The 72,089-nt window shown below is 37.2% G+C and overlaps 1 protein-coding gene across 1 annotated transcript; it reads left to right on the forward strand.

Moving 5' to 3' along the window:
* Nucleotides 1-31,085: 31,085 nt before the first annotated feature.
* On the forward strand, nt 31,086-32,344 carry LOC112320175 (glyceraldehyde-3-phosphate dehydrogenase-like). The gene has a single exon (XM_053913356.1). The coding sequence runs from the start codon at nt 31,156-31,158 to the stop codon at nt 32,155-32,157; it is 1,002 nt and encodes a 333-aa protein (XP_053769331.1). The 5' UTR covers nt 31,086-31,155; the 3' UTR covers nt 32,158-32,344.
* The last annotated feature ends 39,745 nt before the right edge of the window (nt 32,345-72,089 follow it).

The raw sequence follows: 72,089 nt of genomic DNA on the forward strand, positions 1-72,089 counted from the left end.
ATATAAGTACTTTCTTAGCTTAAATTGAAAAAAGAAATTACACAGAAAGTTTAATGGATTTTATCAAAAACAGAAAACCACTTATGTAAGAAAAATTAAAACCCTAAAATAAGAAGCAAATAAAAAACTGGATAAAACAACGAGCATATGCAAGTATACATGATGAAGAACAAGTATCTTCACAGTGTAAAAAATAAATGTCAATAGAAAACAAAAAACCTGTTAAAATAAATTGGCTAAGAAAAACAGTTTACAAGGATGAGACTGGATAAGAAAACACCACTGGAGAGCAAATGTTTATGGTCTCTAGCAGTCGTCGATGTAAAGTGAAATAAGAATGAAAAGCTATTATATTCTTGTTACATTAAAAATATAGTAATTGGTGCTACTGGGAGGGCCTGTCATTGCCTCTGGTAGTACAAATGAGAAACATATACAACTGAACGATATACGACAAGAGTTGTAACAAAGAAGGCCTTTGAAGCAGCAATATGGCTTAAGGAAACCCAGCCTAAGGTAAGAACCCTATGACAGCAAAAGTATAAGCAACAAAAGCAAAAACAGACAAGTGGGATGACATCTAAGAAACAAATAAACAAACAAACAAAACCTTCTGCACAGCAAAGGAAACAACCACAGAGTGAAAAGGCAACCTACAGAATGGGATAAAATATTTGGAAATCATACATATCGTAAGGGGTTAGTTAATATGCCAAAAATAGAAGAAACTCCTAAAATTCAATTGAAAAAACCAACAAATAACCCAGTTAAAAGTGAGCAAATGGCTTAAATAGACATTTCTTCAGAGAAGACATACACATGTCCAACAGGTAGCTAAAAAGATACCCAATGTCACTAGTCATCTAGAAAATGCAATTCAAAACCACGATTAGATATTACCTCACGATGGGTAAGAAGGCTATTATAAGAAAAGAAAAGATGATAACTCTTGGCAAGGATGTGAAGAAATTTGAACCCTTGTACAATGTCAGTGGGGATGTAAATCGGTGTGGTCACTGTGGAAAGCAGTGTGGAGGTTCCTCAGGAAAAAAAATGACGGATATCATATGATCCATCGATCTCACTTCTGGGTAAATATCCAAAAACATTGCAACCTGTATCTTGAGGAAATATACGCAATCCCATGTGTATTGCAGCATATTCACAGTAGCCAAGATGTAGGAAAAACTTAAATGTCTATGAGAGGATGAAAGGATAAAGAAGACATGGTATATAAATGCAGTATTATTCAGCACTAAAAAGAAGGAAATCCTGCCATATGTGATAATGTGGATGAACCTGGAGGACATGATGCTAAGTGAAATAAGCCAGTCACAGAAGGAAAAATACCACCCGATTCCACTTATTTGAGGTATCTGAACTAGTCAAACTCATAAGAACATAGACTAGAATGGTGGTTGATGGGCTGAGGCGGGGAGGAAGGGGAGAGTTACTATTCCACAGATAGAAGTTTCTGTTATGAAAGACAAGTAAGTTCTAGGGAACCATCAGTACATTTATTTCCAATAACATATTTTTTTTATTATTTCCCCAAGTCATCTTCATTTTTGGTGATATTTTGAAGGTTGAGGAAACAAAATGAATTTTGAATTATTTTCTCCCTTTGTGTTTCTTTATATTTTGTCTCCATAAGAAAATATCAGGTGGACCTAAGTAATCTTTGGTCAGGCAGTCTGGGATTTGGGGAGAGAAGTTTCAGGCCTATGGCTTTGAAAAGAGTGGCAAACCCACCCTGCAGCCTGGCACCCCAGGCCTTTGGCGACCTGCCTGCAGAGACCGGGGACTCTGCCTTCCTGCCCGGACCCCACTCCCAGGATAAGTTGCATAGTTACAAGTTGGGAATGTAGTACAGCATTTGGCAGTCATTTTAATAAATTAAGCAACAAATTACTGTGAAAAAAAAAAAAAAAAAAAAAAAGATGTGAACGGAGTGCAGGAGCGTGATCCTTAGGATGGAAACTTTGAAAGACGCCTGACCTGCTTTGGTGTGCTTCAGCCCAGAGATGGAAACTCATTCCCATGGTCCCCTCTGAAGGCCCTTCAGGGCAGGTCCCTGGGACAGTGCAGGGCTAAGTGTTGTGGAATTATTATGATTTTACTCTGCTTGGATTTGTTAAGGAGGCTGTTGAAACAATAGACATTTTTCAGCTTGGATTAACTGACACATGGGCTATTTTTCCTAGAGGGATATGCAGGTTAGAGGGAAAAAATATGAATTGAATTTATTTTGCTCCACATCTGCCAGTTTATAGCTACTGCTGTAAGAGAAAACTTTGATAGATAATGACCAGGGAAAATTCCTGTACCTTCAGGCTGTACTTTCAGCTGGCAGCTGATCTTTTGAGTAATGGAGAGAGGACACTCCTTATCACATAAAATATTAATTTAAAAGTTGATAAAGGTAGTTCAGTAAAAACCCTGCTTCTCATCTTGTGAAATGTATTTCGTTGATTTTGTTTTTTTTCAGTCAGAGAACTACAACAGGTACTGACAGAATTCCTTTTTGTTTATACTCAGTAGAACTTAATGGTTTTAAAGACCCAACCCTTCTGTTATGTATACCTTCTCATACATATGTCACTATAACATTAAATTTTAAAATATCAAACTGCTCATTAGAACCTGTGACCATGCCGCTGTAGTGGAGACATGAAGGCTGCTCTGGATTGGGGTCCCAGAACTTGCTTTATTATCAGAACACTTGCTTAGGTGACAAGTGCTGGTTGTGAATTGTCTATTTTTCTTTACCTATAGCCTTAAAAGCTTGCTGTTACCATGGGACAGATCAGCTCTGAATGAAGGAAAATGATCTTCGGTTTCCTACCATCCATCTTCTTTCCTTTTCTCTCTCATTTCTGTTTCTTGTCCTCCTGAGTGTCTCTCCTGTACACACAAGTCACACATGCATACAGACACCAACAGACACCGTGCATGCAATGCACACTCACACAGTCACCACACACGTCACACAGATACCATGCACACAAATACCATGCACACATACAGACATCACTCACATATGCAGACACCATGTACACATTCAAAGATACCACACACAGCTGTCACACAGGAACACATACACATAGGACACCAAGTATAAACACACACACACCCCAAATGCATACATTATTTACACACACATGCAGTAAACCTTAGATTTAGATTTTTGCTATGTATTAATGGTTTTACTGATAATTTTTTATGGTATTAATGCAGTAATATTACTTGGCAATATTTGATTGCCAAGTAAGATTGAGAGCCTCTATAGGTGTGGATCATACTCTGTTTCCTTCAGGCCTCTCTGGGGCTTTATGACCTAATGCAAACTGCCATTCTTGTTGCACTGCTGTAGTCAATCATGAGGCAAAACTATAAACAGACACACGTGGAAATGTGGAAAGAGTGAGTAAGGAAAGCCTGACTACATGGACACTCTCTGTTTTGTTGTGGTTAATGTCCAATAACTAGGGTTCTAGTGAATTTTCTAATTCTAGTTTAATTTAGTATAGAAAAACATAGGCTGATCTTGAGTCTTTATTGTAAAATGCGAGATATATGTTCATTTGTGAAATGAACATATATTCAGAGTGTTAACTGATTATCACAAATAACATTAATTAAAGAGGTTCATTTAATTTCAAACAAGGTTATTGTTGCTTGGGAAGGACAAGAAGGAACCTGAGAAATAAATGTGTTTATTGCAGGCTATAACATGAGGTCATTAAAAAACAACCCCAACTTCTCCTAATCATAATAACTATAGATTCCTAAACTGTAGGGGAAGGGTACAATGTAATATAAATGAAACAGATATAAATATTAACATCAGAACCCATGAACCCCAATGTTTATAGCAGCACAATTTACAATAGCCAAGTGCTGGAAGCAACCTAAATACCCATCAGTAAATGATTGGATAAAAGAACTGTGGTACATTTACACAATGGAATACTATGCAGCAGAAGGAAAGAAGGAGCTCCTACCCTTCACAACAGCATGGATGGAACTAGAGAGCATTATGCTAAGTAAAATAAGCCAGGCGGTGAAAGACAAATACCATATGATCTCACCTATAAGTGGAACCTAATCAACAAAACAAGCAAGCAAGCAAAATATAACCAGAGACATTGAAATAAAGAACAAACTAACAGTAACCAGAGGGGAGGGGAAGAGGGGTAATGGGGGAAAATAAGGGAAGGTCCATAAGGAACATGTATAAAGGATGCATGGACAAAGCCAAAGGGGGTAGGTTTGAGGATGGAAAATGGGGATGGGTGGGGCAAGGGGCCTTGGTGGGGTGAAAATGGAGACAACTGTACTTGAACAACAATAAAAAAATTAAAATAAATAAAAAGACAATGGTGGGGTGTGGATTGAAAGTAGAAGGTGGGGGGTGAGTAGGGCAAGGAAGAGTAATGAGGGAAAGTGAGGAGAACTGTAATTGAACAACAATAAAAAACAAAGACAAATGTGTAAAATTCAATGTAGTCATCCTTCAGCATCTGTGGGGAATTGGTTCCAAGACCCCACTCAGATACCAAAATCCATGGATGCTCAAATCCCTTATACAAAATGATGATGTATTTGCATATAACCTATGTACATCCTCCCATATACTTTAAATCATCTCTAGATTATTTATAATATGAAATGTAATGTAAATACTATGTAAATAGTTGTTCTACTGTATTGTTTAGGGAATAATGACAAGAATAAAATATCTGCACACGTGGAGCACAGAAACAACCGTGGTAGGCCAAACTACATAGCAAACATCGGCAACAATGGAACGTTTTTTAGATAATTTAATTCACAGTTAGTTGAATCCATAGATGTGGGGGGATCAATTTTGTTACCTTTATAAGTGCAAGAACTTACTTGGGATAACTGTTGATTTATATAAACAAAAGTAGACAGTTTTATAAGTCATCATTTCTTTTTTAAAAAATTAAAAATAAATTTTAATTACAGTTTACATTCACTATTACTTTGTATTAGTTTCAGGTATATAGAATAGTGGTAGGACAATCACATACTTTTCAAAGTGTTCCCTGATATTTCCAGTACCCAACCGGCAACATCATAGTTATTACAATATTATTGACTATATTTCCCATGTTGTCCACCCCATGACTGTTTTGTAACTATCAGTCTGTACTGTTCAATCCCTTCACTTTTTTCACTCAGTCCCCTGCCTTGCCCCCACCTCTGGCAGCCATCAGTCTGTTCACTGTACCTATGAGTCTGTTTGTTTATATTGTTCTTTGGATTCCACAGTTTTAAAAATTGAGTGGTAGTGGAATGAAGAATAGTTTCCAATTGGACTTATGAAAGTTTTCCTACAGTTTATGAAAAAACAGAAAGTAATGTTTTAATATAATATAACATTCTCAAAGAAGTGTAAGAATTTTCTTTAAGAAAGAACTGGATATTTCAAAATTACTGAGTTTTTACATTGTATAAATGTAAAGTTTTCTAAACCAAAAAACATATTTCAGGAAGTCTTTTGAATTTTCTTTTTCTTCTAAAAGGCTGAGATGTTAGAGTTTACTTTTTATTCTTGAATTGTGCAAAGAAGCTGTTGACCTTGGTTGCCATTCCACAGAAATTTACGTAATTTGCCAAGTAGAATAATGATTATCATTCAAATGATAATGTCAAGATTCTTCTATCTGGTCACGGTATTTTCAGAGTGAAAGAAACATTCAAAAATTGGAGATTCAAAGTTCTAAATGTGACCTTCAATGAGATGGGTTTTATTCAGCTTCAGTGCAGTCTTTCACTTGCTAGGTTTAGGTAGGTTTGAAAAAAAGTAAAGAAGAGTTTTAATTGTGGAGTGAATTGAAAATAGAAATTTTATTATTAATGCACAATGCCATAAATACAGTGGCAAAAAAACATTAAGAAATGCCTATTCCATATTGAACAGATTTCTTTATATGAGCACAAATGAGGAAATAATTCTTTGTTGTTGCATTCTTTTATTTTTTTAGTTTCTGACTCCATGCTTAGAACTTTGGATTACAATAAATTCTATATTAAATTGAAGGAAGCATGGGTAAGAATGATAAATTACATTTGTTTTATGTTGTCCAAAGCAGAGCTCACAAAACCTAGAAAATATACTCCCACTTCATTGGGAGTTTCCTTTCAAATAAGATTGAAAACAAATTAATGATAAAAACTTTCCAAAAGGGCTTTCACTGATACAAGAGAGGCCTGAGGCTTCAGGAGGAGGATAGTAGAAAACTGTGAATTATATTTTGAATTGTGCATTATTATAAAGACATACAAACATCTAGCATAGAATTAGGCTACTCTTTGAGAAGTTAGGAAAGCTGTATGAAAATCTTAAATCCTCCGTCGAGCTTTCGGGAATACTTAAGAAGTAATCTAGCCATTCACTGTCTGAGCTGGGGATAATAATGCTGGCGTTAGAATGAGGGTGATTTAACTGTGACATCTGCCGCTGCTTTGATCACCGCGCTTTATTTGGATGAAGTGACAGGCTTGGCAGCTGTTCAGTTTACTGTGTGTAGGCCCCTCAGAATAGGTTGCTAGTAGAGAGACTACATCTACACTTTCGTCAGAGAAAGAGCGTGTCAGTTCTGGTTGGCCTGGTTATGTTCTTGTAGCAAACAACCCCAAATCGCAGCACCCTAAAATGTCTCTAACAGGGCTACTTGGGCTGAGAGGGATGAGCTGTCAGGATCAGATAGAATGGGCAGTAGAAGTGGCAGTGGCCAGTGGGCGCACTTTTCTCCTGGTGCCATTGGGATGATATTCTGCTTTGCTCTGGTGCTAACTGTACGGTAAGTTTTATTGTCATTTTCCCAAAATATTTCAGGGGGGCATGGAAACATAATGATGATGGCTAAGGAAACTTGTTTATGGTCACCACATACCTTTCAGTTTTGATCTTTAGATTAAATTCCAGGACAAGATGCATTACTAGGATTTAGGTATTCTTTACTGTGAAGTGAAAGAGCTTTCTCAATCCTTTTGATATTGTCCTCAATGATAAATGATTTCATCCAAAGGACGCAGTGAAAGCCAGATTTTAGTCGTACCTCTCTTTCCCTTTTATATTTTTATTCTGCGAAATGACTCCTTTTGTAGCAATGGGAACTAAGCACAGATTACAGACATCTCAGACTGTCGAGGGTATAAAGTAGGTGAGATCCTTACCAGAACATATTATGCATATAGCTCCAAATTAGTTTATAAGTACCCATAAGAAAGATTATTGACCTATCTGGATTTTATTGCATCAGAAAACTAAACATAAGCACACATTACTAATGCCTCTGGAGTTTCTCCTTTCCTATGCACTTATCATGGATGGTGTTCACCTGGCTCTAATTAGGGTTTGTGTCGGAGAATTTGAACATGCTTGGACAGCTGCATTCCATGTTTTGTGCTTAAAGTGACATCTCTGTGCAGTCTTCTTCCTGAGCTACAGCAATCTTTCCTTTGTTACATTCTTGGAAAGAAATAAATTTAAAGCATAAAAAAGTTCTTGGATGCCTAGTACATACTAGGCCATTTTAATGAGAGTCAAGGATTTGGATTCTCTAGTTGCCAGGAAATGGTATTTCTGTATTTGGCAAGGACAAGGATCAAGAATTGTCAGGTTGATTTGATTCTGACTACCTTCAATAAAAGGTGAAAGATTAGCCATACAGAGGCAGCATTACACTTATAATTTCCATAGCTATTCCTTAGTTTTCAATTGTTTTGATCACGTATTAAACTCAACAACTTATTATTTTACTGAAATTTATTACAGTGTACAGAAAGATTATAAAATGGGCAGTCCATTTCAGTAAAAGAAAATGATATATCATTTTAATAGTTGAATACAACAATTAGTTTAGTTCATCCAAAAGGAAAAATGAGTTTAGTTATGTCATAGCCAACATCCTACCTAGAATAACTAGTAAAGAGCATAAATGGTTAATGATGGTCTTCAATAAGTATTGAATGTTATTTTGTGATAATATTAAACAAATATACAGAAACAGTTTTTCTTTTAGATTCTACTGATGGAAGATTTTTTCTAGTAAGGAAATTATTTTTAAATAGCTATAATTTATTTTTATCGTGTATTTTTCCCATTACCATGTCTCCCTTGTACCCTCTTCAACCTCCATCCACCCCCTCACCCCCACAATCACCACACTGTGTCCATGTCCATGAATCCTTTTACTTTTTTGCTTGATCTCTCCACCTCCTAACCCAGGGGTGTCAAACTCATTTTCACTGGGGGTCACATCAGATTCACGGTTGCCTTCAAAGCACCACAATAATAATTTTTAGGACTGTATAAATGTAACTACTCCTTAACTGTTTTTTTTAAATTAATTAATTTATTTTTTATTCAGTTACAATTGTCTGCATTTTCTCCCCTTCCCTCCACCCCACCCTAGCCTGTCCCACCTCCCTCCCCCACCTCTACCCTCCCCCTTGATTTTGTCCGTGTGTCCTTTATAGTAGCTCCTATAGACCCCTCTCCCCTGTTAAGGAGTTGAAATTACATTCGGCCCTTTGAAGGCAACCTCGAGGCTGATGTGGTCCCTGGTCCCCGGCCCTAACCACCTCACCCCCCAGAGCTTTCAGCCTGTTCTCTATCTATGAGTCTGTCCTTATTTTGCTGGATAGTTCAGTTTGTTCATTAGTTTCCACATATGAGCGAAATCATATGGTATTTGTTTTCTCTGACTGGCTTATTTCAATTAGCATAACGTTCTTCAGTTCCATCCATGCTGTTGCAGAGAGTGAAATTTTCTTCTTTTTCACAGCTGAGTAGTATTCCATTGTATACATGTACCACAGTTTTATCTACTCATCTACTGATGGACATTTGGGCTGCTTCCAAATCTTGGTTATTGAATATAAATAATGCTGCAATGAACATAGGGGTGCTTATATTCCTTGAAGTTTAATTTCTATACTGTTATAGATGTAATTATCCAGTTATTAATAATAAGAGAGCAAAGGGAATTAGACACTGAGTTTAATAAAGTGGGGCTCATAATTCCATTTGCTTAGCCAGGAAGCTACAGCTTCATAAGGTCTAAGGGATTATGGCATTTCTCTGCTAAAGGGATTAACACTCCTCCCTTTCCCCCTCCAGTACTGGATTGTTGGGGGGCAGCCATGGGGAGGTGCTTGCCCATAGAAGCCTGTCAGTCTAACTAGGGGATGGCCTATCAGAATCCTGTGAAGCTTGGGAAGTTGATTGGTTATTTTGAAAAAAAATATTCTGAATATAACCACGGGGGATCAAGGAAGCTCTCTGTCTCTGTCTCACTCTCACTCAGCCACTTGCATTCACCCCATTCATTCATGTGCTCTCTCTGTCATCCACAAACACACGCAACCTCCAGCAGACTACACGGGCTCCAAGGGACTAAGCCTTAATATGAGACAGAAACTCTGGACACTGGCCTTTGTTTTGGCCTTGCTGATGACATGGTTGAACTGTTTCCATGGTGGGAGGGATGGAGATGGGGCATTAGAAATCCAGGGACAGATTTTACTCAAATAAGCCTCGCCACTCCACAGTCTCTTGTGCGTGGGCTCGTGAAGTGCTTTTCTCATGATCCTGTGGGAGAGTCTGATTTCCACTGGCAACGTATACAACAAAATTCAATCACTGTAAACGTTCTATTCAAATTCAAAGTTTTAGGGCATGACTGTTATCCCCAAAAGTTCCTCTGTACCCCTTTGCAATCAATCTCTGCCCACATTGCTTGACTCTTTTTCACGCATGTGGTAGCTCCCCAGTATCAAGCTATGTGGGAAACTTCTATTACCTTTTTTATGGTTTTCTCATTTTTAGGTTCCCCTTGTTCAATCTCTGACCGACCCACCGCTTTTCCAAACCAGGACTGCATCATCAGGTTGGCAAAGTTACAGGTTTTCCTAATGTGTTTTCCTCCATCTTTGCCATATTAGTTGAGAAAAATCACAGGTTTCTTTCTGTCCCCCAAATTGATGTTACATCCCTTCTTGCAAAAAGGCTCTTGTTTTTGAGACCAGCACCACACTGGTGAAGCCACTGCTTTTGCCGTTGTGGTAGGTGAGGGCTGAGGGAGGTGAATGAAAGTAGTCCCAGGAAAAATGCCACTGACTCTTGCTGTTCTTAACCAAAGTTTGAGGAGATTTTTTTTTCAAGGATAAAATCTTCTCAATTTGTTTTATAGTTTCGATTAATTTTCAGAGCCTTGACATGTATTTGCTCAATTATATATATTTATAACTTTATTTTGTGGAGAGGATTCATTGGCTTCACACAATTATAGCTGGAAATTCTTTATATTTTGTTTTTTCAAAACATAGTAATATTTTAATGATTTTTTTTACAGGTAGTAACATATCGCCATTAGGGAATAATTCTATAACTGTCACTCAGTTAGCATAAACTTGACAGCATAAATTTTTTCATACACAGACCATAATGGTGCTCTTATGCTTAAAATTAAGTATGATAAAATTAATAAGTTCTTAAAATATTTTTAAAGAAATATAGATTGGAATCTCTTAGCATGTATTCTATAGACAGAGGTGGCAAATCTTTCTCTTGATTATTCCTAATAGTCTTTAAGAAAAAAATCCAGCTTATAAATCTTAAAATTAAATAAACTAAAATATAAGGCAGTGTGAGGAGCTGCTGAGGAAGGGCTGGCAGTAATTTCCATATACCTCAATAAATAATAAAATATCAATAATATGCTTATACATTAAATTTAAGCCTATTTGCTAGTGGGTCAAAATTTAAACATTTTCCCAAACAAGGCTCCATGATTTATAGGTCAACATTAAAAAGGCAAAGCTTGAGAAAATGAATCATGTAAGAAAAGTAATCTTTCCAGTCATTTAGAAATAGGTAAATAAGGTATACATCTTTTTACTGAGTTATAGAAATGTGGTACAATGAATGCAACTATACTAGGAATAAAGTTGTCCTGTGGTGTCTTAAAAGTGTGTGTTTGTGTGTGTGTATTGGACCAGATACTTAGAGCATTCACACACACACACACACACACACACCTGTGGGAAAAGGTAGAGATTTAAAAATAAAAAGCATAATTTTATCTCTTGTCCTCATAGAATTAATAGAAAAGTAATATTTTGAGCGATACCTAGTGAGATATAATTGAGAACTTGATGTTTTCCAAAGGACAGTCTAATCATCACTATTTTTTTCTGAACCTAAGCATTACTTAATGCCTCATATTACTTACTATATGTCTAACTTTTATGTAAGAAATGTATCAACTCCGGGCAGTGATTTTTTCACTTTTAGAGAAGTATATAATTTACAAATGGATTGATGGGGGAAGACATTACATTAATTTTCAATATTTACTTTAGAAACATTGTTTTTATAAGAACTTACTGCTCAACTCTCTTTAATGTTGGTATAACCTTGTTATATGGCCTTATCAATTCAATTTTTGAATTCCTCTATCAATATTCGCTATTCATTGGTAGATGCTCAGCATGCTTGTTGAATAATTGGTGAGTTTATGGTTATGTTTACTAGGAGATACTATTTGAAATTTCCAATATTTGACCCCCAAAAAGGACAATTTTGTAAAGTTAAACCTAGGGCACGTTAATTATGAACAAGGTTCAATCCTGGTTGGGTTTCTAAGCTTATCCATACAGCTCATTCAAAGAGACTGGAATGTCCTTCATTTTCTTTGCTTACTTTTTTAAACAAACAATTAAAACAGAATTTTAACTAAATTATAATACAGCTATGTCATCAACTACTCTTAACTATTAAAAATAATGGTATAGAACTACATAACAGAGACCTAAAGTGAAAGATACTACTTTAATATGATTCAATAAGTGTGATTCTATGTGTATACACATAACAACATATTAACAAATGCCTAAGTTTTACAAATTATTAATATGGTAAATGTGATTGATTATATGTGACTGACTTCCTAAAATCCTTATTTCTGTATTTATTTATTTCTCTTTTTAAATTCATTTTTTATTGTTGACACTATTACAGATGTCCCCCTTTCACCCTCCTTTGCTCACCTCTACCCCATTTTTCTCAAACTCCTATCTTTTTAAAAAAATTGTTATTGTTATTCAATTACAGTTATCTGCATTTTCTCCCCATCCTTCCACTCCACCCCAGTCAAAGCCACCTTCCTCCCCCTGCTTCCACCCTCCCCCTTGATTTTGTCCATTCTGAGGAAATTCCATACTGTTTTCCACAGTGGCCTCACCAGTCTGCATTCCCACCAACAGTGCACTAGGGTTCCCTTTTCTCCACATCCTCTCCAACATTTATTTGTTGATTTGTTTATGTTGGCCACTGTGACTGGTGTGAGATGGTACCTCATTGTGGTTTTAATTTGCATCTCTCTGATGGCTAGTGATGCTGAGCATCTTTTCATATGTCTCTGGGCCCTCTGTAGTGTCTGTTCAAGTCCTTTGCCCATTTTTTAATTGGGTTGTTTGTCTTCCTGGAGTGGAGTCATGTGAGTTCTTTACATATTTTGGAGATCAGGCCCTTGTCTGAGGTTTCATTGCAAGTATGTTTTCCCATACAGTTGGTTTCCTTTTCATTTTGGTGATGTCAAAAGGAAAGACAAAAATCACATGATCATGTCAATAGATGCAGAAAACACATTTGATAAGGTACAGCACTCATTTATGATAAAACACCCAGCAAAGTGGGAGTAGAGGGAAAATGCTTCAACAAAATAAAGGCCATATACAAGAAACCTATAGCCAACATCATACTCAATGGGCAAAAACTAAAAGCTTTCCCTCTAAGATCAGGAACAAGACAAGGATGTCTGCTTTCACCACTTCTATTCAGCATTGTACTGGAAGTCCTAGCCGCAGTGGTCAGACATGTGAAAGAAATAAAAGGCATCCAAACTGGAAAGGAGGAAGTAAAACTATCATTGTTCGCACATGATATGACAGTGTACACAGAAAACCCTAGACTCTACTAAAAATGTTCTCGACCTAATAAATGAATTTGGCAAAATAGCTGGATGCAAAGTCAATATTCAGAAATTGAAGGCATTTTTGTACAGCAACAACAAAATATCAGAAAGAGAAATCAGGAAAATAATAATACTTTGAAAACATTCTTAAAATCATTTCTGTAGTGATTTTTAAAATATTTCTTTAAACAAGTGCTATTCATCTTAACTTTTACATTCCTTGGGTGGAGATCCACTTCTGCTAACTCAGTCTACAATATGACTAGTGCAATTCACCAAGATCCTGAAGTGCTTGCTGAATACCCAGGAATATACTGTGGGTAGAAAAGAAGGAAAACCAGTCCTGTCTCAATCTCAGGAGTTTAGCATTTGTATAATCCAGTTGAGATTATGTATGCACACATGTAACAATATAAGAATTTACATGCATATAAAAGATTTTTTAGATGAAGAGCATTTTTGGAAATTTTTAAAGGATTGTATGTATTAAGAATATGAGTTTATAGGAAGATACATAAAAGAAGAGGTAGTGTTTCTTTTATGAAACACTCAGATTTCATGGAAAATCAAGCTCCTGTTGTCTGCTAAATTCACTGGTCATTAAGAGAGTAATCCAAGTAGAGGCAACTGCTGGTTGCAGCAAAGTCTGGAGCCCAGTGGGTTTCAGGTGCTTAGCAGGAGGTAAGCCATCACATTCTATGTTCCCAGACGCTCGAGGTCAAAGAGACATGCCTGTCAATGTGCTCTAGAAGATGCCTGTAGCCATGGGATCAGACTAATGTCCTTGTAAACGCACAGCTTTGAATGTGAGAGGCAGAAGATCAATATGACATTTTATCTGACATGAGAGATTTATGGTATTCTCATTTTTATTATTTTAAAATTTGTATGAGGCAACTTCATTTGGTTTCTAGCTAGAAGAAATTGTATATATGTAAACATGTTTGTGGTGTACTGGAAACAATGAACTTTTGAGTTGAATGATTAGTTTGAATTCTGGTTTCATTCTGTAGTAATTCTTCACATGTCCATAAATGTCTCTGAACTTTAGCTTCCTACACCTTTGAAAGGTCTTATTTACCATATAGAGTTGAGTGAGATCAAATGAGGTATTTATGTAAAAGGACTTTATAAGCAATGAGAGATACAAATATTAGTTATCTTTAATATAATTCAAAGAATTTTATTAGAGGTTTATAGAAAGTAGAATAAGTTATCTATTACTATGCTCAAAAGTGGATGGCTATATTTTTTAGTTATGTCGCTGTAATTCTTGGTGGTATAAAAATGAAAATTTAGTTATCATAGACATGCTTAATTGGTTCATACTTTGACACTCCTCACTTTCCCCAACAACACCCACTGAAAAATTTTCGATAAGACATAATTGGAGAAGCATATAACATTAGTTTGGTTCAAATCAACACTTTTTGAGGTTCTAATATAGTGTCACAAGCTATACTGTTAGTGAGTTAGTATTTTGAAATGAGACATTCTATATATGTAAATCCAATGTTAACATGCAAATAATGCCTCTTTAAGATAAATAAGAAAACAACCTGTGATTCATTGATAATTAACATTGTATATAAATGAAGTGAGATTCAAGATGATCCCATTCTTATAACGTAGAGACATGTTTTTCATCGTATCTAATGTTTATTAATCTAAACCTTAATTTTGAATTTGGATTCATTAAAACAGAATAACTCAATATAATTCTAATATGATCACTTTGGGTATCAAGGAATAATATATGACATCTTAATACAATTTTATCTTAACAGGTATTGGAGAAAAGTGGATCAATACCAACACCATCTAGAAAATATTTCACTAATTTTAAAGAAAATTTCATTAAAGTCTTCAATCCAAAGATCTAATACATATACTTTATTGCACTTTTCTAATATATTCTCTTAAAATGAGTAATAAAATTTTGTAAGATTGGCAAGCCTCAGAGTGATAATAATTAAGAACCTGAAGGTGTTAGAAAAACAACCAAAATTAAATTTAGTATGATATTGACTGAACACGATAAACCAATTTTTGTCAACAATGGAATATCACAAGAAGAGAATTTTCACTTAAAACTTTCTTATTCCAATTTTCCCTCTGTCAGCCTTATTTCCATTTTTATTTCTTTTGATAGCAAAAATACTCGAAGCCTTTCCTATACCTATTTTTTATTCTCATCTCCTATTTTCTCTTCAACCTGCTTCAGTCTGGCTAATGGCCACATTATACTTACATTTCTTAAGTGATTAATATTTGTTAGGAATGGTGCTAAGCAATTGACATACACTATCATCTTTCCTAACATCAATCTTAAAGGTAGGTATTATATTTTGTTTATATTAAAGTTACTCCAAAAAAAGTCACTTTATTCCTCAGGACTATTTTGTTACTGATAAGAGAAACAAACTTAAATTTCTATAAGTAAAGGCGATGTATTGGGTGATGCAACTGGAAAGGTGTAGGACTTCATGTTGGTTTCAGGCAGGTCAGGCATTTCTCTCTCTTTCCCTCTCTTGGGTCCGCTTTTTGTGTATTGTTTTTATTCTCAGGCAGGACTTCTCCACACAGTGGTAAAGATTGCCAATATTAGGCTTTTACTTTACCAGTTTGTCAATTTCAATGAAAAGAGCGCCTCAACCCCAGAGAGGGACCAGGTCCGATTTATATTCATGAAGCTTGGATTATGTGTTCCTCTGTGAAAACACAGGAGGAAACTTTTGTGACAGTGGATTAAGCTTAGTTTCTTAAATACGATACCCCCCCCAAACCCCTAAACATGATGCACAAAAGAAAAACTGGACAAATTAGAGCTTTTGAGCTTCTCTTTATTCTACATCGATGTAGAATAAAGTATTTGACATTAATAACAATTCCGAGTTTGTTGTGACTTTTTCTTCTTAACCAGTTCAATTTAAGAGGAGTTGTTATGTATGTATATATGTATATATGTATTCAGGTGCCAGACACTGTACCAGGTACTGGGTAGACACTAATAGGACACAGGTATGTTCCATTTCCAACAACTGGTATAGTCAATTTTTAAATTTTAGTCACTGTATGGTGCAGCCACTATAGAAAACAGTATGAAGGTTCCTCAAAAACTGAAAATGAAACTACCTTTTGACTCAGCAGTTCCACTTCTGGTACATACACAAAGAAACCCAAAACCATTTTAAAGGACACATGCACCCCTATGTTCACTGCAGCATTATTTACAATAGCCAAGATACAGAAGCAACTCATGTGCTTATCAATAGACAAGTGGATAAAAAAGTGGTTCTATATACATGAAACTTGGTCATGAAAAAAGAATGAAATCTTATCATTTGTGGCAGCATGGGAAGACCTAGAGAGTATTATGCTAAATTAAATAAGTCAGAAGATAAAGACAAATACCATATGATTTCACTTGTATGTGGGACCTAAAGAACAAAATAAACTTTCAAACAAAAGAGAACCAGACCCATTAATGCACAGAACAGAGTGATGATTGCCATAGGGGAGGGGAATGGGGGACTGGGTGAAAGAGGAGAAGGGGTTAAGAACTACAAATTGGTAGTTACAAAATGGTCATGGGGATGTAAAGTACAGCACAGGTAATAGTCAATATTATTGTAATAACTGTGTATGATGCCAGGTGGGCGGGTGCTTGCCATATCAGGGGGATCGCTTTGAAAAACATATGATTGTCTAACCACTAACTATGCTGTACACCTAAAACTAATATAAAATGATATTGAATGTAAACTGTAATTGAAAAATAAAAAAATAGGTGCACATTTTAATAGGTGCACATTTTTCTTATGGTCTTAATTTGCCTTTCTTAATGCCTAATGGTAGTAGCCCTCATCTCATGCTTATTTGACAACCACATATTATCTTTGGTGATGTGTCTGTCAAACCACTTAACTATTAAAAAACTGGGTTTTCTTATTGAGCTTTGAGAATTCTGTATATATTCTGGATATAAGTCTTTTCACTAGACATGTGACTTGCAAATATTTTTTCCAAGTCTATTGCTCTTCTTTTCATTCTATAAACATGTTTTTGGAAGTTCTATAGTTTTAGATTTTCTTTTTGGGTCTGTAATTAATTTTTGAATTAATTTTTATATATGCTATAATCTGTGGATTCAAGTTTACTTTTTGCTCCTTTGGCTTTGCGTATCTAATTTAAAAGTCTCTCTTTTATCCACTGACTTTCCTTTACAACTTTGTAAAAAAAAATGAATTGTTTACTGTTATGGAATGAATTGTATTCCCCCCAATTCGTGTTATTTGAGGCCCTAACCCCCAATGGGACACATCACTGTATTTGGAGATAGAGATTTTAAGGAGGTAATTGAGAGACTAACTGAGGTCATAAAGGCAAGGCCTTAATCTGACTGGACTTTTAAGAAGAGGTAGAGATACCTGAGCTCGAGTTCATACACACACTCTCTTTCTCTCCCTCCCCCTCTCCCTCTCTCTCTCTCCCCTCTTCAGAGGAAAAGACCGTGTGAGGACATCGCATGGAGGCAGACATCTACCAACCAGGAAGAAAGGCCTCGTGGAAACCAGCTCTGTTGGCAAGTTAAAATTAGACTTCCAGCCTCCAGAACTGTGTGAAAGTAAAGGATTGTTGTTTAAACCACCCAGTATATGGTATCTTGTTATTGCAGCCTGAGCTGACTACTACAGTCAAATATGTGTAGGTCTATTTCTGCTTCAGAAATAGTCTGTTTGGTTTCATTTGTTTGTGCACTTTGCTACTTACACTGTTTTGATGAATGGAACTTTATATTAAGTTTTTAATTTGGGAATTGTAGGTCCTCCAACTTTGTTATTTCTTTTCATAGTTGTTTCACTATCCTAGTTTTTTGCACTTTTGTATAAATTTCATACTATCTGTTAATTTAAAAAAGTGTTTAACTGTGAAGAAGCTTTTACATTTGATGTAGCCCCATTTGTTTATTCTTTCATTTATATCCCTTGCCCTAGGGGACATATCAGAAAATATTGCTGTGTGGAATATCTGAAATTTTCCCGCCTGTGTTCTTCTCTAGGACTTTTATGGTGTCGCAACTTATATTTAAGTCTTTTATCCATCTTAGTTTATTTTGGTGTATGGTATCAGTTGGTATGCTAGTTTCATTTTTTTTTTCAGGTAGCTGTCCAGATCTCCCAGCACCATTTATTGAAGAGGCTGTTTTTACTCCATTTTATGTGCCTGCCCCCTTTGTCGAATATTAATTGGCCGTAGTAGAGACTTGTGTTTATTTCTGGGCTCTCTATTCTGTTCCATTGGTCTATGTGTCTGTTCTTATGCCAGTACCAGGCTGTTTTGATTACAGTGGCCTTGTAATACAGTTTGATATCAGGTATTGTGATCCCTCCTACATTGTTCTTCTTTTTCAAAATTGCTGAGGCTATTCAGGGTCATTTATGGTTCCATATACATTTTTGAAATGTTTATTCTATATCTGTGAAATATGTCATTGGTATTTTGATCTCAAATGCATTGAATCTATAAACTGCTTGGGTAAAGAAAGGGAACTAACCATATGGGACAAATATTTGCCAATGATACCTCAGACAAGGGTTTGATCTCCACAATATATGAAGAATTCATATGACTCCACACCAGGAAAACAAACAGTCCAATTAAAAAATGGGCAAAGGACTTGAACAGATACTTCACCAAGGAGGACATACAGAGGGCCAATAGGCACATGAAAAGATGCTCAGCATCACTAGCCACCAGAGAGATGCAAATTAAAACCATAGTGAGATACCACTTGACACCAGTTAGAGTGCCCATCATTAACAAATCAACATGCAACAAGTGCTGGCGAACCTATGGAGAAAAGGGAACCCTAGTGCACTGTTGGTGGGAATGCAGACTGGTGCGGCCACTGTGGAAAACAGGATGGAATTTCCTCAGAAAACTAAAATGCAACTGCCTTTTGACCCAGTGATCCCACTGTTGGGATTATACTCTAAGATCCTGAAACACTAATTCAAAAGAACGTATGCACCCCAATGTTCATAGCAGCACAATTTACAACAGCCAAGTGTTGGAAGCAAACAACCTAAGTGCCCATCAGTAAATGAGTGAATCAAAAAACTATGGTACATTTACACAATGGAATACTACACAGCACAAATGAAGAAGGAACTCCTGCCCTTCACAACAGCATGGATGGAACTGGAGAGCACAAAAACAGTAGCTAAGTGAAATGAACCAGGCAGTGAAAGACAAATATCCTAAGATCTCACCTATAAGTGGAACCTAATCAACAAAAAAAACTAACGAGCAAAAAAGAACCAGAGACATGGAAATAAAGAACAATCTGTCAGTGACCAGAGGGGTGAGGGAGAAGGATAGTGAGAAAAGAAGAGGAACATGTATAAAGGACCCATGGACAAGGACAATGCGGTGGGGATTGTCTTTGGGAATGGGGGTTGGACAGGGCAGGAGAGAGCAATGGAGGGAAATGGGGACAACTGTAAGTGAACAACAATTAAGAAAAAGAGAATAAAGAATTTACAAAAATATTAAAAAGTATTTAATTAAGAAAATTATTAGGGGATAAAATCTTAACAATAGAAAACAAAACCATATTTAAGGGTGACTAGGGAAACAAGTTCAAGCTAAATACTTGAAAAATCTAACTTAGAGACCATTTTTTATGCTTTTAAAGATATTGCCAAGGCTATTCCATCAACTGAATCAATTTCTTAAGTGTTTATTATTAAGAAAAACTATGATAGACCTCTAAAATTTAGTGGTAAAATTTTGTGCATTCTGACACAACACTCCCCTTTCAATGAATAAAAAGGTGCCTAGAAAGTCTGGAAAAAAATCTGTCCACATACAGAAAGTAGTCCTTTGTACCTGACTGCATAAGTCTCGTCATTTCGTAGTTTGCTAACAGCATATTTGCTAACAAATGTCGTTTCTCTTCTTCTAGTGGCCCTGTTCAGACTCTATTTATACCTTATCCTTACTTGTGATTATGATATTCCTCTGTGGAAATGTTGAAATAGATTGTATTACGCTTATTTGTTTCCTGATGTATTGATAATTAAAAAATGATATTAGATGATAATAAGCATCTTAACAGCATTTGCTATGTTCCAGGCATGTGCTAGAAGAATATCTCATTTAATTCTCATAATAATCACTTGAGGTACATATTGTTATTCTGGTATTACGCCCATTTTACAAATGAAGAAACTGAGGCCTAGTTTCTTAAGATAAACACACATAGCAAGTAAACGGGGCAGCTAGTATTCAAATCCAGGTTTGTAGTAAGCCGTTATACTATATTGCTGTCCTTTATATACAACAAAAACTTTATTGCTCCTCTACTAATATGATACAAATTCCAAATATAACTTCTTGGTTGTGATGAATGATTTATACTGTTGATTCATATTCTGTTGCCTAATTTACCTTGTGCCAATTGGACACATTTTCTATGATTATGTGGTAGAGGGGTGTTAATAGCATATTAGTTTTCTTGAGCTGCTGTACAAAATTACCACAATCTGGGTGGCTTAACACAACAGAAACATATTTCTCACAGTTTAGTAGGCCAGAAGTCCAAAATCGGTTGTCTGTACAATTGGTTTCTTCTGAAAACTCTGGAGGAGAATCCATTTCATGCCTTTCTCCTAGGTTCGGGGGATTTGGTGATTACTGGAGATCCTTGGCATTCCTGGGTTTATAGACCCATCACTCTGATCTTTGCCTCTGCCTTCACATTACCTTCTTCTCTGTCTTTCTCCCCTGTGTCTGTATGTCTCAAATCTCTCCTTTCTCTTATAAGGGCATCAGTCATTGGATTTAAGACCCACCCTAAATCCAGGGGGATCTAACTTCAAGATCCTTAATTACATCTGCAAAGACCCTTATTCCACAAAAGTTTACATTCTGAGGTTCTGGGTAAAGCAGGAATGTTTTGGGGGGACACCATTCAATCTCTACACAGGCCTGTATGAAACAAAATGCTTTAACCAGGCTTTCACTAGTGTTTTCCTTTCTCTCTTACACTACTTCCCCCCCCCCCCAAAAAAAAAAAAGGCCAATTTGATTGGCGACAGTTCAGTGGGATTGATTTGGCTCTGCTTGCAGGTGGGCAGGGTAACTGGGCATTAACAGAGAATGCACCACACTCTTTCTCTTTTACTCTCGGAGGCAGAGTTGCTAGGCTGTCAGAGCCCGCTTTTTCCCTTCTATTTCCATACATAGTAGAGAGTTTTGGTCACTCCCTTGATTTCCTGCAGGCTACAAGGTGAAAGATCCACAAATTCTGATTTAAACTGATGGGAAGTAGGTGCTCCTACTCATATATGGTGTGTGCTGCAACCACTTACCAGAGATTCTTGCCCTGTCTCCAGTAATAATTAAAGGGGTACTTCGGTTTCTTTACTAGCGTGCCGTGCATATGTCTCTCTTGAGAATTCCACAGGGAGGAGAGGTGAACGACAGAGCAGGGTTCAGGCATTTCTAGCAGCTACTTTGCCATAGTACCAACAAATAACCCCTTAAGTTTTCACCTGTTACACTTCGTAACCACTCCCCTTTCCATGGCAATGTGGAGGAAATGCTGTCCTTTCTTCTGAGGAGGTATATAGGATGGGCAGGTGCAGCTGGGGACATGTGGCCTAAGGAGTTGGTTTTGTTGGCATTATTCAGAGAAAGCCTACTTACAAACACACATAAAAAATATGATTCAGAATATATTTGGTTTAAAGCAACATATGGGTCTAATTAGATCTCTGTTGTCAAATCCCAGTTTTCCTCTGGGAAATAGCTATGACTATTAAGAAAGGGATTAAGACAATTTTTCTAAAGGAAAAAGAACTAATCTTATGTTTTTTCATGTCACAAGAGGGATTTAAAAATTAACAGGAGAGCACACACCTGCAAACATGATGTTTTGAAGCTAAGGCATACAAAAGAAACCAGGAATTTAGTCTGGAGGGAAAAGAACAAATGTCTGAGATTATAAATGGAAAAAAGGCCCACAGATGTATTTTTTAAAGAGAATTGCAGTAAGTATTTTGTTAGAAAACTACAAGTGTAATAAGGAGAAATATACATATACTGAGATAAGTGTCTGTCTTTATTAGCATTAATAAAAGGCATGATTTCTTTGTCTCTAACTCTCCGTTAAAAGTGAATGTTGAACCAATGGTTGATGGTAGATATTTGCTTTTCTGAAGGCAAGGCATAGATTCACAAAATACCTGAGTTGTCTTGGGTTCTGATTTCTGTTTTAAGTACAGCAAAGAGTGTTGAAAAATCTGTAAAAAGAAAATAAAAGCAGAGATGGACGCTAAAGGGCAGGTTCTAGTGCAGTAAAAAGGGGAAACTCCAGCTTCATAGAACTGTCTGTACTTTGAAGTCTGTATTTCAGGGTTTATTTGTAATAGTATAAAGTTCCAGTGGAGGTTGATGTACGTTCAGGCCAGGGGTCCACAGTAAGGAGACTGAAAAAGATAGTAACGATGACAAGTAACAAAGTCCAATAAATGAGTCAGTGATATTTAGGAAATAAGTGAATGAAATAGAAATAAAAGAAAATATTCTCCAAATCTGGAGCACCTTTATTTTGTTGCATTCCAGAACAACTCAGTTTTCAAAATGGGAGAGAGGATCTGCAAGCCTAAGTAATTTCCTGATTTTTCTCCCTGTACAAGTCTGCTCTTGGAGGATAATATTAGAGGATATCCTCTGATGGAACAAATAGTGAATTCGTCTGTTACAACATCTCCTGCAAAAATGATTCTTCTTAATTGTCTTGCTGTGTTCGTTGCTCTTCCTTTTCTATTAGAGAGGATATTTAGAAGCTCTTTTTGCAGTTTGTAATGATACATTAACTTATAATTTCCATCAGGTGCATACTGGTTGGAATGCAGGATCTCAGAACACTTTTCTGTTTCTTAAAGCTTTAGGAGACAGAGAAAGCTGATCTAAGCCTAAAATACAAATGAATTTTGGGAAATTTACTCCTAAGAAGGGGTGTATTGAGAGAGTAATAGTGTTCCTGCCACTACCACCCAAGTTCACCACCTACACACTTCAGGGGACTCCTTGGACCATGAGAAAGATATTGGGATGGCAAGAGCATCTTTCCCAGCATCTTCTTCATCTCTATCAAGTTGGTGGCAAAAAGATTGTTACTTTAAAAGTTGTTCACATTACTTATACTATTTCATTGATTATTTTAAATTCTTTTAAAAAAACCCAATCATTTATGTTATTTTCTTTGTAATGTTTTTTAAAGGAGCAAAGTTTAGGGACATAGATTTCACAGTTGTCTTTATTATATATTTTTTGACTTCTGAATTAAAAACTATGTGATTTAAGTAGTTTACTTGTTAGTTGATATAAATTGCATCTTTTCTTAAGACACTTGTAGCAAGCACATTGATGTTATATAGCTGCAAATTTGGGTCAAATACTATATCTCTTTTAAAGATCTGTGTTTTGATTATAAAAAAGGCTGTATCAGAGATGCCCAACTTTGGCATATGCTATATATGAAAGGAACTAGACAGTGATAGCAAGGAAATGACCTGGAAGGCTTGGTAATTGAAGGAGAATTAGTTGGTGAGCCTGGGAGTTTCCTTCTGAAGAGTTACTCTTGTTAGTAGCAATTGAGCAGGCTCTTGGGGTGGGGGTGCGGTGTCACAATTTTCTACTAAAGGTCATGGATCTATATGGAAAATGAAGACAAGAACTACTCAGTGTCCATGAACAGTTCACTGGTCTATGGCAAGATAAATACAGAAATAAAGAATGAGCACTTAGAAAATTTTGCAGCAACGTGACATTGCCACGGCATTCAAACTTGCCGTTCAACCTTGTATTAGTGGGTTTGTCCTATCTAATGGGTATAGACCAGTTTGTGTACTAGCAAACTTGAATGGGTGAACTGTGTACCAGCCATGTGTAGAGACAGATTAGAAATAATAATAAAAAACCTCCATTCTTCCCCCCAAATAGTTGTAGAGTACTAATGTTGATGACACTGTCCCTGCTTTGTGGGTTTTTTTTCCCATGTGAATAAACCAAAGACTCACAAATACACCTAAATCCATGTGCAAGTAGGTGGGTTGAAGAATTCTAAAGAAACATAGTTACAACTTTTGTTGCTAAACCAGTACACAAATAGAGTACTTAAATGCTCATTAAATTACCAGAGAAGAAGAAACAAGGGACGTGCTTCCCGAATCAATGGTGTTAACAATGCATCATTAACACAGCAGAAGGAACCCTGGGGCATAGCTTAGGTTTCCAGGCTCAACACTGCCAGTTACTAGTAATGTGACTTGTGCCCTGCTTAACCTCCTCTGAACTTTGACTTTTGTCATTTATAAAAACACATAATAATTCCTCCCTTGCTTAACAAAGGATAGCTTGAAGAGTCAAGTTGCTTAATATTAAAGTAATTTTAAATTATAAAATATTATAAAACATTAAGAAATAAAAGTATGGACAGATGCTTTTTTTTATAATTCATAATCCCTCTCTGAAACAATTAAACCATTGCATTCCAAAATGAACCAGAGGTAAAACTGAATGTAGCTGATAAAAAAGACAAAACCAAGCAACAGTAATCTTTGCTAAACTTGTTTATTTCAGGGCTCAATTACTTCAGGAGTGTTTGTTTTTTATTTCTTTTCTTTTCTTTTCTTTTTTAAGATAATTAGATATCTTGTAGTGCAATGTTTCATCCAGCTTTGATGAAGTGTATGTCATAAAACCTTTCACCGTGAGAGTAATGGGAAAAACTCTTATTTTGGGTCATGGTGGGATTAAAAACAAGGAACCCTTTTCAACAGAGAAGCACCGAAACAGAAAGAGAGATATTTACTTTTGACAGCTGGAATAAGATTCTTCCTAGTGTAAATACAAGGGGAAACCCCCTAAAAAAAACTGGCATTATCTCCTGGAGGGGGGCTCCTAGAAGTACAGGCTTCCCCAGCTAGGTAAGTGTTCTCGGAACCCAACTGTATCAGTGCACCAGCTGATGTTGTGAGAGGCTGCATTTGGTTTCAGTGAATTTGTTTTGAAGTCTCTTTAAATGCATTTGCCCATGTCCTGATGGGTGATTTATGAGCGCACCTGCCCACATGCACTGAGTGTTCAGCAGTTTTTGACTAAAAATGGTATGACTCCCAGCCTTCACCCTCCCTATTCACCTGATCTTGCCTGGAGCAAATTTTTTTCCCCCTAGGTGAAAAAAGTCCTCAAAGGGAAATGACTTGTTGATGTGGAAGAGGTGACACAAAACCCATGGACATGGACAAAAGAGTGGGGATTGACTGTGGGAGCGTGGGGGGTGCAAGGGGAGAGCAAGGGGGGAAAATTGGGATAACTGTAATAGAAAAACAAAAAATGGCAGAAGCACTAAAAGGCAAAATCAATGAGTTCAAAAACTGTTTCAAGCAGTAGAGAAAAGTCTCAGTAGGTGTTGCATCAAAGAGTACTTTGAAGGCGACTGAAGTTTAAACATTTAAGAATAAATACACAATTAAAAAACATTCCTTTTTCTGGGCTAATCGCCCCTTGTGTAGCCTCTATCTCAGAAGGGAGATGGGAGATTAAAAGATAAACCTCTGAGTAGTTTACAAACTACTCTGAGTTTCTCTAGGAAGAAACATTTCTTTAGCAAGTTTATAATTTTGCTTTTTATAGAGTAATTTTGGCTCACAATTTGAACTCTGCTATAGCTTACATAAGAAAGTAGGAGAAATTGCCCTGGCTGGTGTAGCTCAGTGGATTGGGTGCAGGCTGTGAACTAAAGGGTTGCCAGTTCGATTCCCAGTCAGGGCACCACATGCCTGGGTTGGGGCCAGGTCCCCAGCGGGGGCCATGTGAGAGGCAACCACACATTGATGTTTCTCTCCCTCTCTTTCTCCCTCCCTTCCTCTCTATCTAAAAGTAAATAAATAGAATCTTAAAAAAAAGAAACTAGGAGAAATCATGAAGGTGACTTTAAAATACCTATTTCTATTTCTCATCTTGTAAAACTCTAACATTTTGAGGTAAAAGAGATATTTACATATGCTTAAGGTTAGTACGATGCTATTAGTCAAATAGAAAAGCAGAACTTTATACTTTACTAAGGAAGAACAAATAGAAATGCTACCTTCAAAACGTAACTTTATATTTTGCTATTCAAAGGTAAGGTACTATGCCTTCTGTGGAAATAAGATGGTTGTATAAAAAAGAAAATGCATACAAAAGAAGTATATAATTGTATAGCAGACAATGGGGTTATTATAGGAATGGGGGATATTTTTATTCCTCTCACTACCTGTAACACTAAATGAGCTCATTTTGAGCATGTTCTTGATTTAGCATCTGCAATAATGGAAAATGATACAGTCTTTCCTACAACGAAAGCCCTAGATATTAAGAAACTTACATAAAAGAAAGCTCCCACTTAAAGTGTGAAAAACAGGAACTACACTATTCCTTTGATTTGGGGAGGGGGTAAGTTTGTTAGCTGAAGTTTTTGGTTTGCTAAATTTAAAAATTAGTACCAGGAAGATTGCCCATTTCTGAGAGAAGAAAAGGAGGAGGGAGGGAGGAGTGCAAGATTAAGAAAGACCTAGTATTTAGCTGAGTCTCATGAGGCCAAAGTTCCAGGTGTTTCTGTTTGATACTCAGGCTTATATTCCAACAGACCCAGGTTCCTCGTTTTATTACAAAGCTAGTGTATTTTGCTTTGTTATTATGCTATTGCTTCAATAGGTTTTGATTCTCCTTTACTCTCTATTTAAAAATATAAGGTATATGGGAAAAAATATGGATCAGGTCAGGAATATGGAATAGGACTGTGAAAAAAATCTTGGTGCCATGTAGAACCTAGAGGAATACTTACAGACATACGCTGTGTTACTGCACTTTACTTTTCGCATTTTTACAAATTGAAGGTTTGTGACAATCCTGCATCCGGGAAGTCTATCAGTGCTATTTTTCCAATGGCATTTTCTCACTTTGTGACTGTGGTCACATTTTGGTATTTGTTGCCATATTTCAACATTTATTGTTATTATATTTGTTATGGTGATCTGTGATCATTGATCATTGATGTTACTATTGTAGTTGTTTTGGGGTACCACAAACTGTGTCCATATAAGATGGCAAACTTAATAGGTAGTTTTCTATAGCTGTATGTGTTCTGACTGTTCCACTGACCAGCCACTTCCTCATCTCTCTCTCTCCTTCTCAGGTCTCCCTATGCCCTGAGACACAGCAATGTTGACATAGGCCAATTAATAACCCTACAATATCTGCTCAGTGTTCAAGTGTAAGGAAGAATCAATCAGTAACACAAACTTTGTTGCTGTCATCTTAGTTTAAGAAATTGCCACAGCCACCCCAGCCTTCAGCAACCACCACCCTGGTCTGTCAGCAGTTATCAATCCAGGCAAGATCCTCCGCCAGCAAAAAGATTATGACTTACTGATGACTCAGATGATAATGAGCATTTTTTTATCCTCATCGGAGGACATTGTTTCATTGCTTTTTAGAGAGAAAGGAAGGGTGAGAGAGAGAGAGAGAGAGAGAGAGAGAGAGAGAAAGAGAGAGAGAGGGAGAAACATCAATGTGAGAGGGAAACATTGATTGGCTGTTTTCTGCACATGACCTGTCTGGGGATCAAACCCACAACCTGGTTATGTGTCCTGACTGGGAATCGAACCTGAAACCTTTATATCCATGGGATGGTGCTCCAACACACTGAGCCACACCAACCAGGATGATGGTTAGCATTGTTTTTAGCAATAAAATATATTTTAAATGAAAGTACCAGTATTTTGCCTTGTATAATATGTGCATTTTTGCCCAAATTTTTGAGGGAAAAAATAAGGATGCACATTATACATGGGTAGTACTAATTCCATATCTATATAAATGTTTTAATTCTTTTATTTATACTTATATATAAAAGTATAACTCTAGAAAGCAATAATGATATCCGTATGCAAAATAATTCCCCAGAATATGATCATCAGTTTTGTTTCTAAATATAAATAAATACAAAATGGAATTAAAAAATTAAAGGGAGAGATTTTTTTCCTGAAAGTTTGGGCCAAAAATGCAGGTGTAATTAAACACAGCAAAACATGGTGTGTATATTGGTTTTAGACATAATGCTATTGCACACTTAAGAGACTACAATATAGTGTAAACATAACTTTTATATGTACTGGGAAACCTAAACTTTCATATGACTTGCTTTATTGTGATATTTGCTTTATTGCGGTAGTTGGTCTGGAACCAAACCTGCAATATGCTTGAGGTATGTATTTAAAAATAATATTTTTATTGTTGACATCGTTATATAGTTTAATTTTCAGTTCTATTTTTAGCTATAGTAGGACCCAAACATTAATCAAAATGATATCCAACACACACTGAATTCTTCCTACCAAATGTAGCAAGTCAATACAAATTTGAATTTGAATGAGATTGACCACCCATTAAGTCATGAAAACTGATAGATCTAAAATAAGTCCCTAAGATGAGCCAACAAACAAAAACAAATTCAACTGTTGTTTTATCTATTAGTAAAAATCACTCAGCATCCATGGATGACTAAAATAATTACTTAAAAAATCTTTGAAGCTTAATGAAGGCAAAAGAACTGTGTATGCACCAGTGATGAAACAGTAGGGAAGTATTAGAAATGTTTTAGAATAATCTCTTGAGATCTCATTAGTGTTAAAAGAGCCTGAAATTCCTTAGTCTACAGAAGTCATGTAAGAGTTTGAAACAGCTTAACTGAAGCTGAAATATATATTATCAAAGCTTTGATAGGATTGTTTTCTGCTGAAAGGATGACCCTGAGAAAGAGCTTTCTGTTTCATGATTTCAAAGTAATCTCACATGTCACACGTATTTTCTACATGGTATATATCATCACCGGTTAGTGCTCAGAGGGATCGCCATAGCATATAGACGTGTTTTGAGAAAGATGGCTAAGACTTCATCTATAGGACAGAGCTGGGGGTCAGTCAGTACCTGGGGTTAGAAACCTAAGGTTGTGAGGAAAGAGGCCTCATCTGGTATATGTACATCAGCAAAAGCCAAAGTCATTCTTGAATTGGTGGGATGGGGTGGTATTTTGAAGTTTTTAGATACAGGTCTATAAATAGCACAAACACACACATTTTTTTTTGACTATTTCTTTCCTAGTATTTTTTCTTCTTTTAAATTATGTGAGACCATGGGTTCTTTTGTTACTTTCTGGAGAGAGAGACAATTCTTTTCTCAAATCAATGAATTTTGGTGTAAGCCAAAAACATTTCCGGAGCTTCCAGTTGTCCATACGCAAAGAAGAAAACTGGGCTCTCCTGACAACCTGGAAAGGCTGGCTGGCTGAGCTACCAAATAGCGTGACATCTTGGGTTCTTGAAAATAATGTCTATCTAAAAGATTGTGTAAGAGGAATACCTGTTTGTTCCCCTTCCTTAGTGTTTCCATATCATCGAAAGTTGCCATGAGAACTAACTATGCAACATTAATTTCTAGTGCTGTAATGAGATAGTGCAGTGACTTTGTAAAAAGAAAACGCCATCCCCTGTTTGAAATTTATAAAATTATAAAATCAGGAGAAACAACAGTTAAATTTTATTTTTAAGCATGTCTACTTATATTTAGGTTTTGTTACAATATATCCACTAAAATGTTTCCAGTTTTCCTAGTCTCTGTCTCAAGGCTTCTGCTGCATCTATTTTACCGTGGCTTAGATTCATATATAGCAAACAAGGAAAGTTTGTTTTATGTTTTCTTTTTGAAGGCAGCAAAATATTCACTATGTAATGTGAATACAATGAAAGAAAAAATCAGGTACACATTTGTTCAGTATGGTCATAAACGTGTTAGGAAACGTTTGATGATCCAAGTGTGTCAATGGTTTGCACAGTCAAAAAAAGAATCGTGCAGTTACACAGGTGTCCTTGTTTTGGTTTTTCAACTTGATGTTGGTTTTCCTCCATTTCTGATTCAATTTCCTCTAGTTCTTTCTAGTTTTTTTTTTTTTTGTAAGAAATTGCTTTAACTGAAGCTTTGTGGGAATAAAAAATCTTCTAAATTATATTTTCATTCCAGTTGAAAAAATAATACATTCCATTACCTTTGCAAAAACCAGAATTTAATAAGAAAATTATAATTATAATTCTTTCCACTAGCTAAAGATTATCTTTGTAGTATTTTACCCTCTAGTTTTTTTATTTATAAGTAAAATATAAATCTATGTCTAATATGCCTTTTTACTCATAGAACATATATAAATATGTATAGAGTATTACATATCATATTTGAGTTTATATTGGCATGTATACATTTTTAATCTTTTTTGTTCACTAAATGTCATGTTACTGTGGTGGATTAAAATAAAATGGTCACATACTCTGCTATTCCTCCTCCTGCTGAGAGAGGCAATTTGCTTTCCTTTCCCTTGAATGGGGGACTGGCTGGGAACTTGTTTTGACCAACGAAATGCAGCAGAAGTAATGTTGTCTAACTTCTGAAGCTAGGCCTTAAGGGATCTGTAGCTTCCACTTTTGCTGCTTGGAACATTTGTTTTTGGATTCTAGCCCAAGTTCTTTGAGGTAGTCTAAGGAACCCTATGATGAAGCTCATCTGGAGGAGAACCGAGGGCTCGGAATGTGATGATGGCCACTCTGGCCTTTCCAGCTATCCCTGGATCCCAGCCAAATTTAAGGCGTAAACTGTGAGACATATAAACACTGCTTTAAATCACTAAGTTTTGGGGTGATTTGTTATATATTATCCTAATTAAAATGGCCATAAATATTTTCATGTCATTGAAAACTTTATAGCCTTGGCTTGTGTGGTTCAGTTGGTTGGAGCATCATCCCAGGCACTGAAAGGCTGTAGGTATGATTCCAAGTCAGGGCACATACCTAGGTTGTAGGTTCTGTCCTCAGTTGAAGCAACACATAGAAGTTTCTCTCTTACATCAATGTGTCTCTCTGTCAAACCAGTAAATGTATCCCCAAGAAAGGATTAAAAACAACTTTTGCTCCTGCTCCTCCAGTTCAACAGACAGCCACGTCTTCCTGCGCAGTGCCAGCCTCAATCCTGAGACACGATGGTGAAGATCGGAGTGAACGGATTTGGCCGTATTGGGCGCCTGGTCACCAGGGCTGCCTTTTACTCTGGCAAAGTGGACGTTGTCGCCATCAATGACCCTTTCATTGACCTCAACTACATGGTCTACATGTTCCAGTATGATTCTACTCAGGGCAAGTTCAAAGGCACAGTCAAGGCTGAGAACGGGAAGCTTGTCATCAACGGGAAGTCCATCTCCATCTTCCAGGAGCGAGATCCCTCCAACATCAAATGGGGTGATGCTGGTGCTGAATATGTCATGGAGTCCACTGGTGTCTTCACCACCATGGAGAAGGCTGGGGCTCACTTGAAGGGTGGAGCCAAGAGGGTCATCATCTCTGCCCCTTCTGCAGATGTCCCCATGTTTGTGATGGGTATGAACCATGACAAGGATGACAACTCCATGAAGATTGTCAGCAATGCCTCCTGCACCACCAACTGCTTGGCCCCCCTGGCCAAGGTCATCCATGACAACTTTGGCATCATGAAGGGACTCATGACCACAGTCCACGCCATCACTGCCACCCAGAAGATCGTGGATGGGCCCTCTGGCAAGCTGTGGCGTGATGGCGGAGGGGCTGCCCAGAACATCATCCCTGCTTCCACTGGTGCTGCCAAGGCTGTGGGCAAGGTCATCCCTGAGCTGAATGGGAAGCTCACTGGCATGGCCTTTCGTGTCCCCACCCCCAACGTGTCAGTTGTGGATCTGACCTGCCACCTGGAGAAAGCTGCCAAATACGATGACATCAAGAAGGTAGTGAAGCAGGCATCAGAGGGCACCCTCAAGGGCATCCTGGGCTATCCTGAGGACCAGGTCATCTCCTGCGACTTTAACAGTGACACCCACTCCTCCACCTTCAATGCTAGAGCTGGCATTGCCCTCAATGACCACTTTGTCAAGCTCATTTCCTGGTATGACAATGAATTGGGCTACAGCAACAGGGTGGTGGACCTTGTGGTCCACATGGCCTCTAAGGAGTAAGAGCCCCATGGACCACCAGCCCCAGCGACAGGAAGAGAGACCCTCAGCTGCTGGGGAGTCCTTACCCCAAACCGATCCCCCAACACACTGAGAATCTCCTAACCTCCAGTTTCCATCCTAGACCCCCTGAGGAGGGGAGGGGCTTTGGGAGCCCTGCCTTGTCATGCACCACCAATAAAGTTCACTGCACCCCCCCCAAAAAAACTTTATAAACATAATTGTGATGGTTTCATAATATTACATTATATATATGCATCATAGTTTACCATTTTCCTATTCTTAGACATTTAAGAAATTCTTATTCTTCTTTATCATAAATAATGCTATGAAATATTTTTATGCATAAATCTGAGGAAGCAATTAGGATTATTTCCTTTAGCTGGATCTCTGGAAAGGAAATATTGCTTCAAATAATGTTAATCATTATAAGACCATCATTAAAGATTTCTAAGTGTTTTTCCATAAATTTGGAACAAATTAGCATAGGTTTAAAGAGACTGCTCTACCTTATCAGCACTGAAAATAAGTATTTAAGAAACAAAACAATAAATATAAAGCAATAAAATTGAAATACTTTGCTAATTTGATAAGCAAAATATTTTGTTTTAAATTGCAATTCTTTTTCAGTGAGTTTAAACTATTTAAATATTTAATAGCTCCTTTCAATGTAATCATTATTGAATTGGATATTAATATGATTTACTATTAAAATAGTGGTATTAATATTTTTCTTACCAATTTGTAAGAGCTCTTTGTTTTATTTTTATTGTTGTTCAGTTATAGTTGTCGCCATTTTCCTGCCATTACTCTCCCCCACCATACCCACCCCCATATCCCATATTCAATCCTCCCCTTCCTCCCTTGTCTTTGTCCTTGTGTCCTTTATACATGTTCCTTGATGACCCTTCTCCTATATTCCCTTATTATTCTCCTCCCCACGCTCCTCTGGAAACTTTCAGTTTGTTCTTTATTTCAATGTCTCTGGTTATATATTGCTTACTTGTTTGTTTTGTTGATTAGGTTCCACTTATAGGTGAGATCATATGGTATTTGTCTTTCACCACCTGGCTTATTTCAATTAGCATAATGTTCTCCAGTTCCATTAATGCTGTCCTGAAGGGTAGAAACTCCTTCTTTCTTTCTACTGAGTAGTATTCCATTGTGTAAATGTACCAGAGTTTTTTGATCCACTCATTTACTGATGGGCACTTAGGTTGTTTCCAGCACTTGGCTATTGTAAATTATGCTGCTATGAACATTGGGGTGCACAGGTTCTTTTGAATTGGTGTTTCAGGATTCTTAGGGTATAATCCCAGCAATGGAACTGCTGGGTCAAAAGGCAGTTTCCTTTTTAGTTTTCTGAGGAAATTCCATACTGTTTTCCACAGTGGCTTCACCAGTCTGCATTCCCGCCAACAGTGCACTAGGGTTCCCTTTCCTCCACAGCCTTGCCAGCACTTGTTTGTTGATTTGTTAATGATGGTCATTCTGATATGGGTGTGAAGTGGTATCTCATTGTGGTTTTAGTTTTCATGTTTCTGTGGCTAGTGATGCTGAGCATCTTTTCATATGCCTATGGCCCCTCTGTAGGTCCACCTTGGTGAAGTGTTTGTTCAGGTCCTTTGCCCATTTTTTAATTGGACTGTTTGTCTTCCTGGAGTGGAGTTGTGTGAGTTTTTTATATATTTTGGAGATCAAACCCTTGTCTGAGATGTCATTGGCAAATGTATTTCCCGTACTGTTGGTTCCCTTTTCATTTTGCTGATGTTTCCTTTAGTCATGCAACAGCTTTTTAACTTGATGAAGTCCCATTTGTGTAGTCTTTATGCCCCTTGCTCTAGGGGACATATCAGTGAAAATATTGCTGCATGGAATATCTGAAATTTTCCTGCCTATATTCTCCTCTAGGACTTTTATGGTGTTGTGACTTATATTTAAGTCTTTTATCCACCTTGAGTTTATTTTTGTTTATGGTGTAAGTTGGTGCTCGAGTTTCATTTTTTTGCATGTATCTGTCCAGCTCTCCCAACACCATTTGTTGAAGAGGCTATTTTTACTCCATTTTATGCTTCTTCCCTCTTTGTCCAATATTAATTGATCATAGAGACTTGGGTTTATTCTTGGGCTCTCTAGTCTGTTCCATTGTTCTATGCATCTATTATTATGCCAATACCAGACTGTTTTGATTACTGTGGCCTTGTAATATAGTTTGGTATCAGGTATTGTGATCACTCCTACTTTGTTCTTCTTTCCCATGACAGCTGAGGCTATTCAAGGTCTTTTTGGTTCCATATAAATTTTTGAAATGTTTGTTCTTTATCTGTGAGATATGTATGTCATTGGTAGTTTAATAGGGATTGCATGGAATCTATAAATTGCTTTGGGTAGTATGGACATTTTAATGATGTTAATTCTTCCAAACCATGAACATGGTATATGCTTCTATTTATTTGCATCTTCCTTAATTTTTTTCTTCAGTGTTGTTCAGTTTTCTGAGTACACCTCTTTTACCTCCTTGGTTAGGTTTATTCCTAGGTACTTTATTTTTCTTGTTGCTATAGAAAATGGGATTTTTTTCCTGGTTTCTGTTTCTGATATTCTGTTGTTGGTGTACAAAAATGCTTTCAATTTCTGAATATTGATTTTGTATCCCTCTGTTTTGCCAAGTCCACTTATTAGGTTGAGCATTTTTTTTTTTTTTTTGTGGAGTCTATAGGGTTTTCTATGTAAACTATCATGTCATGTGCAAACAATGATAGTTTTACTTCTTCCTTTCCAATTTGGATGCCTTTTATTTCTTTTTCTTGTCTGATCACTGTGGCTAGAACTTCCAATACTATATTGAATAGAAGTGGTGAAAGCAGACACCCTTCTCTTGTTCCTGATCTTAATGGGAAAGCTTTCAGTTTTTGCCCATTGAGTATGATATTGGCTGTAGGTTTCTCATATATGGCCTTTATTACAGTGAGGTATGCCCCCTCTACTTCCACTTTGCTGAGTGTTTTTTATTATAAATGGGTGCTGTACTTTATCAAATGTGTTTTCTGAATCTATTGATATGATCATGTGATTTTTGTCTTTCTTTTTGTTTATGTGATGTATTACATTTATTGACTTATGAATAGTGTACCATCCTTGCATCCCTGGGATGAATCCCACTTGATTGTGGTGTATTATCTTTTGAAAGTGTTGCTTGATGTGGTTTGACAATATTGAGGATTTTAGTGTCTACATTCATCAGGAATATTGGCCTGTAGTTTTCTTTCTTTGCTATGTCTTTATTTGGTTTTGGGACTAGGATAAACCTGACCTTATAAAAAGAGTTTAGGAGTCTTCCCTCTTCTTGGATTTTTTAGAGTAGTCTGAGAAAGTTAGGGGTTAGCTCTTCCTTAAATGTTTTGTAAAATTCTCCTGTGAAATCATCCTGTCCAGGGCTTTTGTGTACTTGATGTTTTCTGATTGCTGCTTCAATTTCACTATCTGTCATTGGTCTGTTCAGGCTCTCTGCTTCATCTTGATTCAGTCTTGGAAGATTGTATTTTTCTAGAAATGTGTCCATTTCACCCAGGTTTTCATATGTCTTGGCATATAGTTGTCCATAGCAATCCCTTACAATCCTTCGTATTTCTGTGGTGTCAGTTGTAATCTCTCCTCTTTCATCTCTAATTGTATTCATTTGGATAATACTCTTTTTTTCTCTCAGTCTGCTTAAGGATTATATATTTTGTTTATCTTTTCACAGAACTAGCTCCTACATTTATTGATCCTTTGAATTGTTCTGTATGTCATTTAATTCTGCTCTGATCTTAGTTATTTCCTTCCTTCTACTTGCTCTGGCTTTGTTTGTTGTTGTTCCTCCAGTTCTGGTAGATGTACAGTTAGTTTGTTTATTTGAAATGTTTCTATCTTTTTTAGGTAGGCCTGTATCACTATGAACTTCCCTCTCAAGACTGCCCTTGCTGTTTCTCATAGGATTTGGACTGTTTTGTGTTCATTTTCACTTGTTTCCAGAAACTTTTTGATTGCCCCTTGATCTCATTCCTAAGCCATTCATTGTTTAATAGCATGCTATTCAACCTCCATGAATTTGAATGTTTTTGAGTTTTTTCCTTAATGTTGGTTTCTACTTTCAGGCCCTTTTGGCCAGAGAAAATGCTTACTATGATTCCAATTTTCTTGAATTTGTTGAGGCTTTCTTTGTGTTCTATCATGTGGTCTCTCTTTGAAAATGTTCCACGTGCATTTGAAAAGAATGTGTATTTTGCTTTTTTGGGATGAAAGGCTCTCTATATATCAATTAAGACCATTTGATCTAGGGCATTGTTCAATGCTGCAATATCCTTGCCGATATTTTGTTTGTAAGATCTATCTTTTTTTGACAGTGGAGTATTAAAATACCCTATATAAGTGTGTTGCTGTTTATGTCTTTCTTGAAGTCCTCCAAGATTTTCTTTATATATTTGGATGTGCCTATGTTCAGTGCATACATGTTTACAATGTTTATATCTTCTTGGCAGATTCTTCCCTTGAGTATTATGAAGTGTCCTTCTGTGTCTCTTCTTATGGCCTTTGTTTTGAAGTCTGTTTTTTCTGACATAAATATTGGTACCCCAGCATTTTTTCCTTTCCATTTGCTTGGAATATTTTTTTCCAACCCTTTGCTTTCAGCCTGTATAGGTCTGTTGTTCTGAGGAGGGTCTCTTGTAGTCAGCATATGTGTGGGTGATGATTTCTTATCCATTCAGCCTCCCTGTGTCTTTTGATTGGAATATTCAATCCATTAACATTTAAGGTCATTATTGATAGTTACTTACTCATTTTTCACCTCTGTACCTATATTCCTCTCTCTCTCTCTCTCTCTCTCTCACTCTTTTTCTTCATCTTCTTAAACTCCCTCTAACATATCTTGCAATGCTGGCTCATTGGAGGTGTATTCTTTTAGCTTTATTTGTCTTATTTCTCCTTCCATTTTAATTGATAGCCTTGCTGGGTAGAGTAGTCTTGGTTGCAGGCCTTTACTTTTCATTACTTGGAATATTTCTTTCCCTTCCTTTCTGGCTTGCAGTGTTTCTATTGAGAAGTAAGCTGCTAGGCTTATTGGAGCTCTCTTGTATGTTACTCTGTGCTTCTCCCTGGTTGCCTTTAAGATCCTCCTTTTGTCTTTTAAATTTGGCATTTTAATTATGATGTGTTTTGGAGTAGGCCGCTTTGGGTTGGTCTTGATTGGGACCCTCTGTGCTTCCTCAGCTTGCGTGGCTTTCCCCCTCTTCAGGTAGGGAAGTTTTCTGTCATTATTTTTTCAAACAGGTTTTCTATCCCTTGCTTTTTTCTTCTCCTTCTGGTATTCCTATGATTCAAATGTTGTTGCACTTCATGTTGTCCTGCAGTTCCTGTAAGCTATCTTTATATTTTTTGAATCTTTTTTTTTTGTGCTGCTGCTCTTCCTGAGTATTTCTTTTCACGTTGTCTTCCTGCTCAGTAATTTGGTCCTCTGCTTTACCCACCCTGCTTAGAATTCCTTCAAGTATATTTTTTATTTCAGATATTGTATTCTTCATTTTTTCCTGGTTCTTGTTTATAGTTTTTATTTCCTTTTTCATGCTGTTGTAGTTCCCACTACATTCCTTGTAATTGTCTCTGAGTTCCATGAGCATCCTTATAACCATTATTTTGAATTCTTTGTCTCGTAGTTTGCTTGCCTCCATTTTATTTAGCTCTTTTCCTGGGGATCCTTCCATTCCTTTTGAGTGTGGATTCTTTCTTTGTCTGCCCATTTTAGGTGACTCTTTTTGTTTGTTTCTGCGATTCCTGATGCTCTGGTTTACTGGCTGTTAATGGGATGAACTTCTATGGTAGGACTCAGTGGTGTAGTCGGTTTGATCTTCTTGTCTGGATGCTCTTGGGTTGCCCTTTCCTCCATTTGTATGGGGTTTCTTGTTGTACTTGGGCTTTACCTACTGTTGGCTTCTTTGTTGATGGGTTCTCCCCTCTAGTGGGCTTACTGGTAGTTGCAACTCCCACCTCATAAGCTATTGTACATGTGTTGGTTAAGAAAGCAGTATTACCAGACAACCAAACCTGCACCAGCTACAGAACCCTGCTACAACATTAGCAGTCACAACCACAATTGAACAAAAGGTAAAGAGAGGTTGCAGATATTATAAGATATGTCAAAAGGAATATGAAATGACTAAAAGAGGGGAAAATGTTATTGTGTGGTAAGAGGGAGGAGAATTGATAAGAGTTGTGATAGAACCAAGGAGAAGAAAGGAAGAGAACAAAAGTTAAAACATAAGTAAAACATGAAAGGGCAAAAGGAACAATGGGGCAAGAAAAGGGAAGAGTATGACATGAGGTTTGAAGTAAAATTGAAAAGGTACTGGACCAATGGGAGCAAAGTTGCTGAAAAACCACAGCAGGGTTGATAGCAACAACAGCTGAATGAAGTTTAATAAAGGTGGAATGGGAATAAGAATATTGTAGAAAAGTGAAAAGCGAATGTGAGATGCCTACAATAAAGAAAAATGATTTTGAAAGGATGGGGGAAGCAAACTAATAAGAGTAAGGAGTAAAGCCCATGTTGAGAGAGGGGTACAAAAAAGGGAGAGAGAAACCACTGAAATAAAATTCCTCCTTCAATTGATCAGGGGCAGGGCAAAGGTGAAATGGAGTAAGACAGTGGGAGAGTATTCTATGGGATTTAAAGTACAAACAAATAGTGAACAAATGGGAGTTCTTTTGGAGAACAGCAATAACCATGGTACTTCACCCAACTAGCCACTGTTGTTCATAGAAGGTAGAAAAAAAATGAGTCTTATTAGTGGGGGAAAAGAATGTGAACTGACTTAAGAAAGAAAAGTGCTTATGTGAGATTAGATGGAGGAGAAATAGTGAGAGTAAGGGATAGAAACGTGGTGTAGTGTGAGAGAAAATAAAGTTTACAACAACAGTAATAAAGCTCCGGAGGACAGCAAAGTGGATTAAAATCAGGGAAGAATGCTTTGTGGCATTTGGAATAACAACAGTATGATAAGAAATATATAATCTGATTAACAAGAATGAAAATAAGAGACCAAGAGTAGTGTGTTATTTAGAATATGAGTGAAGTGAAAGAAGAAAAATTAAAATGCTATATGAAAAGAAGAATAAAAAATAACGAACCATAAAAATGCACACCCACATAAAAAATCTGAATAAACAGAAAGAAGAAATAGAAATAAAAAAATAACATGCAAGTTCTGATGAAGAGCCAAGTGAAATTTGTCTCAGCAGGTGTTCGCCTTCTGACTTCTTTCTGGATCTGTCTCTGATTTTCTCTCAACCCCAATTCTTACTGTCTTACTCATGAGAAAAAGAAAAAGAAAAAAAAAAGCCTGCCCAACCTGTTTTGCAGATCTTCCTGGTTCCCACAGGCAGAAGGGTGCTGGTCTCCTTTTCTTCCTTTCCTGTGGTTCCCCAAGGTTTGGGGTGTCTGTCTGGGCTACAATAATCACAGGTGCCCAGTTTCCAGTCCAGGTCCTCTGAGCACTGTTCAGCCTGCACTCTCCACTTTGCACATTTACCCCTGGCAGGCCCAGATAAGCCCCTCGATTTTCACCCTTTTTAGCTGTCCATGAGATGCACTAAACGGGAGCAAATCACACCCCTGCTCTTCCTTTGTTGGCCTGGCTGCTGCATGTGGGAGGTCCCTGCACTGTGTGCCTCAGCTCACCTTCTGAAAAAAGTCTCCCAGGTACCTCTGTCCCTCTCAGAGCCACTGTTGGGCGTCCACACAGTCCAACCCTCTGGCAAGTCCATAGTCTATCTGGGTCATGGCCAGTCATGGCCAGTCATGGCCCACCTCCTCTCCCAGCTCTGGGTGTTACCAGGATCCCCCAAGTTCTCTGGGACTGTCCCGACTGGCAACCGCTGCCTCAGCCTGCGTACTCCATGGACTGTGTGTCGCTTGCTGCCTTTTTATCCCCCCAGCGACTTTTTATGTCTAGGTATCTCCTGGCGCAGGCCTGGGACTTCCCCACCCTCGGAGGGGAGGGAGCTGCTAGGCTGCTGTCACTGACCAAACTCTCCTCCAGTGTACCCCAGGCAGCGAGGTCTCCAGCACCAAGCCCAGGGACCTTCCTGATGGCCTAAAGAACCTTCTTACTGACCGTTTATAAGTGTCCTCTGCACACTTTGGCTTCCAAACTTCGTAGCAGCTGAGCTTCTGTTGTCTGTTCACTTTGTTTTTAGGAAGATGGCTAACTGTCCTAGTTGGATGCATGAGCAAGTGGGCTCTGCTTGAACCTACATTGCCACCATCTTCTCCTCTAGCTGTTTGTTTTTAAGGATATTCATTTTTATGTTCCTGGCAAATATTTTCAATTAGTTAGTTAATTAATTAATTAGTTAATTAATTAATTTTTAGGCAGAGGGGAAGGGTAGGAGAAAGAGAGGGAGAGAAACATCAATGTGTGATTGCCTCTCCCATGCCCCCTACTGGGGACCTGGCCTGCAACCCAGGCATGTACCCAGACTGGGAATCGAACCAGGGACCCTTTGGTTCTCAAGCCAGCCCTCAATCCACTGAGCCACACCAGCCAGGGCCTGGTAAATATTTTGTAAGAGTGTTTTGCTTACCTTGTAATTTTGTTTATTGTGTTTTTGTTTTTTTAACATTAAAACTTTACTCATATTTACTCACCTGCTTTTATTTGACTCCCTTTGTTTTTAAATTTAAATGTTCTTTCTAGCAAAGCATTTTAATCATTTAGGAATATATGATTTGTAGTCAAGTGGTTGGGTATTTTAAAACTTTTACTTCTGTTTTTTCCTTTTTTCTTTCTTTTTTGTCTTTGGATTTCCTTCAGGAAATGATGTCATTTGTGCTTTGTGGGATAATTTAAAGTTTTCTTTGTGATTCATTTTTGTAAATGTTTGATTTATAGGAGCTTTTTCCATTTCTGGGGTTACGAAGTTCAGCATATATTAATGTAACCTTGTTATATAGTTCAATTCTTTTATGCTCTTCTTTTTTCTTTTTTATTGAATTGGTTTGTCCTAGATTGATAGTGCTGGGCTAAAATATCTCATGATTGTATAACTGTCATTTCTGCTTTAATTTATAATAGTTTTTACTTTATATATTTTGATGTCATGTTACCTAGTACAAAAGATTTGTGACTTCATTTCATCCATTCATTTTACCAAGAGCTGGAGATAAAAGGATAAATAAGATGTGTTCACTCCTCTTGAAGAGCTCATAGAGTAGTGGGGTAAATACACCCCGAGACATGATGACAATACAGTTAGGGCTGCAAGAGAGGTAAGGGATTTCAGGAGAAAATTAATCTAGACTGGATGGAGGGAGAATAGCAGGGCATCATTTAATCAAACAGTGATTCTCTTCCTTGTTTAATGATTTCATTTTCAATTCTACTTCATCACACAATTGTGCCACTCCTACCTACATTTCCATTCCTTGATAAGCTGCTATCACTGGATTTTCTTTTAAAACTCCATCTCAAAGCCTGACGTTTAGTAAATGATATACTGAATTCATTTAACAAATCTGTATTGAGTTCCCGCTATGTGCCAGGTAATGGGCTAAGTCTGGGCGTAAAATGGCAAAGAAAATCAATGCTTTAGGAACTTGCAGTTCACTGTAGGATGGCAAATAAGCTGACAAAGCAGTGATGGAGCCCACAGGATGGATTCCCAGTCTAGACAGTTTTGAGCCCTGAAGATAAGTAGGATGTACCTGTTAGCAAAGGGAGACAGAGATGGGTGTTTCAGACAGAAACATTACATGTCCAAAGAGCACAAGCTGAGAGAGAACATGATCCATTCTAGGAAATGTAAGTATTTGAGTGCGGGTGAATCACTGAGGCTGTGGGGTGATGGGAGTGGTGGGAGTTGTGAGAGAAGGAGCTAGAGAGGCAGGCAGGGCAGACCATGGTGGATCCTATGAGGTTTAACTCCTGTTGGGTGATTCCCAAGAGCCATTTTCATTTGCTGAGTGAGATGACTGGGTCTGCTTTGGAGTGATCCCTTTGGTGATAGCATGGGGAATGGGTAGGGTCTGGTTTAATCTGGAAGCAGAGGGACAAATTATAGGTTGTCATACTATTTTAGTAGGAGAGAATGATGGAGTGGTATTTAAGATGAAAAAAAATTGACTTATTCTTAAGATACCAGTAAAGTAGAATTGTTAGGACTTTAGGATTTGTTGGATGTAGGAGATAAAGAAGACTGCATCAAGGCTAATACCAACTTCCTCTTCACCACCCAACACTTATTGTTCAAATTTGGGAAACTGGATGGATGGTGCTACCGTACCCTGACATGAAAGATACTGAAGAGAAAACTGATTTTTGGAACTTTGGGCAAGGAAGACATCTAAGTGGAGTTGTCCAAGAGGCAGTTTGCTATAGGGTCTGGAGCACAGGCTAGAGCTCTGAGAAAGTACCACCGGGCTGCCAGGCATTAACACAGAGGTTGGAGCAAACCTCTTGGGGGAAGAGGCAACCACCCAGGTAGATAGAGAGAAGAGAAAAGGGAAAGGGATTCTAAACCACAAGTTCTTCTGTCTTGTATCTTTTTTACTTTATTGAGTAGTTAATTTATTTTTTCATCTTTTTTTGTAATGTGGGTATTGAATTTAAGATATTTTGGTTACAAGGAATAGAAAACAATTCAAGTTGTCTCAAGTTCAAACAGGTCATCCTGGAATGAGGAAAATGGGATTCTTAGCTATATAGTTAGCCCTCTAGGCAAAGAAGATAACGAACTGCAGCAGTTCAGATGCAGGTTGGACGTGGATTCTAGGGGTTTTACAGACGCAAGCAGTAGGAAAATGTTGGGTGATCATTTAGACACTAACATTAATGGCCCCAGCTACTGTCATGGTCTCTGCATTCCCTGTGTTTTCTTGTTTCTTTTCCTTCTGTTAATTGGCTTCCTTACTCTCTCTTTTCTGTATCTACTCTTCTACCTAACAGCTCTAATAATTATTAGTTTCTGCTACTCCGTAACTGAACTTAATTTTAATTCTTATTTGTTCAAAGCCGCTTTTGAATGTGGCTTTTCCATTTTAGTTTCTGCTCCTAATTGCTTGAGTATTTATGTCATTTCAAATTGCAATTCTAAAGAGCAAGCATCAGATCAATTCAGATTGTCCTCATTAAAGTGAACAGACCTTTTGCCACTAGGATATCTCACAGGGCACCAGACATTCTCATGCATTCATGGCCTATTATGTACTGTTCTCAGTTTCCAATACTTATAAAGTCAGTTGCTGGATGCTTATTCCCGTGTTCATGACTCCTTAGGAGGCATAGGAAAGGGAACATTGAGGCACGTGGCATCTCAGAGCATTTTACTAAAAACTTTTGGAAGGCTAGTGATATTATGGAAACAGGTTACACCCAAACTTAGGCTTCAGTAGACTTGTGAAAAATTTTATGTTATCCTAGTTATGGCTCTCATATTTCATGTCTTCCCAATTGTCTCCTCTGTCATCTCCATAACAACTCACATTCCATAACAAACAGTTATAGCCATTGTCAAAGGAGATAGTATGGGAAAACTCTGGTACTTGCCTTTTCAGAGGTCTTAGATTTATTGGGTTGGCCAAAAAGTATGTTTGGTTAATTCACACAAGCATTATTTCACCAATTTAAGCAGTTAAATTATTCTACACTTCTCAGGATCTACCATAACATATTACTTGTTATATGATATATTAAATATACAAATTACTAAAATTGTTTATATCAAACAGGATCAAACTAAGTAATAATCAAGAGGGCCTCAAAACACTGCAGAAGAAAATTGTGTAACTAGTAACGGGCTTTATAAGACACTGAGCTGGAAAAATAAAAGAGGTCATTAGAGAAATTGAAGAAGACACAAAATAAAAGAAAGACATCCGGTATTTATGGATTGGAAGATTTAATATTGTTACGTTGTCAATACAACTTGAAGTGATCTACAGATTCAATGCAATCCCTATCAAAATCCTAATGATTTCTTGGTAGAAATAGAAAAATTCATCATAAAGTTCACATGGAATCTCAAGGGACTTCCAATAGCTAAAACAATCTCAGGAAAGCAGAAGAAAGTGTAGATCACCAATAGTGATAATATACAAATAATGGAACAGCACTCAATCTTAACAAGGAAAGAAATTATAGCACATGTTGCAACTTGGATAAACCTTGAAGGCAACATACTAAGTGAAATTAGCCAGTCACAAAAGGAAAAATGCAATGACGATTTCACTTATATGAGGTTCCCAGAGTAGTCAAATTCATAGAGAGACAGAAGTTAGGATGGTGGCTGCCAGGGGCTGGAGGGAGGGGGAAGTTGGGGGTTGTTATATAATTGGTGTAGAGTTTCAGTCTTTCGAGATAAAAGATTTCTGAAGATGGATGGTAGTGACGGTTGCACACCAATGTGAAAATACTTAACGCCACTGAATTATACATTTAAAATGGTTAAGATGGTAAATTTTATATGTTTTTACTACAATTAAAATCAGTTATTAGACAAAGCTCAGTTTCTTTTAGGCTAGGGGAAGAACGTTAGACCCCTGATTATGACACAAAGAATAAGTAAGAGTATGAAATTATTTTTTCTTCTATTGTACATAGTTCACAACAAACATCCAAAGAGTAATAAACTTTCCCAGGATTAAAATTAGCCCCTTTAAGCAAATAATTGAGAATAACTTGATCAACTAAAAGGCTGGTTGCATGTTCTGCCCAGGGCTGCTCCCCACAATATCATTTTTTGGCAGAATCTATCACCTTAGAAAGAGAGGGTGTGTGTGTCAGGCACCAGGATGAGTGTGCTATGCAGAATACGTTTCTTCGAAAGGGGGAAATGTGGAAATTCAAAACAAAACATGTCATATGGATATATAAAAAAATACAGGTAAGTGAACATAGTAATAAGAAAAAGTCACTCTTACTCTCATAGCCCACAGACAGCCTTGGTTATACATCTTTTTAGATTCCTCCCTTCCCCTATATCTCATGCTAATAAAAATGTCCTAGTGTACACTCTTAACTTCTAGAAAATGTAATAATATATTTTGACTACCTATGTAAGAAAAAAAATTAACATCACATAAGTGGTTTGTAGAATTCCACAGGATAGGGATGCACCACAATTTATTTAATTAAGTCTCTGTTTTTTGGATGTCTAATTTACCTAATCTTTCACTGGTATCATAATTTGCTTTGCATCTTAGGAAAACCATGCCAGTGGTTTATGGCCAAATTTAACCCTGCCACTTCCTAACTCAGTCACTTAGGGCAAATCCTATAACTTCACTCAGTCTTGTTTCCCTTATCATTAAATAATAATAATAATAGTTAAAAAGGTAATACTTATTGAAAGCTTATTATGCATTAGGTAAAGGGCCATGTGCTTCAACGTGCATTTTGACATTTAAACTTCAAAGCACATAAAATAGGTTCTACTATCATTACTATGCTATAGATGGGGACACTGAGCTTAAGTATCTTACCTGAAGTTACACATTTAGTAAGTGCTAGAGCCAGGATAATATGTGCTACTAAGTTTCTACGAAGACAAAATGGGAGAATGTGTGAAAATGTTCTTTTAAAATTGATTCTCTGGGGGATGGCAAGATGGCAGCAGAGTAGGAGAATTTATCTTGCATTGCCTCCCAGAACCAAATTGAAAATAATAATAAAGAGAACATCCACCTAAACTAAACAACTAGACTACCTGAAGAGGAGGTACTTACCCAAGGACAGGCAGAAACCACGTTGAGACCTGTAGAAAGCACAGTGAAGTGAAAGGGGCTGGCACTGCTTTCATGGGCAGTGGGCTGAGGTTGCCACGTGGCTGTGGGAGCTTGTCCCAGAGAGGAGTGAAGCCTGATGTCAGACCAGGCTCCACGTACAGAGTGCCAGTGTTGGGATCACCCTCCCATGCAGCATCCAGCAGTGAAAAGCCATGGGTTTTTTTGTGCACTAGAGAATGATGGAGTCCATCAGAGACCAAGCCACCTTTTTTCCCCCTTTCTTTTGATTGCCCCAACCTCTGGAATCCTGCTTGCCCTACCCTGTGTTTTCTATATTTATATTTTTTATTTAAAAATTGTTTTTCTTTCTGTCTTACTTTCCCCAACCTGCATTTTTATCCCCTGCTCAGGAGATAGCAATATAGGCGGACTCAGGGGTGTTGGAGACTGGCGTTAGGGCATGGCCAATCCATGCACTTTCCCAGCAAATACGGTGCTTCCCCCTCATGGGAAATCCTAGGAACACCCTGTCCGACTCTGGCAGATGCAAACTATGGACTCTGGAAGCCCCACTTGCTCTCCTACTAGGGGCTTTGCCCTGCTGAGTTCAGGGAAATAATCTGGGAGACTGAGATGTGTGGCATGGACATGGGAGAGCACACCCACCATCTTCCATGAAATCTGAATGGTACTTCCCACAGGAGATACAAGGGTCCTATCCTCCCAATTCCACCAGAAGCCCTCTCAGAAACAGATGGGTCAGTAGCTAGACTAAGACTAAAGGCAGGACCACAGGCAGAGGCAAGTGGAGGTGGTTCTGGCAGTGCCTTGTTCGTTAGTTGACCAACCCCTGAGACCCTGTGCTGATAAAAACCCAGACTTACAGAGCAGTGGAGTCCATTCTAGACATAGCCAAGATTGAAGGAGATAGCCACAAACTTTGGGTCACTTGTAGCTTCGCAAGCCTGCCTAGAGCTAGCCTGGACGTCATCTGACATTGGCTTGCACCAGCTTCAGACAACATCACAGTTGTATCCAGAGGGAGAACCCAGCAGGCAAGCACTAAACTTTGTGAGACAATTCTACTTTGGTTTTTTTTTTTTTCATTATTTTTTTCACATAGTTTTATATGATTTTTTTTCTTTTTCTTTTATTTCTTCTTATTCTTTCTCTATTTTTCTTTCAAATCTCTTATTTTACTCTTTTCTTTTTATACTCCATTTTGTCTTCTTACTTCTTTTTCTTATTTTTTAAATTTTATTTTTCCCTTTCTTTGTACTTTCGTTGCAAGTCCCTGTTGCTATTCCTTACTCTTATTGTTTCTACTCCCTCTATCCTTTCATAATCATATCTTTTTCCTTTGGTCTTATTGTAATCTTGTTTTTCTTATAATATTCTATTTCTCTTTCCAAATTTATAATTCTTTGCTCTTTTATCATTAATTTTGCTGGTTTTTTTCCTTGTGTGAGTTTTGTTTTCTGTGTTGTTTTGCTTTGTTATGTCAGTACTGGTACAGCAGTGTACAAGACATGGTGGGTGTTGAGCATCTCAGTTATCCAGCTGGAGGGGAGAACAGGCCAACAACAATCAAGACCAATATATAACAGGAAAGCACACATAAACCACACAAGGGACATTCCTAGAGCATCCAGCCCAGGAGATTGAGGAGACTACATCACTGAGTCCTACAAGACTCCTACCACATAAGGCCACTCCAAGAAGACAGAGTCAAACCAGATCTATTTAATACATAAAAACAAATGAAAAGAGTCAGCTAAAATTGGGAGACAAGGAAACAACCTCCCAAAAAAGAAAAGGAGGAATCCCTAGAAAAAGAGAGAATTGAAATTGAGACAAGTGATTTATCAGACATAGAGTTCAAAGTAAGGGTTATAAGGTTGCTCAAGGAACTTAGTGAAAACTGCAAGGAACATTGTAGGAACTGCATCAGCATTATAAAGGACACAGGAACCTCGAATAAGAACCAATCGGAAATGATGCATGAAATACCTCAAATGAAGAATTTACTAGAAGTAATTAAAAGTGGGCTAGATGAAGCAGAGGATCAAAGTAGAAAAAAACAACCAACCAGAGCAATGAAAAGAAAAGACTTAAAAAGAATGAGGATGGTCAGGGGTGTCCAAAATTTTGGTGCCTCTGTGCCACACTGGAAGAAGAGAAGTTTTCTTGGGCCACACATTAAATACATTATGACATGTAATCACAAAAAGAATCTCACAATGTTTTAAGTAAATTTATGATTTTGTGTTAGGCAGCATTCACAGCCATCCTGGGCTGCATATGGCCCATGGGCCACAGGTTGGACACCACTGGTTTAAGAGAACTTTGGGAAAACATGAAACATAACAATATTTACATCATAGGAACACCAGGAGAAAAAGTGAACAAGGGATAGAAAATCTGTTTGAATAAATAATGACAGAAAACTTCCTTAGCCTGGTGAAGGAAAAAGTCACACAAGTTCAGGAAGCACAGAGAGTCCCAATTTAGAGGAACCCAAAGAGAACTACACCAAGACACATTATAATTTAAATGGTGAAGTTTAAAGAAAAAAAGGTAAACTTAAAGGCAGCAAGAGAGAAACTGATGGTTACCTACAAAGGAGCTCCAATAAGACTGTCAGTGGATTACTCAACAGAAACACTTCAGGCCAGAAGAGATTGGCATGAAGTATTTAAAGTAATGACAAGCAAGGATCTGCAACCAAGACTATTGTATCCAGCAAGGCTATCATTTAAAATGAAGGTGAAATAAAGAGCTTCCTAGACAAAAAAGAATGCTAAAGGAGTTAATTAACACAAAATCATCACTACAAGAGATGTTAAAGGGACTGCTTTAAGAAGAAGAAGGAATATATACAGAGAGAGGAACAAAGCTATAAAAGAATAAAATGGCAATGAACAAGTACCTATTATTAATAATCTTAAATGTAAATGGATTAGATGATCCAATCAAAAGATATAGGGTAGTTGAATGGATAAAAAACATCACCTATGTATATGCTGTATATAAGAGACCCACCTCAGAACAAAAGATTTACACAGGCTGAAAGTGAAGGGATGGAAAAAACATATCCTATGCAAATGAAGATTAAAAAAAGCTGAAGTAGCAACACTTATGTCTGACAAAATAGACTTCAAAACAAAGACCATAAAAAGAGACAAACAAGATCACTACATAATACTAAAGAGATCAATCCAATAAGAGGATATAATCAAGATCAGAGCAGATTTAAATGACATAGAGACTAAAAAAATCAATTAAAGTGATCAATGAATCCAGGATCTGGTTCTCTGAAAAGATAACCAAAATTAATGAACCTTTAACCAGGCTCATAAAGAAAAGAGAGGTTGAAAATTAATCAGAAATTAAAATGAAGAGGAGATGAAATGAAAGAGGAGAAATTATAACAGATACCACAGAAATACAAAGGATTTTAAGAAAATACTATGAAAAATTACATGCCAAGAAATTAGACAATCTGGGCACAATGGATAAATTTCTAGAATTATACAATCTTCCAAGACTGAATCAGGAAGAAGCAGATCACCCGAATGGATCAATAAAAACTAATGAAACTGAGGCAGCAAATCAAAGTCCTGGACCAGATGGCTTCACAGGCAAATTTTACCAATCACTCAAAGAATAACTAACACCTTTCCTTCTCAATCTGTTCCAAAATATTCAAGAAGGGGGAAGGCCTCCAAGCTCTTTTTAAGAGGCCATTATTATCCTAATTCCCAAACCAAGTAAAAACACAACAAAGGAGGAAAACTATAGGCCAACATACCTGATGAATATTGATGCTAAAATCCTCAAAAATATACTAGCAAACCAGATCCAGCAATACATTAAAAAGATCATACACCATGATCAATTGAGATTTATTCCAGGAATTCAAGGTTGGTACAATATTCACAAGTCAATAAATGTGATATATCACATAAGCAAAATGAGGGATAAAGATCACATGATCATACCAATAGATGCAGAAAAAGCATATGATAAAATCCAGTACCTACTTATGATAAACACTCTTAGCAAAGTGGGAATAGAGGGATCATACCTCAACATAATAAAGGCCATATACGAAAAACCTACAGCCTACATCATACTCAAAGGGGAAAAACTGAAAGCCTTTCCTCTAAGATCAGGAATAAGATAAGGATGTCTGCTTTCACTGCTCTTATTCAACATACTACTGGAAATTCTAGCCATAGCTATAAGCAGACAAGAAGGAGAAATAAAAGATATCCTAATTGGAAAGCAAGAAGGAAACTGTCATTATTCACAGATGGCATGATATTGTACATAGAAAACCCTATGGCTCCACCAAAAAACTATAAGACCTAATAAATGAATTTGGCAAAGTAGCAGGATAGAAAATCAATGCTCAGAAATTGATGACACTTCTATACAACAATAATGAATTATGAGAAAGATAAACTAAGAAAACAATCCCATTTACTATTGCAACAAAAAAAAGTGAGGTACCTAGGAATAAGTTTAGACAGGAAGGTAAAAGACCTGTATTTGGAAAACTATAGGACACTAAAGAAAGAAATTGAAGAAGATACAAATAAGTGGAAGAATATACTGTGTTCATGGATTGGAAGAATTAACATCATTAAAATGTCCACACGACCAAAAACAATCTACAGATTCAAAACAATTCTTATTAAAATACCAATGGCAAGTTTCACAGATCTAGAACAAATATTCTGAAAATTTATATGAAACTGATAAAAACCCTGAATACCTTTAGCAATCTTGAGAGGAAAGAACCTAGTTGGAGAGATCACAATACTTGTCATTAAACTATACTGCAAGGCCACTCTAACCATAACAGTCTTGTACTGGCATAAGAACAGACACATACATCAATAAAACAGAATAGAGAGCCAAGAAATAAGCCCATACCTTTATGGTCTATTAACATTTGACAGAGAAGGCAAAAAACATACAATGGAGTAAAGATAATCTCTTCAATAAATGGTGTTTGGAGAACTGGACTAGTGCTTGCAAAAAAAAAAAAAGAAACTAAACACCAACTTACATCATATGCTAGAATAAACTCAAAATGGATAAAAGACTTAAATATAAGTTGTGATACCATAAAAATTCTAGGAGAAATATACACAGTAAAATTTTACATATCTCTCATAGCAATATTGTTGCCAATATGTCTCCTAAGGCAAAAGAAACAAAGGAAAAAAAATGGGACTACATCATTAAAAAGCTTCTGCACAGCTAAAGAAACCTTCAGCAAAATGAAAAGGGAACCATTGTATGGGAGAACATATTTGCCAATGATACATTGGACAAGGGTTTAATCTCCAAATTATATAAGGAACTCATATGACTCAACATCAGGAAGACAAACAATCCAATTAAAAAATGGACAAAGTATCTGCATAGACACTTCTCCAAGGAAGACATACACAGGGCCTGTAGACATATGAAAAAATGTTCACCACCACTAGCAATCAGAGATATGCAAGTTAAAACCACAAGGAGATACCACCTCACACCTGCCAAGTGGCCATCATTAATAAATCAACACACAACATGTGCTGGAGAGGCTGTGGAGAAAAGGGAACCCTACTGCACTGTTGGTGGGAATGCAGATTGGTGCAATCACTCTGGAAAACATTATGGAGTTTTCTCACAAAGTTAAAAATGAAACTGCCTTTTGACCCAGTGATTCAACTTCTGGGAATATATCCATAGAACCTGAAATGCCAATTCAAAATAATACATGCACCTCTATGTTCATAGCAACATTATTTACAGTAGCCAAGATTTGGAAACAGCCCAGGTACCCATCAGTACGTGGGTAGATAAAAATGTGGTGCATTTATACAATGGAATACTAAGCAGCAGTAATAAGGAAAGAATTCTTACTTTTTGCAAGAGCATGGATGGAACTGGAGGCTTATGCTAAGTAAACAAGTCAGGCAATGAAAGACAAATACCATATGATCTCACTTATTACTGGAATCTATGGAACAAAATAAGCTAATGAGCAAAACAGATTCAGAAGTAGAGAAACCAGGAACAGAGTGATAGCTGTAACAGCAGAGGGGAGAGGTTGGGACTGGTGGAAAGAAGGTGAAGGGATTAGACAAAGAACATACATGCATAGCACATAGTCATGAACAATGGTGTGGGGATTGACTGTGAGGAGGGTTGCCGAGGCTAAGTGGGCAAAGGGAGAAAAATTGGGACAACTGTAAAAGCATAAACAATAAAAAATAATACAAATAAGAAATTAAAGTTAGAAGATAAATAAATAAAAAACCCTGACTCTCTGTGTGAACACTGAAATAACTCCTGCATTCTTACCAGGGAAATAAAACAGTGGCTTGAAGTTTAGATAGTTTTTCTTGTGATTAAAAGCTGAATTTCTGAAGCACATTTCGCATCCCTGCCTAACTTAAATACAGGCAGTAGCTTCTCGTGATTGATGGGCTTAAATACAAACACCTCATTGGGAATCCATGTTCACCACTAAAGGGCTCAGATGATTTACCTTTCTCATCCAACTGACTCCCAACCCATTTTTTATGTCCCAGCCAAAGTGGATTCCCTATACACTTTTTGAATAAACCAAGCTTTCTTTCATTGCCTTTGTACATGCTCTCCCCTATGTCTAGAATATTCTCTGCCATTATCTACTGATATTTAAATTTTTTTTTCACGTGATGTAGTTGCCATGAAAGCATTTCTGATAACAACAAATAAATATAAACTTCTGTTAGTATAAATTGTCATTTACCTTACTGTACTCCTTGTGAATATTTGTGTCTCCATGTTTAGGCTGCTTAAGTTTTCACGTACCACCCATTTTCCAATTTTTGTATCTTTTTAGGGTCTGAGATTTAAAAATTGGTAGAATATCAATGTGTCCGTATGTGTGTATATGAGAGTGTCTGGAAATGCTAGGGAAAGAGATGGTTCACCTAGATAATTTCTTCAACTGGTATTTCAATTAATTATTAAATAATGCATCATGTGAATTTTGACTTAGGAATATTATTTCTTTCCACTGGAGAAATCAAAAGTAGAAAATATTGTCCCTTAGATGTAATTAAAAACTAGGCCAGTTCCACTCATTCCACTAAACCCAGCCCAGCCTGGCAATTGGACTTGAATTTTCATTGATTATCTTACAATTTATAGCAATAGGGACCTACTAAGAAAGAAAACTTTTCCAAGTTTGCCTGTATCCTATTATGAATGAATGTACACAGGATGGACTCATTAAATTAGCACCACTTACAGCAACAAGCTTTCTAATCACTCACAGAGAATGCATAATGCTCCTTTCCTTTTTTTGCATGTAATTTTGCTCAGGAAAATGCACTCTCCTACACACAAACATTGACATGTCTTTCTTTTACTTGCTCTTCTCAGAAATTCCTCTTCAGGGAAAGTTAATGGTGAATTTTGACAATATGACATTTTTTAAGGCCCAAGGAGATTATTGTAAGACAGTTTTGTAGCCCTTAATTAGGACAAGATAGAGATAGATAAGTAAAGGAAAAAGAAATTTCTCAAATTGCCCAAAATCATTGTGGGAAACAACAGCATTAAGGTTTTGTGTGTGTGTGTGTGTGTGTGTGTGTGTTTACTTTTTGCCATCTTTTCCCTGTATGGATCTTTTAATTTTTACATATATACAATTATATATATAAAACTTTTACATATATAATTTTTTGTTGTTTATTTGAAATTCAAATTTAACTGGGAAGTCTACATTTTATCTGGCAACCCTATACCTGAGTGTCCTTACAATATGGCAGAGTGTGATCTGAGACAGGGAAAGAGTGTAGCTAAGACAGAAGCCACAGCCTTTTTATAACCAAATGTTAGAAATGACATCCCATCACTGCTGTCATATACTATTCATCAGAATTGAGTTACTAAGTCCAGCCCACACACAAGGGGAGGGGAATTAAATTCTTTCTCATGAGAGGGTAGTATCAAAGAATTTGTGGCTGTGCACATCAGTGGGGTGCACATCAGTGGGAAGCACATGAAAAGAAATGTGAGCACATTACTTCATTACAATGGACACAGTGACTGGTCCAGTAGTGAGAACATGTTCTAAATTCTACCACATCAGGGAATTTCTTTGGACAGACATGGAAAAGGAGAAGTTGTCTTTCCACAGGTATTTTTTACCGTGACTGGTAGAAGTGTGAGCTGCTGTTGGCCATCTTTTCCAGTTGTAAAGAGGAAGCACATGTATAGTTGAAAGAGAACATGACCAGTACCCAAAGGCAAACATTGATTGGGTCAAGTTGGAAGAAAGATCAATACCTCAGTCAATATCATTTGAGCCCCTGGATCTAGTTGTCCCTGGGCATTGGAGTTATATGTGTTGATAAAGTCCATTTTGGCCAATACTTAGTTTGAGTTAGGTTTTTGTCTAGAAGGTTGACTAGTATAGATGCAATCTCTGCAGGGAACTTTATAGGTCCATTAAGAGAACAGGCATATAATTTTGGTTTGATAGGCTCTCTACAACAAATGCTATAATATATAGATAAAGTATTATAGCAATGTAGAAGGCGGCCACAGCAGTACAAACTACAAGAGATAGGGAGGACTTCATGGAGCAATAGCATTTGATTTGGGCTTTAGAAATTGCAAGAGAAGAACTTGACTTTGTAAGTCCAAGGAGAAGAAACAGAAAAGCAATGAAGATATGAACATTATTACTTCATGTCTGAATAATGGCAAATTGTTTTATGGTGATAGCAGCATAGGATGAGTGGGGTCACAAGAGGTAAGAGGTAGCAGAGCTGAAAAGGATGGGGCAGATCAGGACCTAATAATATACTAAGTTTTTAAACATAGGCTCATAAGCGGTGGGAGTCTTTCAAAGATTTTAAGAAGGGGTGTAAAATGATTAGAAATATGTCTGAGAAAGCTAACTCTGGTGGCCCTGTGGGTGGTTTGAGGGGTAAGGAATTGAGGCTGTGAGGTCTGTTAGAAGTAAGGCATAGGCAGCTGCAGCAATGGTGGGTGTAGAGGAAAGGAGACAGTGGGAGGTTTCAGGGAACCGACTTGCTGACTGAGAATGTAAGGGTGAGAGTGAGGGAGGAGACCGACTTGGGATGAGGCTCATACATTCTCTTTCATTGTGATAAATTCGAGTTGTTTGGTGAATAGTCTGGTACTAAAGAAGTATTAGAAATGGAGAGTCTGTTGATAATAAATTTGGGGAGTATTTAATAGCAAACGGAACTCTTTCTTTTTTTTTTAAATTTTTATTGTTTTTCAATTACAGTTGTATGCCTTTTCTCCCCATCCCTCCACCCCACCCCAGCTGAACCCACCTCCCTCCCTCACCTCCACCCTCCCCCTTAGTTTTGTCCATGTGTCCTTTATAGTAGTTCCTGTAATCCCCTCTTCCCACTCCCCCCCCCCCCCCCCACCCGCCGGCCCTGGCTATTGTTAGATTGTTCTTAACTTCAATGTCTCTGGTTATATTTTATTTCCTCTTTTCTTCTATTGATTATGTTCCAGTTAAAGGTGAGATTATATGGTATTTGTCCCTCACCGCCTGGCTTATTTCACTTAGCATAATGCTCTCCAGTTCCATCCATGCTGTTGCAAAGGGTATAAGCTCCTTCTTTCTCTCTGCTGCATAGAATTCCATTGTGTAAATATACCATAGTTTTTGGAACCACTCGTTTGCTGATGGGCACTTCAGTTGCTTCCAGTACTTGGCTATTGTAAATTGTGCTGCTATGAACATTGGGGTGCACAGATTCTTTTGGATTGGTGTTTCAGGGTTCTTAGGGTATAATCCCAGCAGCAGAATTGCTGGGTCAAAGGGCAGTTCCATTTCTAGTTTTCTGAGGAAATTCCATACTGTTTTCCACAGTGGCCTCACCAGTCTGCATTCCCACCGACAGTGCACTAGGGTTCCCTTTTCTCCGCATCCTCTCCAACATTTGTTTGTGGATTTGTTTATGCTGGCCACTCTGACTGGTGTGAGATGGTACCTCATTGTGGTTTTAATTTGCATCTCTCTGATGGCTAGTTATGCTGAGCATCTTTTCATATGTCTCTGGGCCCTCTGTACGTCTTCCTTGGAGAAGTGTCTGTTCAAGTCCTTTGCCCATTTTTTAATTGGGTTGTTTGTCTTCCTGGAGTGGAGTCGTGTGAGTTCTTTATATATTTTGGAGATCAGGCCCTTGTCTGAGGTATCATTGGCAAATATGTTTTCCCATACTGTTGGTTCTCTTTGTAATTTGGTGCTATTTTCTTTAGCCTTGCAGAAGCTTTTTATTTTGATGAGGTCCCATTTGTTTATTCTTTCCTTTATGTCCCTTGCTTTAGGGGACATGTCTGTGAGGATGTTGCTGCGTGGAATGTCTGAGATTTTCCTGCCAATGTTTTCCTCGAGGACTTTTATGGTGTTACGACTTATATTTAAGTCTTTTATCCATCTTGAGTTTATTTTTGTGTGTGGCGTAAGTTGGTGATCAAGTTTCATTTTTTTGCACGTAGCTGTCCAGATCTCCCAACACCATCTGTTGAAGAGGCTGTTTTTGCTCCATTTTATGCTCTTGCCTCCTTTGTCAAATATTAATTGACCGTAAAGACTTGAGTTTATTTCTGGGCTCTCTGTTCTGCAAATGGAACTCTTTCTAGTTCATATTTTGGTCCAGATTTTTGGTCCTTGATCTTTTTTATAATCTAAATTAGAATTGCTGTTTGGTGGGACTTAACAATGAGGAATAAATGGTGATATTTTAAATTTCTATTTAAAAATATTATATTATTACCTTATACTTTTATAGTATTTTATGGATTTATAGTGTTTTCTTATATGCTTTTTATTAAGTAGTACCACAACCTGTGAAGTAGGTATTATATTCCTATTTACCAATGAAAAAATTAAGTATATAAAAGTATAGGTACCTTTATCAAATGTCTCAGTTGGCATGGATTTTGATTGAAAACCAATTCTTTTTCAACTATATATAATATCAACAATCACAAATATGTGAATGACTCCAATTTTTTGCTGAAAGTCACTTTTTGCCATGTACTTATTCTAGGCTCTGGGTTCACAGAAGCAAACTGAAGAGATTGTTCTTCACTTTCAGACAACTCAAAACCTGTCACCAGCTGGGAAGTCTCATCTGAGTGATAGATATCTTTACCTTAAGCTGCCTACATAATATCTCATGTTACATAACTCTCTGCTTCTCAAATTCAGTGTATATAAAATTGAAGATCACCTACTAACCCTAAGCCTACTTTCCTTATATATTCCCTATCCTGGTGACCATTATTATCCATTATCATCCCCTCAGCTACCTAATCCAGAAGTCTGAGAATTATCCTAGATGGCATCCTCTCACTTTTCTCCACATCTACCTGTACTGTACTGATTCTCCCTCCTTGATAGCTCTCGAATCTGACTATCTGTATTCTCTGCCACTATTTAGTTTAGGCCTTATTTACTTCTAAGCTAGATTTTTGCAATAGCTTTCTAATGTAATGTCTCTTGTAATTCTCTGATGCCCTCCCCTTTTTCATCATTCAAACCCAACCTGCACACTGCTAAAATAGAAGCCTGACTATGACACTTCTCTTTTGAAATGGCTGATTCCATCCTATTACACTGTCTATTCAGTATAGCATGCATGTGTCTTTGTTACCTGACTGCTGGTTCTCACTCTTGTCTCATCTTTAGTTACTTGGAACCACTAGCATTGGTGAGATTAGGCCATGCTCTGTCATCCTCTCATGACTTCCCATATGCTGTTCCCTCTCTTTGGAATGCCTTCCCACCAACTGTTTTTCTAATGAATGTGCACTCCACCATCAAATCCCAGGTCAATCTCACCTCCCTTGAAAGAAATCCTGGGACTCTCGGTCTGATGTATATACCTTTTGCTACCCTGGCAGGGACTGAAATAATTATCTTACTCATCTGCCTACCTCTTGAAGTCAGGGATTCTATCTGGTTCCAACTTTGTCCTGAATAAATTGTTAAGGTTTAGTCACCAATGGCTTGGCACTTCATACTTATCAAACTAAAATATCTTAAATAGAAATTTTAAATTTCATGATGCAAAATAAATGCATTAAATATACATATTTTAGTTTAAATACAGTGCTTTGTTGTAAATAACTTATAGTTATTTTTAAATTGTTAATCTTTGCCTGCCTTGGTTATTCCCTGGTTGCTCAATTCATTTGGTAGACATTGTCTCTTTGTTGACTGATAAGGTCTATTGGAACAAATACTGGACATCTTGGAAACAGAAACCAATGCTGTAAAAACACAGGATAGATGACCACACTAATAAATTATCTTACTTGCCTCCTATTGCTGTTGTGAAATTAGCACCAACTGAGGAACTAAAGAGTTGCAAATGAATCTTACCCCCCTCGAGCAAAAGATAATACACTAAAGGCTGTTTTCTTTTATATTTCTGTTGTTAAGATTAGAGTCATTACAGATATTTCTAATATTCTTTATTGTAAATTTTTAATCAAGCAATTTGCCCAAATTTGGAAATAAATCTGAATAGCCCTATCAGATTCTTAGGATTATCGGTAGAGTTGTAAGAAATTTATGTCTGAGTTATGACTTTTGTTTTTTAGTGAGGTGAACAAAATGAAATCTCTACTCGTAGTCATCTTTCCCAGAGTTACAGTGAATGGCATGTAAATTACATATTTATATACGCTGCTGGAAGAGTGAAGGAAGTGAAAATGGGAAGACAACTGGGAAAATATGAACTAAAAATGGAGAATTTTTAAAATTGTTGTTCCAGTACAGTTGTCTCCATTTTCACCTCATTGCAGCCCGCCCCCCCCCCCCCCCCGCCACCGCACCCATCCCCACGTCCTACCCCTTTTGGCTTTGTCCATGTGTCCATTATACATGTTCCTTGGTGGCCCTTCCCCTACTTTCCCCCATTATCCCTCTCCCCCTCCTCTCTGGTTACTGTCAGTTTGTTCTTTATTTCAATGTTTCTGGTTGTATTTTGCTTGCTTGTTTGTTTTGTTGATTAGGTTCCACTTACAGGTGAGACCATATGCTACTTGTCTTTACTGCCTGGCTTATTTCACTTAGCATCATCCTCTCCAGTTCCATCCATGCTGTTGCAAAGGGTAGGAGCTCCTTCTTTCCTTCTGCTGTGTAGTGTTCCATTGTGTAAATGTACCATAGTCTTTTGATCTACTCGTTTACTTAGGTTGCTTCTAGCACTTGGCTATTATAAACTGTGCTGCTATGAACATTGTAAAAATGGAGAATTTTTGAAACACCAGCTTCCCTCCATTTTCCCAGTTAAATATCAAATATTCATGTAAAATAAACAAGAATCATTTTAAATGCATTTATTCTATTTATATCAATAAATAACTCACACATCATTGGGAAAATGTACATAGATATTCTTTTTCATTAAAAATAGAAAATATACTGATACCATTTTGAAAAAGCCCTCTTGAGAGAAAAAGAGCAATAATATAATGATAATGTTTAGACTTCTGGAAAAATGAAAGAAAATTTTAAAAGAGTAAATATTGTTTTCCTTGGGAGAATGAGAAATTATAGATGTCTTACTCAACCAATGTAACCTTTAAACTATTAATATGCCTTATCTCAGAGAGTAACTATCAGAAGTCACCATGCTAGGTGGGTCATATTTGGCCAACCATTTATAAATGTGTCAAATATTAAAATACAAACTAAATAATCACTTTTTAACTTAATTATTTTTGCAACAAGGCTATTTGGATATATAGATAAAAGGGTTTATTGTGTATTATTTTTCATATGTGGGACTATATTTGTTTATTTATTTTAAATTAATTTTCTTATTCCCCACACACTTCCTCTTTGGTAGCCATCAGCTTGATTTCTGTATTTATCAGTCTTTTTCTGTTTTATTTATTCATTTACTTTGATATTTATTTGATAAACCCACTGTAAGTTGAAAATGTTGCAAATCAAAGATGCATTTTGTACAAACATCATAGCTTAGCCTAGCTGCTTTCCATTGAATACACATTGCTTTTGCATCTTTGTATAGTTGAAAAATCATAAGTCAAACCATTGTAAGTCAGGATCATCTATGTATAAATATATCTTCTTTGACAAGGTATCTACTCAGATATTTTGTTTATTTTTTATAATTTAGGGTTTTTTGTCGCATTTTAAGAGTTTGCATATTTGGAAAACAGTCCTTTATCATATATGTCTTTTGCAAATACTGTCTCTCACTCTGTGTCTTATCTTCTCATGCTCTTGAAAGGTCTTTTCCAGAGAATGAGCAGCCTGTATTTTGATAATTAGAGTTCTGTGTTAAGGCAATCACAAAATAGAGTAAGTTTTCTGCACACTTAGCTTCCCAAAGATTGATATTCTGTGTAAATGAGTAAGAGAAGCCTTGTAGGTCTCCTCCAAGGAAGAGCTAAAGGAAGGGAGAATAAGTGATGTGGACTTCTGCCTTTATTTCATGCAAGTGACATATATGTAGCACACAGCAGACCTTTAAGTGTTTAGGTTTGAGAAGCGGACAGAACAAGGCACCAACCACGTGGCATAGTTAGTTCAAACCCAGTATTATTGTGTAATTGTGTTACCTTACCATGTGACTTTGTGCAAGTCACTTACTCTTTTTCAGCCACAACTTCTTTATACTAAAATAAGTGGAGTATTACCTATTTTTGCAGGGTTGCTGTGAGGATCGAATGACGTAGCATATGTAATGGCACCTTGTACAGAGAGTGGTTTGTGAAATGTGCTGCTCACTTTGCCACTACTCACCTTTTTCCCTCCATTAGCACTCCCTTTTATGGAAGGATTCAAGGCTATAAAATGAATAGCTATTAAAAAAGTTTATGAGTGATCCAATACCAATTTTAAACATATATAGCGACTCTCAGTGACCATGTATATTACACACTTGTGTGTCTTTAGAAAAGAATTTTCTACCATATACTTCTTCGATTAAATAGTGTTTCGGCCAAGAGGCCCATTTGAAAAGAACCAGTGAGGATGCAGAACCTAGTTCTAATAAAACAAGATTCTGAATGACTGGAAGGCGAAAACCAAACTAATAGTTCCAAAGTCATGATAAATGAATTAGGAAAGTAATCAAAATGGCTTAGGAAAGCAATGCTGTCGTTCTTCATCTTAATGAATCTGTTAAAGAGTAAATAAAAGGAGAAAGATGAAAGTAATTATTGACTGTGTACACAGTTATTGGAGCTGTTGGTATCTCCAAAGAATACAATTCATAAAGCTGAGGCTGCCTCAGAGCTGAGGAACTATATATCATGTTTACATACTGAATGTATACATACTTACTTTAATGACATGCTACGTCGAATTCTATGCCTCTGGCACACCCTGCTAAATTTATAGTGTCTTGGGAGTTAGAAGGGCTAGAGAGAACATGGCAGTAAGTGTCAGAGGCTTAAGTTAGTTCCTAATTCTACCATTTTTTGCTGAATAGAGGACATTAAATTTCCTGGTCTGCCATTAAACAACAAAAGAGATGGAAGAGAAAAATGAGGGGAAAATGTTTTCAGAAACATGTTTAAAAAAGGAGGATGAATGATCCACAATATTATTATTGCAATGAGAGATGTAATACACACGCTTTCTATGTATATTGTGTTAGAGGGTCATTTACTGGTGCAGATTTTAGTTATATTAACCCAATTGGACACTATTAGAGCTGGGAAATTTTTAATTTCATTTTAATGGCTGATGAGAAATATGCAGATTAGCCTTGTTATTTTTACTGAAACAGGTATTATGTCATCTTTTTTAGTAAGCTGCAAATCATTATATAATAATACCTTACATTATGAATTTAAAAGCACTTATAATCTCTGTCATTAAAATGTTGTAAAGCCAGTATGTAAGTGCTATTCTTATATTTTATACAAGAAACAATTTATGAGGAGGGACTCCAAAGAACCTGGAATTTATTTAAAAAATAGTGTATTCTTACATGTTTAAACATCAGCCACCTGCAAAGTACTCTCCATTTGATGCAATACACCTATTGAGATGTTTTTTCCCACTGCTCAAAACAAAGCAGTCTTTTGAACTCGTCGACTTTGATGCCTTTTAGTGCTTTTGCTGTTACTTGTTTCACCTCTTCCACATTGGCAAAAGGTTTCCCTTTGTGGACTCTTTTCATCCAGGGCAACAACAACAACAACAACAAGTCACTTGGGGTGAGACCAGGTGAATAGGGAGTGTGGGGCATGGGGGCCATACCATTTTTGGTCAAAAAATGCTGAACACTCAGCATGGTGTGAACAGGTAAGCTTGTAAATAACCCTTCATGAAATAGGAAAACCTGTTGAGTCTTCAAAAAAATTTCACTGAAGCTGAACCCAGCCTCTGACAACAATGCCAGCTGGCACACTAATACAGAGGGCTTCCTAGAACACTCACCTAGGTGGGGGAACCTGTACTATAAGGGGCTTGCCCTCTAGAAGATAATTCCATTTTTTGGGGTCCCTCCTTATATATAATATGTATGTAAAATAGGTTACACATAAAGTGATTACATATGTATATATAATTAAAAAAATAAAATGTCATACTATTTTGTTACCAGATTTACTTTACTTAGGGGTCTACTGTGAATAAAATTCATGTTGTTGCATATTTTTCCATAGTGCAGTATTCTTAAAGGCTATATAGATTGTGGAATGTGGATATACCATAGTTTATTTAATGAACTCTATACCTGGATTTTTAAGTTATTTTCATTCTTTTAATAACTGCAGCAAATATATTTTTAGCTAAGCCTCTGTGCTCCTCTATGATTACTTCCTTAGAATTAAATCCTAGTAGTTAAACTGATGAGTGAAGACTCAGATCAACTTTAGGGCAGAGAAATTTGAATAAACCTGAAACTATGAAGAAAACTGATTTTAGAAGCAATCAAGAAATTAATAATAACAATGGAAACTTTCCTGAAGCAAGGATAGCTCTAAGGATCAGAGCAGGGTATCACATGCCCAGAGCGGGCATTGTTAATACAACCCATGGGAATTACTCAATCAGGGTTATGGTTGTAGAGAGCACTTAAAGAAATCCACTTGATGTTCAGGGAGCAGATGTAAGACAAAGAAAAATGTGCTTTTCCATGTGATTAAGCAACTAGATCAATTAAGTGGCGTTCATGATGGACTGCATGGCCAGAGAGAACTGGTTTGGAAAGTTTCCTAGATGTCTTAGGCAACCTTTTTTTGCTGTAAGATATATGCTACCACCGCGTAATGATTCTGACTCATGGGGAAGCAACAGGAAGAGGGAGGTTTTCCTAGTGACCATGACTGTAAATAGTTCTTTGGAACAGAGATTTTGAGACAAATATTTCAGGCCTTGACAGTGAAACAGAGTTGACCTTTTTCAGGATGAATCTCTCTCTCTCTCGGTTTTTTTTTTTTTTTTTTTGGAGGGGAGGTTCATTTTAGGATTGGTTTAGACGTGATGCATTCATCTGGTTGCAGTTTATTCAATTCTGTTCTCAAAATGTTAAACACTGGATTGACTGCCCTTCAGGCGTATTTTTCCGTCTAGACACAACCTAAATGGCAGGCAGCATGAGGCTTTGTACATATCAGTTCTTATCTGCAAACCCGAAGGTAACCTGGGGCCCGGTGTCTCTTGTTTCTCTCGCACACAGCATGGCAATCTCAGGTTCCCTTAGCTCTGTTTGGCATCAAGCCTAAAAAATTTCAGCTGGACAAAGTAGTTACGTTCAGTCTTTGTGTAAATACTAACCAAATCTGTAAGGATATGTAGCACCTTACCTTCTGTAGGAGATGGGGTGAGGAAATAGTCAACTGTCTGCAGTTTGAATTGCTTGAGAAGCTATAGCTCCCTGCTCCCCAACATTCTCAAAACCTGTGAGTATATCCACACTGTATATTGGTCGGTATAGTTCTTCACAACAGCAGTCCGGAATTGCAAAGAGTATGGAAATGGAAAAAGTGTTAACTATGTTTAATTTTGTTTGCTGGTATTCAATGAAAGGGTTAATCAATATTTGAATCTTTTAAATGGCTTCTCTCAAGCTAAAATCTGAACAGTAACTATTGTCTCACTGGTGGAGACATATATGAAAAAATTTACATTTCTTTCCTTAAAATAATAGTCAAGGGAATATATTAAAGGGAGTTAGTCTATTCACTGGGGGTACCTGAATCTTGGACATGCCATTTAGGCCAAGTTTGTTGAATTTCTACTTCTACATATTTTGCTGTCCTAATTCTATTTCAGTGGTAACATCTTTAAGGTGAGGGGCAGAGTAGGAAAGAGAGAATATGATTACGTCTATATCATATAATGATATACTTACTGTCATTAAGTAAAATAAATCTATATAAAATAATTAGAATTGAGTGATGAAAAACGTTTAGATGTAGAGTTTTACATTTTATATGTCAAATATGTATTGCTATATTTATTCATATTCAACTCAATTTTATTGGCATTTCCTATGTGTTGGATACTCTCCCCTGTCCTTGGTGGGTATCGAGGGGGACTGGAACATGTAGGAAATGCATTTCCCTCTTTTCTGCCTTGCTTTTGCCTCCCCCATCCCCTACAACAGTGTACTGCCACCTTCTGACTGTCTTCTACAGAGCTTGTCCTTTGTCTACAGTGGTGTGTTTTCCAACGTCCTGTGCTTTTTCCCTACTAGGGCTCACTCTGTAGCCACTGAAGTAATACCTAGCTCAGAGGCTCCTGTGAGGGTGAGTAAATGAACACATGAAAGCACTTAGAACAGTTGTTTGGCATTAAGTGCTCAATAGACTTTAGTTATTATTGTGATCCATCCATTCTTTGAGGACTGGGGCTTGTTCTCCTGCGTTAGCCGTCTTTTGTTCAGGTCCTTTCTGAGTGAGAAGATCTCTTGCTTTCTGTGAGGAATACAAGAAAAATCAAAGCAAAGATAAGAGTCTTGGTATTTAGGTTAAAAACAACATTGGAAGTGACCTTTGTTAGACAAGAAACTACAAAGTTATCCACAGGACACATATATTCTATACACTAAAGTGTTTATAAATAAAACATTAGTATAAGATGCCATATATTGTATTTATTTTGTCACACTTTTTATATTTTTAAGTTTTGCGATCAATCTGTATACACACATATAAAATATCAAAAACTGAGAATCACTCCAGAGAATAAGTATCCTTGCAAAATCACATCTTTTTCATTTCCTAAACAATCCAGTTTATTTCTAACAAGAACATCAGAAAGTACCACAGTCGAGTGACCTTTAAAGAAAAGACCTGACAACCAGACAAACTACACACCATTTACAGAGGGATTCAGTGGAATTTACTCCATCTCTTTCCCTGGCCCCTAGAGGAAATTACTCATTCTAGAAGGGCACAGCTGAATGAAGAAGGAAGACTCAGACAGAAAAGAGAAAATGCTTCGAACTGTGTTTATGGGAAAGAGTCTAGACTTGTAGATTTTACCTTATAAAATGAAGCAGTTGAACTAGATAATTTTATTTTTTATTTCTTAAACATAAAAATGCTTAACTTCTTTTTCAATTACAGTTGACATTCAGTATTATTTTATGTTAGTTTTAGGTGTACAGCATAGGGGTCAGACATTTATATAATTTACAAAGCTTTCTCCTCAATGATTCTAGTATCTACCTCATTGACCATATACCCTATGCTGTACTTTTCATTCCCATGTCTATTTTGTAACTACCAGTTTGCACTTCTTAATCTTTCCCTTTTTCACCCAGAAATAAATCCATGCCTGTATGGTCAACAAATATATGTTAAGGGAGGCAAGAATATACAATGGGGTAAACACAGTCTCTAATAAATGGTGTGGGGAAAATTGGACAGAAACATGCAAAAAAGAGGAAGTTATACAGCTTTCTTACACCATATAAAAGAAGAAACTCAAAATGGATTAAAGACTAAAACATAAGACCTGAAACTATAAAACTTTTAGAAGAAAACATGGGCAGTTAACCCATCCTTCTATTGTTCTTAGTAATTTTTTTTTTTCTGATACATCACTGCAAGCTAGGGAAACAAATTAAAAATAAACAAATGGGACTACATCAAACTAAAAGTTTTTGCATAGCAAGGGAAACCAACAACAAAACAAAAGAACAGCATTCTTACTGAGTGAGAGAAGATATTTGCCAATGATACTTTTGTTAAGGGGATAATATCCACAGTATACAAACAACTCATACCACCCAATGCACACCTACACACGTGAAAACCAATCCAATTAAAAAATGGTCAGAGGAGCAGAATAGAGACTTCTTCAAAGAGGACGTACCAAAGAGGTTGCCAGTAGGTAAACATTATTGATCAAAAGGAAAATGCAAATTAAAACCATGAGATATTGTTTCACACCTGTCAGAATGGCTGGCATCAATGAATCAACAAAAAGCAAGGGTTGGCGAGGAAATGGAAAATAGAGAATCTTCATGCAAAATTGGTAGATTGCAAATTGGTACATCCACTATGGAAAACAGTATGGAGGTTCCTCAAAAATTTAAAAATAGAATGACCTTATGACCCCACCATTCCACTTTTGGGTATATATCTGAAGAAATCCAAAACAGTGATTCAAAAAGATATATACACCCCTATGTTCATTGCAGCATTATTTACAGTAGCCAAGATATGGAAGCAGCCCAAGTGCCCATCAAAAGATGATTGGATGAGGAAGATGGGGTACATTTACACAGTGGAATTTTAATCAGCCATAAAAAGTATCAAATCTTATCATTTGTGACAACATGGATGGATCTAGAGGGTATTGTGCTGAGTGAGTTAAGTCAGACAGAGAAAGACAAATGCCATATGATTTTACTTCCTGTGGAATCTAAAAGACAAGCAAACAAGAAAACAGAAACATGCTCATACATAGTGGCCTAGATCACTTTAAAGGAGCTTTCCATGTCAAACGGGGGGAGCTGTACCATGCTAAGCTATACTGTGTCTGTGCCATTTATGTGTTTTGTCATTTATTTAAAAATATTTTTTCAATACCTAGTGTAGTTAGGCTCAGCTCAATTCTTGAGTAACACACTTTGTAGGGAAATGACCCTCCCATTACTGTATGTTCATAACTCTTGTAAGACTATTGTGTTTTTTGTATTATGCCATGATATTTCAGTGATTGGGGTTGTGGAGGGAGCTGTGCGGATTGCAGAGTTTTCAGAGGGATGAAATCTCTCATAGTACCAGCTACCTGGGGAAGAGGTGGTCTCTCAGTTTGGTTCATCTGACAAGGAGAGTGCTTAATCTTGAAGAAAGTAGTAGATTTTTAGGAGAAAGGAGAACTGGTGAATTGCATTTTGGGATGTGGGACACAACATGTCACTAAAGCCAGAACTGCTTATGATGATGACCCATGAGAAGGCCTCCATTCTGCCTTCCTCCGTTACTTTTACTGACTTTCTACTCATAGCATAAAATGAATCCCCACTAACTATCACAATTGATCTGCAAGACAAGAGGCATTTTATTTGTTTTTACATGAAGAAACTAGGTTGAAGAGAGAAAACACTAATAAAGTTTCAGTTGCAGGAATAGAAATCACTCTAGCTATATTAAATGAAAATGAATTTAATTAAGAAATTTAGGTGTTGACAAAATTATGGAAAGAGCTGAAGGAGCAGCACCTAACCTGGGCATCCTGGAATGACTCCCAGAACACCACCACAGAACTATCTGGTTAAGGGAACTTTTGTCTATGCCACATTTGGGCAAGTAGGGATCATGAAGCTTCCTGTCACTTGCTACTCCAAGACTGCACTCTTAAGCTGTGATCTGGGGTTTAGATGCTGACCTCAGAGTGAATGGCTACTGAACCATGATGAGACTGCGACATCTGTACCAGCAAAATGAATAAACTACTTCCTGCCTGTCAACCTCACTAAGCTAGTTACTGGACCTTTGCTAATACTGTTTTTTAGGAGAATCAAAGCTCTATGACCTCTATATTCCTACATGTCAGCAGAAACAGTAGGAGATGAAGAAGGAGCTTCTGGAAACTTCTGTTTTCTAAATACCCCATGAGTGCTTTATATGTTCAGAACCTAACACACATCCTGAACCTTAGTTGCAAAGGGATCTGGGAGAAAAGGTTTTCAGGACAGGAAGTCAAACTGAAAACATGTTGTGCATTAAATGCCTATACAAGTGGGGTACTCTTATTTGGACTCAGACTTGTCTAAATTTCAAGACTTTAAGTGTGTACTCTGTAGAGAGTTTTAGTGTGAATAAATGAATGCATGCATTCATGAGTGAGGCATGGATATATGAAATACATGGTGTTGGGAGACGTGGACAGCTATGTGCAAAAAAATGAAACTCGATCACCAACATACACCATACACAAAAATAAATTCAAGGTGGATAAAAGACTTAAATATAAGTCGTAACACCATAAAAGTCCTAGAGGAAAACATTGGCAAGAAAATCTCAGACATTCCACGCAGCAACATCCTCACAGACATGTCCCCTAAAGCAAATAAAGGAAAGAATAAACAAATGGGACCTCATCTAAATAAAAAGCTTCTGCATGGCTAAAGAAAATAGCATTAAAACGAAAAGAGAACCAACAGTATGGGAAAACATATTTGCCAATGATGCCTCAGACGAGGGCCTGATTTCCAAAATATATAAAGAACTCACACGACTCCACTCCAGGAAGACAAACAACCCAATTAAAAAATAGGCAAAGGACTTGAACAGACACTTCTCCAAGGAAGACATTCGGAGGGCCCAGAGACATATGAAAAGATGCTCAGCATAACTAGCCTTCAGAGAGATGCAAATTAAAACCACAATGAGGTACCATCTCACACCAGTCAGAGTGGCCAACATAAACAAATCAACAAACAAATGTTGGGGAGGATATGGAGGAAAGGGAGCCCTAGTACATTGTTGGTGGGAATGCAGACTGGTGAGGCCACTGTGGAAAATAGGATGGAATTTCCTCAGAAAACTAAAAATGGAACTGCCCTTTGACCCAGCAATTCCACTGCTGGGATTATACCCTAAGGACCCTGAAACACCAATCCAAAGGAACTTATGTACCCCAATGTTCATAGCAGCACAATTTGCAATAGTCAAGTACTGGAAGCAACCTAAGTGCCCATCAGCAAATGAGTGGATCCAAAAACTATGGTATATTTACACAATGGAATTCTATGCAGCAGAGAGAAAGAAGGAGCTTATACCCTTTGCAACAGCATGGATGGAACTGGAGAGCATTATGTTAAGTAAAATAAGCCAGGCAGTAAGAGACAAATACCATATGATCTCACCTTTAACTGGAACCTAATCAACAAAAGAAAAAAGCAAACAAAATATAACCAGAGACATGGAAGTTAAGAACAATCTAACAATAGCCAGAGGGGAGTGGGGAGGGGATAGTGGGGAGAGAGGTTTTCAGGAACTACTATAAAGGACACATGGACAAAATCAAGGGGGAGGAGGGAGGTGGATTTGGCTGGGGTGGGGTGGAGGGGTGGGTAGAAAATGCAGACAACTGTAATTGAACAACAGTAAAAGAAAGCAAGAAATATATGAATAGAATCTCTTTTGAATCTCATTTTCGCCTGGGAAATAGTCTGCTAAGCAACCTTCAGGTGACTGGTTGTTCCTGTTCCTGGGCTCACTGTGGAATTGGACTATAGTCGTCGACCTAACTCATTCTCAGTGTGGCTGGAGTGTCCAAGTGACTTTTTCCCAAATCCCACCTGTTAATGTCCACCTGAAGCCTAAAACCTGGCTCTGAATCTCGGTCCCCGGACTAGGGAACCTGCCTGTCCTTGTCATCTCGATTATGTTGGCCTCTTCCTGGGAGTGGGGTGGAGAACATAATGTCCAGTTTCTAGGTTCTATGAACTTCTTTTAAGTTACCAGATATAATGATCCAGCTGATGTAAAGAAATTCTAAAATATTGTCATTCTAAAATATTGGTATGTTTCCACCTCCATTTCTGCCCTGTGAATATGGGCTACTATTTTCTTTTTGTACTTCTTAATCACTTCATAATCCTTTCCCACCAGTCTTTGAATATCAATAGTGGATTTAGGCTCCTTTTCACTCCATCCTAGTTTAGATGCATAACAGAAACCTTCTGTTGTTGCTTTTGTTCAGTTACTTTGGCTCTCCTAACTGCAAGGCGCACCACAAACATTTTGGAGTTAAAACAATTGTGATAACTGTCTTTAAATTAGGTTTTAAACTCCTGAAAAGGTAGAGATCAGGTCTTGTAATTTTGTGAACTCAGGGACTTAATGTTTGCTGTTTCATGTAAAAAGAAATGGAATAGGAGTTTTCCTAACAGCTACCCATTAACAATAGATACCAGAATAGTGTCCTGATAACGTAGGGCTACAAAGCCTGTAAGTGCAAGGCGTGAAAAGCATAGCCAGGAAGAGCCAAAGTTTAGATGACGTGACTAATAAGTCACTGACTAACAGAAAGATGTACTCTCGTTAGCTTGCAAAGGTTACTCATGGCGCGTTTCCTCAGAACTGAAGCCAAGTACGGGTCAGAAGTAGAGCAGGACAGGCAGTAGTAGAGAAGGCAGCCACAGTTAGGGTGAGCCTTTATTCTGCCATATGTTACTTAATTTAATCCTTGCAATAACTCATTGAAATAGGCACAGTATTTATTTATTTTTATTACAAGACAAAGAAATTGAGGATTACTGAGGTTTGGTAATTTACCTAAGATCATTTTCAAAAGGTTGCAGTGGAGTTGAGATTCCAATCTTTATCCGTTTGGCTCTTTTGGGGGTAGAATTTCCTTTGTTAATTGATTCATATATGAAGATATCCATTAGTGTTATATTCCTGGCCCCTCTGTACTGCTTATTCCTTTAGAAGTTACTGGTCAATTTGGGAGTAGGATTCCAGCTTTAATTTTTTTTTTTCTTTTGGAAACTAGCTGCTTACAGGAAGCAGAATTTTGGTCTGCCCCTCTTTGCTATACCTTTTCTAGGGCAACACTTCGAACACAGCTTGGTGTTGGTGGTAAATCTGTTGTATTCTGGGGCTTAGTTTCAAAAATCTCATGGTTGTCAGAACCTAGGTCACATGCATGAATATCACTGGATATCAACATTAAAAGTGATATTTAATTATTAATTTGTCTATACTTTTCTGAAAAGTTTGGTCCTGAAATAAGTTGGAAAAAGGGAGTTTAAGTTTTAACTCCCTACTATGTTCCTTTCCCTATATAAAGCTAAAATATATTAAACCTAAAATGCACAGAAGATGAAACGGAGACAGTAAATAGCAGACAGGAAGTTGGAAAGAGAAAGAAAAAATGAAACAGCTCAGCTGTTGGGAAGATTCAGAGAAAGATAATCAAGTCCATACATCATAACCCCAGAGTGCACAGTATGGCCCAATAATTAATGTTCCTGATACAGTCCTCACTCCATCAAGAACAATTAGATTATGTTCAGCAGGTTTTCTTTTCTTTGTATAAACTGAAGAAGAATGTTTAATAAATTTTAGATTTATTGTTTGATAAAGGAAATATTTGGCTTATATTTGTTAGACTCTCTAAGAAATACCATTGTGAAAATACTTAAATATATAATAGCAAAAGGGACTGTTGAGGATAACGTCTTAAGAATCCATTACCTTTAAAATTAAAGATTTTCCCACAGCATCTGCACTGGCTTTCTCTACTTCAATTTGCCTAACCAGAAATAATGTTGAAAGTTTTATATTAGTTGGCAAAATCAGCTGTAAGTGCCTCTTTTTAACATGATGGTGGAGCTGTTGCCAGTGGAAGTGGAGTTCTTTCATGGGATCCTGAGAAAAGTGTTTCACAGGCCCATGCATGAGACACTGAAGTGTGACAAGATTTATTTGGGTGGAAAGAGAAGGCTGCCTCTGTCCCATCTCCATCTGTCCTGCTATGAAACAGGTCCAACTGTGTCTTCAGCAAGGCCGAAACAAAGGCGGTGTTCAGAATTTCTGTTTTGTATTAAAGCCTAGTCCTTTGGAGCCCACAGGCAGCTGCTAAGCTGTCTCAGGACTCACACAGGTAGCTTAGCACTGTTCCTGGCTGTGCTGCTGTACCCAGGAGCCTGTGTTTGGAGTC

The sequence above is a fragment of the Desmodus rotundus genome, chromosome 10 (assembly GCF_022682495.2).
Source record: "Desmodus rotundus isolate HL8 chromosome 10, HLdesRot8A.1, whole genome shotgun sequence".
In the NCBI taxonomy this organism is placed as follows: Eukaryota; Metazoa; Chordata; class Mammalia; order Chiroptera; family Phyllostomidae; genus Desmodus; species Desmodus rotundus.

Coding starts and splice junctions, on each gene's coding strand:
- LOC112320175 (XM_053913356.1), top strand. CDS start 31,156: ATGGTGAAGATCGGAGTGAACGGATTTGGCCGTATTGGGCGCCTGGTC.